This window comes from Clupea harengus, chromosome 15, assembly GCF_900700415.2.
Source record: "Clupea harengus chromosome 15, Ch_v2.0.2, whole genome shotgun sequence".
Classification (NCBI taxonomy): Eukaryota; Metazoa; Chordata; class Actinopteri; order Clupeiformes; family Clupeidae; genus Clupea; species Clupea harengus.
In genome coordinates this window covers 15,105,400-15,175,399 of record NC_045166.1, presented here as the reverse complement: position 1 = coordinate 15,175,399, position 70,000 = coordinate 15,105,400, and the positions used below count along the sequence as shown (strand labels likewise).

The window sequence follows — 70,000 nt, the reverse complement described above, 5'->3', positions numbered from 1 at the left end:
TCTCAGACAAAAAACTTTATTGAAGATATTTCATCTTACTAAGATTTCAATTTATGCAGCGTAGAATGGACTGGACAAAATGGAGAGAGATAGGAAAGGAGAGAGGGGAAGAGAGGAGCGGAGAGGACAGAAGTGAAGAGAAGAGGAGAGGAGATGAGTGCAGTAGAGAGAGAAGGAAGGAGCGAGGGGGGAGGAGAGGAGAGGAGATGAGTGCAGTAGAGAGAGAAGGAAGGAGGGAGAGGGGAGGAGAGGAGAGGAGAGGGGAGGAGAGCTGTGGAGGCCCTCTGTTTTTCGGTCCGGCTCAGGAATGTGCTGACGGATGTGCGCTGGGTTGCGTTCCTAAACGAGCCCTCCAGCACCCAGCCCTCTGGAGGCTCCTACAGCACCGCCACGGGTCCTCAGGGGCTGCCTTAGGCGTCCTCCACATCCGCCTGATCTAAACTACAGCCTTCTACTCTAACGCTGCTGTAAAGTCATTTAAAAATACAGACTTATTCCACCCTTGTCTATCATCTCACAATTAAGATTCTGTTGCAAAGGTTCTGGTTTTACTGGAAAATTACTCTCTCATGCACGCGCACTCCTCTCTCTCTCTCTCTCTCTCAGTCACTCATTCAAAGATCTGCACTCTCAGATGCACTCTCTGTGAGAATGAGAGTCAGACGAGACGTGGAGGCGACTACCCTCTCAGATGCAGCACGTCTAGGCTCAATTGAGAAAGTGCTTTGTGCTGAATGACTCATCCTACACTGAAACACACAAACAAACAAATAAATAAATAAACAAACAAACAAACACAAAGGCAAGGTGCAGAGCAGTAAACAGCCACTGAACCCACATTCATGTGGAGATATTGGTGCCGGATCTCTGCATACTGGTAGCAGATGCCAGATAAGGGCCAGACCTGGGCCAGAGCTGGGCCTAACCCGTTCTACGGTCATTGCCTCAAAGTCCTTGTGGGGAAAATCTTGCCACTCGGCAGCCATCTTTGACACGCCTCTGGGCAGCTATTTCAAGCACACAAGATCAGGCTCCTATCTAAATGAACAGGGAGAGACTCATAACTCCGTACAGAATGGCTAAACAGACCTTAAAAGCACACAGCTGGCATTACTGTTTAAAATCTGACATAAACAGCATCAACAATGTTTCAATAGTCTCTAAAACTTTATATCTTATTTTGGGGGTTGATTTGCTTACTGAGCATGTATCCAATTTCACTGTGCATCTATTGCTATAGTAACTGGTGAGGCAAAACATCAGTTATGGCAATCTGATGGGCTCTTTATAACACAGGGCTGGACTTCCAGTTACAGATTCGCCATCTTGCCTCTGTGACCTTTTTTAAAAGAGGGTTTTAGAGGATGCCCACAGTGTCTCTAGACAACTCCCCAAATCATGCCGGAAAAGGGCCAAGTCAAGGCCAGATCAGGGCCGGCCCCGTTGCAGATATTCAGCTTAGAAGTCTCGAGTCTAAAACAGGTCCGGTCTGGTTCTGGAGTCTGAAACAGATCTGGTCTGGTTCTGGAATCTAAAACAGGTCAGGTCTTGTTCTAATGTCTGAAACGGATCCGGTGTTGTTCTGGAGTCTACAAAGAGATCCGGCCTGGTTCTAGCAGCGAGACCTGCGTCACTTTCCATTCATCCTCTCAATCGCATGTTCAGACCGCAAGGCCTTGCAGGACAAATTGTCTATTTATAACTCTTACAAGTGCCAACGGCCAGCCTTGTGATGGGCTCTATGGCACTAAGAGCTGTGTTGTGTTTCGGCATAGAAATACCATAAGGACGACTGAAGGACAACGGCTGCACAGGTGGAAATAGATCCCTCTCCTTGTGTGTGAGTGTGTTTGTGTGTGAGTGTGTTTGTGTGTGTGTGTGTGTGTGTGTGTGTGTGTGTGTGTGTGTGTGTGTGCGTGTGTGTGTGTGTGTGTGTGTGTGTGAATGAGTCAGAGGCTATTTGGAAGAGAGATGATTCAGTGTTTTTTATCTGTGAATGGCGGAGAGATCTTCTGCTCATCTGCAGCATTCAAACCTCCATCTCACACACACACACACACACACACACACACACGGACGGACACTGCCTTCCCTGGCAAGCTATTCTTAGCTGTTGTCAGCAGAACAGATAAAGTGTCTCTGTCAGGTGTGTGCTGTGTGTGTGTGTGTGTGTGTTTGTATATGCATGTTTGTGTCTGTGTGAGTGTTTGTATAGGCATGTCTGTGTGTGTGTGTGTGTGTGCCGTTCTTCTCCCCTCTCTTCATCCACTGGAGCAGAAGATGACATGGGGCAGACAGAGGGTCACCTGCCCCAGGGGTGGACCGGCCATATCAAGACATCTCTCTTGCTCTCTCCTCTTATGTGTGTGTGTGTGTGTGTGTGTTGATGTCCACCAGCGGCACCACATCACTATCCTCTTTCGTGAGTGTGTGTGTGTGTGAGTGTGTGTATGCACTTATGTCCCCTCAGCGACACCACATCTCTCACTAAACACTCCCTACTTTCTGGGTGACGCAGCCCAACAGAGGCTCACAATGGCTCCCGCAATGGCTCCCCCCCCCCCCCCCCCCCGCCTGTTTTCTTTCTCCATCATGTCCACATTTTAGGTGCTGTGAAGCATCACAGTGGCAGTAAGGCATAGTGAGAGTGGAGTGTGTGTGTGTGTGTGTGTGTGTTTGCTGAGAGTGGAGGGTCGTGAGTGTGTTTATATTTTCCAGCTCCGTATGAGTCATCAGATTCTGTAACTATAGGTTAGACGCTGCTGTTGTGTTCAAGGAGGATTTTAGAGCACTGGTGTTGGTGTGTGTGTGAGTTGGTGTGTGTGTGTGTGTGTGTGTTTGCGTGTGTATGCCTGCGTGTGTGTGTTTGTGTGTGTGTGTGTGTGTGTTTGTGTGCGTGTGTTTGCGTGTGTGTGTGTGTATGTGTCTGTATAGGTCAGACGCTACTGCTGTGCTCAAGGAGGCTTTTAGAGGAAGTCTGCACTTCACCTCAACAAGATCCCAGCATGCACCAGACCTGGGCATTGCATTCAGGCTCAAACATGACATCCCTACCCATGACATCTCAGCCTCTATGACCTGTTTTAAAGGCTTTTAGAGGATGCCCAGTGTCTCCAGACAACTCCCCAAATCACGGATAAGGGCGAGCCCCTGGGCGGAGTCATTGTGTTCTGGGCCAAAACTACAAGTCACTTCTTACCCAAGACGTCTCAGCTTACAACCTTTCATATCTAGCCCAAGTGTTTTTCATTAGGAACCCATGGGACCGGAGCTCTGCAGCCCAGACAGGGGAGTCCAAACAAAGCCCAGAGTCTAATGTTTCACACACGTTAAGTGTGAGATCACTTCACTGAAAAACAGAATACGTTATAAGCCACACACACACACACACACACACACACACACACACACACACACACACACTGAGGCTTGGAACAGACCTGTTCAGACTGTTTTCACCTCACTGTGTGTGTGTGTGTGTGTGTGTGTGTGTGTGTGTGTGTGTGTGTGTGTGTGTGGTATGCATGTGTTAATGGCTAACAATTGTGTCATTCAGAGGGGTTGAGCCTAAATGCGTTCTTGTGTGTATGTCTGTATTTATGCATTCTTGTGTGCTTTGTTCATATATGTGCATGTGTATGTGGATGCTCTATATGTGTGTATTTTCTGTGTGGAGTGGGCCTTCATGTGAATGTGTGTGTGTGTGTGTGTGTGTATGTATGTATGTGTTCTTTCGGACTGGTTTTATTCAATGTGATTGTCTGTGTTCGAATGTCGTATTGATGTGGGTGTGTGTGCGTCTTTGTGAACTGGTTTAACTCGGTGACGTTGTGTGTGTTTCAATGTCATATTAATGTGTGTGTGTGTGTGTCCTTTTGGACTGGTTGAACTCGGTGACGTTGTGTGTGTTTCTATGTCGTATTTAAGTGTGTGTGTGTGTCCTTTTGGACTGGTTTAACTTGGTGCGGTCTTGTGCTGCAGGGAGAGCACACTGCCATGAGGTTTGGAGCTGCCGGAGTTGCCACAGTAACCACAGCTCACTGCTGCTCCTGGGTCTGTGACTGGGCCATCACTGTGCCATGCACTGGGGTCAGCTAAGGACATGCAGTGGGGTCAGCTAAGGACATGCAGTAGGGCACCTCAGGAGAAACCCAAAGCTGGAGCGGACCAGAGACACCACCCACCAGACTAGGGCCAAATCTGTGATTTGATCTAGAGTCAGCTGTTGACTGGGTTTCCTCTCTCCTCTCTTGGGAACGTTTATATTCCTCCTTCACTGTTGCAATATCAAAGGCCACACACAGAAGGTTCCTTAATGTTTCGGTTCCTCCATCACTGTTGCAATATCAAAGGCCACACACAGAAGGTCCCTAATGTTTCGGTTCCTCCATCACTGTTGAAATATCAAAGGCCACACACAGAAGGTCCCTAATGTTCCTGTCCCTCCATCACTGTTGCAATATCAAAGGCCACACACAGAAGGTTCCTTAAAGTTTATGTTCCTCCATCACTGTTGCAATATCAAAGGCCACACACAGAAGGTTCCTTAATGTTTATATTCCTCCATCACTGTTGCAATATCAAAGGCCACACACAGAAGGTTCCTTAATGTTTATATTCCTCCATCACTGTTGCAATATCAAAGGCCACACACAGAAGGTTCCTTAATGTTTATATTCCTCCATCACTGTTGCAATATCAAAGGCCACACACAGAAGGTTCCTTAATGTTTATATTCCTCCATCACTGTTGCAATATCAAAATCTACCCTTTTTGCTTCTGTGTGTGCAAGCACAGCTCATTTGCACTTACTGAAATCGTCCTGACAGTGCAGTGGAAGTGTTTAGTTTGTCCAAGAGAGAATCACATCAAATGTGAATTGTGTGTGTGAATGTGTGAACTTATGTTTGTGTGTGTGTATGTGAACCTGTGTGTGAGTGTGTGTGCTGTGTGTGTGTGTTTGTATATGCATGTCTATGCATATGTGTATGCATGTGTGTGTGTATGTGTGTGCGCGTGTGCTGTGCTGTGTGTGTTTGTATATGCATGTCTCTGTGTGTGTGTGTGTGTGCTGTGTGTGTGTGTGTTTGTATATGCATATGTGTATGCATGTGTGTGTGTGTGTGTGTGTGTGTGTGTGTGTGTGTGTGTGTTTGACTGTGGTGCAGACATGCAGACACCATGGCGCAGCTCCAGTGGCGAGCTGAAAACCACAGCCTCCGGTCCTCCAGTTCACCATGAGTCACAGGAAACACCGCTCTCCCTCTCTCATTCTCTTCCTCTATCCCCCTCTCTCATTCTCCCTCCCTCTCATTCTCCCTCTCTCTCTCTCTCATTCTTTTCCTCTATCCCTCTCTCATTCTCTTTCTCTATCCCTCACTCTCACTCTCTAACCCACACTCTCACTCTAATGCACTCTCTCTCACTTAGTATTGTTCTCGCTCTCTCTCTTGCTCTTTCTCTCTCCATCTCTCTGCCCCCCCCCCCCTTCTCGCTCTCTCTTTCTTGTCCGCACTTGCAGAAGTCATTAAGAGAAACGCGAGGCATATGGATTTCCTCCTGTCAATAAAACCAGAGACTTGGCAGCCAGCGTAGCGGCAGCTACAGCAACCCCCCCCCAGCCCCCCCGTGACTGTAGAGGTAGCCTCAGTTCAAACTCACAACGAGCAGGAGGAAAAGGAACCGGGAGCAGCCGCGTCCAAATCCCCAACCTCAGAGAAGTCCATCCACAGGCTGACAGCTGACAGACAGCTCTGAGACGGATGCTTGCTGGAAGACTCCAGCCTGACACATTTAGGTCACCAGATCGGGAGAGCAAGAAAGAATTCAAGAAATTAAAAAGATGGAAAAGATAGTGGTCCTAGCCCAGAAGCAGTTAAGGTACAGGACACACATGCATGAAGGACAGGTGGGCCTTGGGACCCTCATTCTCCTCAGGCTGATGACACAGAAGTGTGTGTGGCCCTGATCTGAAGGGAGGAGTAGAGAGTCACACCAAAGCCAGGTGACTGGATCAGACCTGGCCCTCACCTGTCCATCTGCCCTCACCTGTCCATCTGTCCATCTGCCCTCACCTGTCCATCTGCCCTCACCTGTCCATCTGCCCTCACCTGTCTATCTGCCCTCACCTCTCTATCTGTCCTCATCTGTCTATCTGCCCTCACCTGTCTATCTGCCCTCACCTCTCTATCTGTCCTCATCTGTCTATCTGCCCTCACCTCTCTATCTGTCCTCACTTGTCTATCTGCCCTCATCTGTCTTCAGTCCAAGTCGGCCAAGACACGTAAAAACACAAACATCCAGCAAACAAAACATCCATTCTATGCTTTGCATCAGACGGTGGGGAAGCCAGTGTCAGATTCAGAAGGAAAAAAGCCTCTTCAGACGTCTTACGGTACACAGCAGATCTGACTGCTGACAAACACACAGGTGTTTAATTAACGCCTTCACGGCGGCCGTCACCCTGCTGACAGAGAGACTACGAATCCCAGTGCCGGCCAACTTTGAAGCAGATCTGAACCAGAGGCACATTTCCCAAAAGAATCGGCTACTTGCTTTTGTAGTTCATAACAAAATGAATAAAAATGTTGGGAGCCTTACTTAAACATGTCTGGATTGGATTTTGCTATAGGCCACAGAGCTAGAACATGTATTGTATTGGTAGACCATGCTATAGCCTGTATATGCTGAGGCTTATCCGATGTTTCAAAGACAAAAATTTACGACGAGGTTAAAAATACAGCCGCTGAGCTGTGCAGCCTTGTTTCAAACCATTGGAGGAGACCCAAAGGAGAGGCTGCTCTCTGTTCCTAGGCTCCTCTCTGTACTTTCTTATGAATGAACGTCTGTGGGAGTGCCCCAGGAGAATCGTCTGAATTTGTGTGAAACAGTGCCCCCATGCAGTGGCCAAAGGTATGACAGAGAGATTTCCAGGAATTTTAGGTCCTGTGTTCAGTGCGAGACATGGTTATGTTGGGACCATTCAGTGTTTCAGTATTAAAGATGCACAAAGAAGACTTATCTCATAATTATGTTGTGTATGTGTGTGTGTGTGTATGTATGTATGTGTGCACGCATGTGGTGTGAGTGTGTGTCTGGCCAACAGTCAACAGCTACATCAGCCACAATTTTAATTGTATCAGTTTAACTTATACATTTTATAATTTAAACATTTTTATTTGATTTGATCAGAGCTCTTGTTTATAACAAATCAAATCTGGGCAGATCAAACATGGTTTTATGGATCAACATTCACTAAACACTAAACACTAAAATGGCATTTTTCAGACAGACAATCAGGAGAAAACGAACCTGTCTCTGTCTCGGGAACAGCCTCTCACGGCCATGGTACTGTGCCGAAGACGCTCTATCTGTTGGTGACCATTGGTGCGGATCATCTTTGGTTAAGGTTTGGTTAAAAGAAGGCACAATTAAATTAAATATGCCATGATATGGCTAAAATCCTTAGTTCTTTAGTTCTCAAAATGGCCAAGATTTGTGCAGCAATAGGCTGTCATATTCATTAATGTGTCAGTTATTCTTCAACAAACATCCTGAATGATGGAGATAATTTCCAAACACTGTTAATGACTTAAGCCTGTCACACTAACTACATTAACCTAGACTGATGCATTGGACTAACACAGGCTGGGTGGGGGCTGAGTGCTGGCTCAAAAGACTCTGCTGTATTTTCTGGGAATGATAATTCTGTAGATAAAGGATTCCTAACTACGCGTTAGAAACACAAATGTTGCAAAGGTTACTTTATTCTCAGCCTATGTCAGCTGGGGAAAGCAGGCATTTGAACAGATAAAACAACTTTTGGTCATTTTATGAGAAAGCTGTTTTAATCATTCATTATTGATTTTATTGAGTTAAACCCAAACTGTTAAAAGCAAATTGAGAATCCAAGAGTGAAATAACTGAAATTCATGCTTGTTGTTACCACTGTTTGAAATGATGTATGGAAGAATCTACACTGCCTAAACTCTCAAACCATTTGCTGAAACAGACAAAGCGATTGAATATACATTTGCAGAATATATGGCAAAAATGTGAATTAGCAAAATGCTGTCAGAACTCTCTGCTTCACAGGAACCTCTGAGGCTAAAACCCAGGTTGGGCCAGGAGATTGTGTCCTAATCAAAAGCCTCAAAAGAAAACACTGCCACTTGCCCAAGTGGGACAGACCATACCAAGTGTTACTGTCAACATCTACCACAGTCAAGATAGCGGAGAGAGCCACCTGGATACATCTAACACACTGTAAATGAGTAAGCCTGCCTTAGAAAGAGACAGAGGATAGGAGCTGTCTTCCTCTACAGTTTTCCAAGGCCGGTCCACTGTGACAGAAGTCTAGCTACAAAGGGGATTATTTGCCTTGGCAATTCGTCTCAAACCTGGTGAAGAAAACTACAAACTGTCCAGTGGGGTAAAAGAGCCTAGTGGAGACTGGGAGGAAGGAGCGATTCTATCTCTGTGAAATCATGGGGAGTTACAAGGGAAAAATTAAACAATGTGTGCATGCCTGATGGGGAACAGGGTCTTCAAGGACACAGCAAAGAAACCTTATTTGAATGTTATCTGAAGCCTAGGCGAGCTAATGACACACATACAGTCGACGCTCACTATGTTGGCCTACAAATGCAAAGTATACAAATGTGTGATGAGAAATATGATGACATTTTAAATGATTGACTTATGATGATATGGAGTGATGCTCAGTAATGATCTCTGTTCCGAAAATCCATGTGATGAAGGTCAGAGTGATGATTTTGAGGTTATCCATTGAAATTGATAATTGACGAATTAAGAAAGATGATTTATGATTTTGATTGTGATTTTGAATTATCCATTGAAACGGATAAAAGGAGGGACTGATGGAGATAATTTCCAAAGACTGTTAATGACTTAAGAATATAATAATCAAGTGCCTTGTATTATTAATTACCTTATATGAATCATGTACTTATGTAAGCAGGAACATGGCTTTTCTGTGTTTCTGTGTGTGTGTGTAACTTAGATTATTAGGCGCCACTTAGTCTGCATATGTACAAGAGCATGTTTAGACCAGAAGTGATAAGAAGGGACGAACTGTGCTTCTTCCGACCTTGTGCAAAACTTCCATCCTTGCCTCGGACATCAGAAATCCACCACGTGGTTATCCCTGCCGAACGCTAAACTTCTGTCTATATAAACCTTGTGCAATGTGTTTATCATGGCTTCACATTCAGCCTTGTGCTGGGAGTGAGCCCGATTGCAATTGTTGTTTGTCTAATAAATATACTTATATGCAGCTCCGGAGTCCTGAGGTAACACTGAAAACCAGTGATATTGAGTTTAATAGTATTACTAGAATGTTTGACAAAGAAAAATGACAGACTGGTGTTGATGTGGTGCTTAAAATGTGTGTAAAATAAAATAACGTTGCCAAAACTATATTGAATGTGTGCTTCCGTATTTTTTTCTATACGTCTTTCGGGGTTGACGTTATTTCAGATTATTACAGATGTGGTAATTTGTATTCATTGTAAACCATTGTAAAGACTGAAGACTAACATTACGAATAGTCAGATAACATCCTTGAACATCGGAGAAACAAACAAACAAAAAAATGTTGATGTACCATTACTGAAAGTTACATTAGTTATGTTTATCATACATAACACAACCCAATCTTCTTTCACTCATCAAGAGGAGAAGGGACAATGCTTAGGAAATCAGAAGTAATGCTTCATCAATCAACACGACCCACGTCAATAACATTCGCCTTTGCATAAATAGTAGCTTGGTGTAAGTGCAGTCGGACTCTCTTAGCCCAGTGGTTGTCTTTTCCTAAGTCCTTATGAATTTTACTTCACTTCACATAATTTTACATCTTTCCTTGACCTCATGACGTTTTCCATTGAGGTGAAGGAAAAGTGGTTAGGAAAAGATGATTCTTTGGCCTATCAAGGAGCTCCCTTTTTAACATCTGAGTGTAGAAGTCAACCAGAAGTTCGTAGTTAGTTAACACTCCCTGGTTCCAAAGAAAAAATCCCAATGGAAAAATGAAATCTGTGAAAATAAGGTGTGAGCGAAACAACGCCAGTAGAAAACCTTGACAACTGATTGGTGATTTTAAATGTAGTTATCAGCTAGGTCATCAATGTGTTTACTTAAGTTAATTGTGTGGTTGTTGTGAGAACACTTGTGATCCTCAATCAGTAAAACAGGTGACTCATTATCTAAGTAACTTGCTTTGTAGTCTGTTAATTTTTGCTGTTAGAAGAGGTAATGCAACGGACATATTGTAGGTTTATAATGGGTCTGAAGTCTATACAGAAATGACATACACCACGCATTTCATAGAACCGAATCACATGCAGCGTCAGGCATTGTTGTGATGATTATCCCAAGCCCAATTCATTATTTCATTAGGATACATTTTTTAAACCAGAACTTGCAAAAATGCTAATCCGCTGCATACAAAATGAAGACGGTCATTTGTAAGCCTCCAAAAAGCTCTCCCGTTGACTGACATCTTATCATCCTCAAATTATGAGTAAATAGCTCTTTAATAATTTGCTAGACCCTATGCATTCAGGTTTTAAGAGCAGTCATTCTACTGAAACTGTCCTTTTATCTGTGACTGAAACATTGAGAGAGCAAAAACCTCTGATCGTCAGTTCTGATTTGAACAGTGGCGGCTCCTGGAAAAATTCTCAGTGGGGGGCACATTTTTGATAATGATCAAGGTGACCCATTCAGTAGGTACATTAAGCAAGACAATTGTATCAATTTGATGTTAGCTGATTAACTCATACAGCAATAAATATTTGTCCACTAGATGGCAGCACACAACAGAAATATTTCCCATCATAGAGTAGCTAGTTACAGATGGAAAGCTATAGAAGAAAGTTGCATTCAGGAGCCTTCATAAGCAAACATGATGTGGCTCCACATTAAATAATCCCACTTTTTCATTATCCACATGTCTCAAATGTTGTACGATGTAACATAGCTTAACAGGACACATAATATGCCCAGTAACAACATGAAGAAAGGGGCAACCTATAAGTCAAAACCAACCATATTTATTGACTGATCTTAACAGTATTGGCTTACAAAAGCAAAATAAGTCATCACATAGAAAATAACTCAGTGTTAGTGCAAGAAGCGAACATTCACACTGTGAAACCTATGAAAAGTGACAGTGGTATATAGACATACAGACTGCGTTAGCCACTTCCCAGCCTGCTAGCCACGATTTTCTTTCGTTCCAATTCTATGATGTAGGATCCCCCCCCCTAATTTATTTTATTATATAATTTATTTATTTTTTTACTTTTCAAGATGACAGGTGAGGCTCTGCCTCCCCTGCCTCCTATGACCGCACGTCCCTGGTTCACAGCCACACATACAAACACACTCACAAGACCACGACGTTGAAATTAGAACTGTTTTAACTTCACACACACACACACACACACCCTGTTTTAGCAAACAAACACAACTATGGACAAGTTTCTGATTCGTAAAAGTCAGGCAACCGATGCGCCAGTTGCGAAGAAGCCAAAGCTTAGCAAATATGACGAGAGCTATTTGCAGTTTGGTTTTACCGTCACTGGCACGACTGAGCAACGTTCTCGGTGCTTTGTGTGCCGAGGTGCTGGCAAATGACAGCATGAAGCCATGCAAATTAAAAATCAGCTGCTGATCACCTTTCAGCGCTGAAGAATCAGTTTGGGTCCTATTTCAAAGACGACTAGCGTTCATTCGCCTTCGGGATCCATTTCTCTGCTCAGCAGACGAGCTGTCAATAGACATGCAAGAGCAGCTTATTGAGCTGAAGACTGACAGTAGACTTAAGCATCTGTTTACCACCTCTTCTCTTTCGTCATTCTGGGTAGCAATAATGCCGGAATTCCCTCAGCTTTGCGACATAGCCTTAAAAATGCTCCTCCTTTGCGTGTCGACATATTTGTGCGAGGCAGGCTTTTCAAAACTGACTGCGCTCAAAAATGAAATACCGCAACCGCTCACAGATCGAGGATGACCTGATGATATGTTTGTCAAACATTGCCCCAAGATTTGAGAACCTTTGCAAGGCAAAGCAGGCCCAGCTTGCAAAAGTTTGAGAACCCCTGCTCTAGTGGTAGAATCCGACAGAAAAAAAAAATCTCCTTTTTCCCGTCGCCCTAATCGCCCTTATGGACAAGCCGCCCCTGGATTTGAATACACTTGTCAGCAGCCTTTGACACAGTGAACCATGACATCATCCTCTCTATGATGTCTGAACTGAGAACTTCGGGGAATGAACACCTTTGGTTTGAATCGTACCCCAGTGGATGTTCATTCAGTGTGTCTTGGCTGGGACACATGTCAAAATCTCACCACCTCTCCAGTGGTGTACCTCAAGGATTGGTTCTTGGACCCTTCCTATTTTCTATTAACACCACTTACTTAGGTAAGACTATCCGTTCCCATGGGTTCTCCTATCACTGTCATGCAGATGGTACTCAACTGTACTTGTCCTTACCCCCGGATAACTTCACACAAATCGGCTTGATTTCAGAATGTGTGTTCTCACCTTTTTAAACATCATTCATCTAATTAGTTAATTTGTTTGAGGCATACTTTATGATTATAATCATAGTTTTAAATATGCGTATTACTAAAAAATGTTATCTAATGTTTTTCTTATGTTTTGTAAGTCGCTTTAGACAAAAGTATCTGCTAAGTACTGTAGCTGTAACTACAACTACGAATTGCTATAACAAACATGACATGATCAGACCTAGGACATTTGGACAGGTGTCAGAATGAAGAAAATATGAATTTCCTTGACAAAACTTCATCACTGACACATTTTTCGGGCCTACAAGGTAGTTTATAGGTTGCTTTAGTGTGTAACATTTTGGAGATGGATAGTTAATGGATTAAGGAATGCATTTGTGGCAAAATTATAACAACTGTATTTAGGTCATTTTTTAGACTCATTCTCCTTTGAAATCACTTTATCTTGTAATAAACTCTTGCAACACTGGATTCTTGTTGTGGTGACAGGCCCCCAAATAATCAGAGCTAAATAATGACATGCTAACGTTAGCCACACACCCTGCACTCTCTCAAATCCAACATGGACGCCGACTAAGAAAGGAACTCTGGGTGCAATTTTTACAGGAAATACTTTCGTCGCGGTCTCCCTGCAATTGTAAAGGGCTGCCATTTTACCGAGCTTACGGTAAGAATATTAACCTAACAGTGTTCTGCTAAAATTGGTGCATCGTCTCACCTATCCTGGTTGCTCTGTGCCTTCAGATGCATTTATGAACTGGCGAACGAGAGGATTTTATAGCATTTGTGTGAAACACCAAGCTGATGTTGAAGTTAACCTTTGTCGTCTAGCTTGCATCAGCTAGCTGGGTAGCTTTGTAACATTAGCTAATGCAGAACAATTCCAGATGGAACCAACACTGTTTACAGGCTAACGTTACGTAGTAAATAAACCGGACGTGGGTTAGAGTTGATGGATGTGAATGTGGATGGTAATGAATTGTAGGAGCTGATGTTAGCTCGACAGTTACCTACGATATTAACCTCCTACGACTTAGTCGGCTAATGTAGATAGCCAAGTTAGCTGACAACTTGGTGTGGTTGACCTGCCAGTAACAGTACCGATGGGCCCACTTTCAAAATAGCCCACTCAGTAACTGCACCGACCTTAGTTAGCTTTTCTCACAGCGTTTTCCAGTAGAAATACAATTTTAAAATATTTTACCTTTGTTTTAAATCAGACAACATGTATATCAAGAATGATCAATCCCAATGGTTTTCGTGCAGTTGAAGTAGGCTAAGTTAACTCTATATGAACATTGTTTAACTTTACCTTAACGTTCATTTTTAAACAAATGCCTCGTTACACACGAAACTTTAATATACACGGCCTTCAGCAGTATGCTGGTGTGCAGATGTGTCTTCCAGTGTGCAGAACTGGTTCTATTGTTAAAATACAACAGCAGTAGTAGAAACAAGCTGTTAAAATTCTGAAGTAAATGCATCCTTCACCCAAACTAAATGTCACAATAGAACCATGGCTAAAGTCAACCTCAGTTGAGTGTCATTTTTGTTGTTCCCCAGCAGGACTGGCGGAACCATGAACGATGACCGGTTACAGATCATATCACTGTCCCACCACCAGAGCCTCTTGGAGGCCATGCACCAGCTGAGAATTATGGGACATCTTTGTGACATTACCGTGCAGGTGGACTACCAGGGTGAGATAAAGGATTTTGAGGCCCACCGAGTGGTTATAGCGGCGTCCAGCGGATACTTTAAAAGCATCTTTCTGGCAGACGAGCCTGTCAAAAAAGCGCAGTTGTTCGACGTGCCCACCAGCGCTTTCGATGCGTTCCTGCAGTACGTGTACACTGGTCAAGTTGAGGTAGCAAGGTCAATGGTAGACAACATATCTAAAATGGCAGAGTTACTAGACTGTGTTGACCTTGTTGATGCCTGCAAGGCAGTGAGTGACCTTGTAGTGGTTAATGACACAGAGACAGTGGCCCCAGATGGCCTGGCTGAATCAGATGCTTCCCATGAGGTCCCTCCTCCAAAGCGACGAGGTAGAAGACCAACTCAAAGCAAACCAGCAGTGAGCAAAGATCCTCAGGCCTCTAAAGAGTTGGAAAAGACAACAGAGAAGAAGGGCAAGGCACCAGGCAGGCGACTGAGCAACAGGCTTGCCAGCCGCAAGGAGCCGGTAGGCCTCCCCAAAGCCAAGCGCGCCCGGAGAGGGAGAACCAAAGCCAGTGAGGGGTCAAGTGAAAAACCCAAGGATGGGGAGGAGGGTACAGAGATTGCAGCTGCAGTGTTGGGCATGGAACAGAATGACGATGGCACGTTTGCAAGCCAGTCTTCAGGCAGCGACAGCGAGTCCTCCTCCTCCTCTTCTGACCACGACCTCCGGGATGACCCCCAGGACACAGACTTCCGACCTGACAAGGACGGGGAAGGGGAAGTGGGAGAGGAGGCAGCTAAAGAGGGCAGGGTGCCGCGGGTGGCGTTCCAGTGCGAGAAGTGCGACCGTCCCTTCCTCTACGAGAAGAGCTTCCTGAAGCACGTGCGCCAGAACCACGGCGAGCAGCCCGAGGTGACGTACCGCTGCGGCACGTGCCAGCAGACCTTCGCCAACCGCTGCAACCTGAAGATCCACGAGCGGCACGTGCACAGCGAGGAGCGCCTCTTCCCCTGCGACGTCTGCACCAAGGCCTTCAAGCGCAAGAAGGACGTCAAGCGCCACCGCCGGCAGGTGCACGAGGGCGGCGGCGAGCGCCACCACTGCCCTGTCTGTGGCAAGGCCCTGAGCTCGCGCACGGCCCTCACGCTTCACGAGCGCACGCACACGGGACAGCGGCCCTATGGATGCTTAGAGTGCGGCGCCAAGTTCTCACAGAGCTCCGCTCTCAAGACGCATCGCAGGTGGGCGGGGTACACAGACACACACAACACAACATACTTGCATCCCTTCCACCCAATCATATGATTGTACATACCCCATGTCACAGCCACCCAGTCATATCTTCTGATGTTTACAACTCCCAGCCAACCATATCCTTTGATGTTTACCACTCCCAGCCAATCATATCCTTCAGTGTCTTTGGATAGAGACTCCTGACAAAAATCAACAATGGATTGTAGTTGTGTTCTGTCTAATTTCCTGGTTGTGTATTCATTTTGTTATTTTTGTCTCTGTCATGTTGTGTCTGTGATGCTCAAACAGGATTCACACAGGGGAGAAGCCTTTTGCCTGCGACCAGTGTGAGGCCAGGTTCACCCAGAACCATATGCTGGCTTACCACAAGCGCTGTCACACAGGTATACACATAACACACACTGACCTAAGCAGTGTTACACAGTTATACTTGTTGTATAGTGATGTTTGAGCTGTGCCTTGGTCCTTGGTGTCTTGTGGTGTCATTTGAGCTCTGACACAGTTGTGTGTGTGTGTGTGTGTGTGTGTGTAGGTGAGAAGCCTTTCATGTGTGAGAGCTGTGGGAAGAGCTTTGCCTCTAAAGAGTATCTGAAGCACCATGCCAGAATCCACTCAGGCTCCAGACCTTACAAGTGTGAAATCTGTGAGAGAGCCTTCGCCCAGAGGAACTCCCTACACCAGCACATGAAAACGCACACAGGTAAACGCACACACACACACACACACACACACACACCAACACACGCACACACACACACAAGTGTGACATCTGTGAGAGAGCCTTCGCCCAGAGGAACTCCCTACACCAGCACATGAAAACGCACACAGGTAAACACACACACACATGCACACACACACACACACACAAGTGTGACATCTGTGAGAGAGCCTTCGCCCTGAGGAACTCCCTACATCAACACACAAAAACACACACAGGTAAACACACACACAAAGCCAGGTTCCACTCAGGCTCCAGACACACACACACACAACCACACATTCACTCGGACAAAAAAACTCATGTTCCACCTCTGTGACCATACGACCCTCTGGGGTCACCTGTGGCATCTGGCCCTCCTGGCATCATATTAAAAGGGCCAATCCAGGGGAAGATACTGTAATGGTACTGATAGGATGCGTTGTTGGCATGTGTCAGTACTATAAGCCCTTAATGCTGGGAATGAGCTTGGCGTGGGTCCATGGCTCATTGATGTGGGTTTGTGTACATACAGTAAAGTGTGTGTGTGTGTGTGTGTGTGTGTGTGTGTGTGCAGGTGAGCGGCCATACCACTGCACGGACTGTGAGAAGAAGTTCACCCAGCTGAACGCTCTCCAGAGGCACCAGCGCATCCACACCGGGGAGAAGCCATACATGTGCACACTCTGCAACCGCACCTTCACCGACAAGTCCACCCTGCGCCGGCACGCCATGGTGAGGGGCAACTCATTGTACCACCACTCACTATGGGGCAACTCGTATTACCTCCTGTTTACCCCAAAAGACAACTCGTGTCACTTAGCCCTTATTTAGTCTCATTTACTACCCCACGCCATGGCGAGGGGCAACTCTTTTAACATCAGAGGGCATCTCCCATTTACCCCCCCACACCATGATGAGTATAATATTAACCCCCCCACACCATGCTGAGTATAATATTTACCCCCCCAAACCATGGTGAGTATAATATGTACCCCCCCACCCCACACCATGGTGAGTATAATATGTACCCCTCACACATGGTGTCTATCCATAAAAAGCACACATTTATTCAGAGCCAGTTGAGATCTGTAGAATGCGCATGCTAATGTATGGAATTTGACGTATGGGATTTTGAATGTGCTCCTCAGACGCACGACAAGGAGACGCCGTGGAGGAACTTCCTAATGGTGCTGAAGGACAATGTAGAGGACACGGGCAAGAAGCCCAGGGCCCCTGCAGCCAAAAGGGAAAAGACAGCCCCCAAAGAGGAGCCCCCCCACACCCAGGAGCCCCCCAAGACCGGGGTCCAGGTGCAGGCCCAGGTGACTGATGAGCCTGTGACGCTCTCAGCCGAGTGGGGCAGCCATGGCACCATCACCCTGGTGAGCCATGGCGCGCTGAGTGGCTTCACGGTCATCCAGACCGAAATGCCGGCAGGCACGCAGCTCCAGCCGCTGGTGACGGCCGATGGCTCTCCGGTCACAGTACCCCTCTCCCTCCCCATCTCTGTCTCACGTGCCGTTTCCTCCTCTTCCTCTGCTGCTGCTACTGTCCCCATTACGGTGCCTGTGTCCGTGTCGGACGCCATTCTGGCTCAGACACAGACCCAAACGCCACCTGGCCCGGCGGCCATTTTGGCTCCAGGGACGGTCACAGTTTCAACGCCGACCCTGGAGGCGGCCATGGAGGCTGGGGAGATCCAGTGCGTGACGGTGGGGGGGGCGGAGCTGGAAGTGGAAGCGGATGCAGGGGACTCGGGCGTCTAGCAGGCTGTGACGGAGGACAGGCAGACAGCCGAGACCGCGGATGCCATGGAAGCCATGGTTATAACATCGTGCGTCATCTCCAAGTAGCCATGGAAACGGCCACGGAGCCCAACATGGAGGAGAGTGTAGCTCATTTTTGCTTCACGGCACCAGACTGTGCTGACCCCATCAAGGGAATCCTACTTTCTTCTCTCTCAATTAGTGTTGAACACACACACACACATCCAGTCAAGTATGATGCTATTGGGTGTTTTTTGTTGTGGTTAGTAGCGGTTTCAATCAGACTAGACAGACTACGATGTTTTAGTTAATTTGTACTCAGATGGATCATGTCTCTATTTGTGCTATCAGCCTTAATAACAGACACACAAAGGTTACCAAGGAAACAGCATTATGGGACTGATATTGATGTCCTTTTCTGTTTATACATTTCTCGGCCTTAACCATAAATTGTTGAAAGTATATGATCCTTACAAAGTTACTGTCAGAGTGTATATCAGTGTCACACTATTATACATATTTCATTTATATCCGTGTTTGTCTTTGTAGAAAAATGTTTTGCTTTATAAAGATTTAAACCACTCATGACAACCCTATAACCTGATGTATTTATATTCAGTCTTTGTACCCTCACAGAAACTAAAAGGAATGAAATGTTAAATAGTACAGTGAGTAGTTTTTTCCCCCTTCCATACACCTTGGCAATAGCACAAGGAGAAGGGCTTTATTATGCTTCTGAAGTTACTGATTATTTTCCAGACATTTATTTGGCCTGGGTATGATGTTCAGGGACATACAAGGAACGTCATGTGTTGTTTGTACAGTATTCAAATGTTCTGTTTACTGCCACTGTTAGTATCTGGGGCCCAGTACAGAATTAACAAGTTACCTACGAGTTGTATATGTGTGTTTGTCTCTCTCTCTCCCACTCTCTCTCTATATATATGTCAATATCTATCTATCTAGATACATAGATAGATAGAGTGAGATCTGCCTTAAAATGAACCTCACAGTGACAGTAGGGTATGTAGTTGAAACACATTCAGTCAAACGCAGTCATGTTTGGGATATGTTTTTATTGTACATTCGTACGTAAGACATGACTATGGCTAATAAAGATCACTACTTCGACAGAAACCTTGATAAGCACGTAGCCTGCCTCCAGGGCGGAGGATGCATCAACAGTAAAACCCTGGTACGTCTCACAACATGTAAAACCACACAAGACTCGACACAAAATGACATGCTCTGTCTGGTAACGAGCAGTAGCAGAAATGCACTACGCTATCCGAGAATTATGCATACACAACACTAGAAACACAAATCACACGGACTCGGGGAAGCACACCCATTTCTCAGTCTTTAGCCTTGGAAACTTCTGGCAGATCAAAGAAAAGTATTTAGATCTTTTACCCTTATAAGATATAGAAATATTTTTAGGAGAAGAAACAAATCTCATGTAATATTGTAATATTGAGAACCGTACAAAAGTAAGACGAGACTACCGTCAATGACGTAAAATATTAAAAATGACACGTTTTTCAAATTTTTGCTCTGTAAAATGAAAGATGTGAAGAACACTCTTTGGTGGACTTCAGTGAGTGATGTGAGCTAGCGTATTGGCTGCGGAGTGCGATGCGCGCGAACATGCGTCTGCAGGCTGGCTTAAAACGGACGTCAGAAATAGGAATGAAACTTTGTGAGGATTACCTCTTCCATTCGTTTCTCATTAAACCATTTCACACTGTTGTTCTCACAGACTATGGACAACACGTTTAACAGAGAAGCAGAAACAGCTGTCTTTTAAAGGTGCAATATGTAGTTCTGGTTTGTTTTGTTTCTAGGCCTAAAATGATGTCATTCTGAAGGCGTGATAAAAAGAAAAAAAAAATGTTGCAGAGAAACCGGTGTTTGAAATAAAAGACACCTGGTCATGCTCTGAGGAGAAATACTGTTCAGACTACAGCATGCAGCGCTGATAACCCCAGGGCAAGCATCCACCACTGGCCCGCTGGGGACCGCAGAACCCACTCTAGACCGGATCAGGAACCACAGTACCACATTAAACCACACGCTGAATGCGACCTGGGAGAGGAGATAACTCTGGTGTTTGGAAGTAAACGAAAGGAAACAGGTAGAATCGCTGTCGACGCTTCATGAAGCTCTGTTGCTTGAGGGATGCCAAGATGTTACGGGATGCACAGCTTATAATCATAACATACGTCGTCATCGTCGTCTTTATTTGGTATGACAGAATGAATGTATCGCGTCAGTGGACACGTATACATTATCCTCTTTGTGGTTTGCAGCATTCATAACTGGCTCATACTGAATAGGGGGCTGAACCAAGACTGTCCTTTGCACACAAAAAAAGAAAACAATGCAGGGAGTGTGTTAAAGGAGGTGTGTGTGTGTGGGGTGGGGGGGGGGGGGGGGTAGCTGATGGAAGAGACTGGGTTGAAGGGGGGAGGGGACGGGGAGGGGTGTCATGCTGTGATGTGTTCTCCCTGCGCTGTTCTCTCCGTCTCATTTGAGATCCCCCTCGTCACCCTGGATGGTCTTCTTGATGCGCAGCAGCATGGTGGTGAGCCACTGGTCCAGACGAGAGATGGTGTCAAACTCTTTCACCTGGACACACACACACACACACACACACACACACACACACACACACACACACACACACACACACACACACACACACACACACACACACACACACAGCAGTAGTGTTAAGTCAGCCACACCAAAACTCTCTTTCCTGCACTAACGCAGGCTGTTACAATGGGTGTGTTGTATGTCAACACAGGTGAGCCATGCAGGTAATTCAATGGTATTATTGCTTTAGATACGTGAGACTGGAGGAAAGACAAACAAGACTCACAGCTTCTGTGAAGGCTTCGCTGTTCTGCTCCTCGTGGGCATCCAGAAGTTTCTGTAGGAGTTGTGTCTACAGTTAGCAGCAGGCCTTTACACGGCATTCAGAGATGAAAAGTCTCCACATTTTTCATTTACACACACACCCGCAGAGGCATCATTGATCATTAATGTCAGACTCTGATGTTACTGATAGATTACACCCTACTCGTAGAAACAGAACAATTTGATTAGCCTACCTAACCACCATGATGTGTCTGACAATCACAAATAGATTTTCTATTCATTGTATGGGATCAATTTAGTGCACAAATACCCCACAATTTGCAAACAAACAGAATGGGATTTATAAATTCTTCACAACTTGCAAATATGCACACCATGCTTTACAAATACAAAACAAGTCTACAATGTGTAGCTATCTGTGCAATATACCTTAACTTAATGTGGAAAATAGAGCTATCACACCTGATAACAAAGATGTAAAGAAAAAATTAAACAACCGAATCCAAATAGTTTCACTAATATAAAAATAAGACAAATACACTTCTCTAGTCACTCAATCCATCAGCCATTTGATGAGGTGACTAGACGGCAGATGCACCTGATGTTTTGGTGCCTTTGCATTTGCAATTCCTTCAAGCGTTCACATTTGCACCGTATAAAACAAAAGCGGAAAACCAGTCGCAAAAATCACCTGATCCACAAAAGTTGTGCTTGCACTTGTAAACCCGATTGTACAGACATACAAAACATGCTTTATTTCCATTCTTTATTTCTGTTTGTGGAATCTGTCCTTTGTTTGCAAGTAGTATTTTTATTTGCGCACGCACACACACGCGCATGCACGCACACACACGCGCACGCACGCACACACACACACAAAGCACCTCATAAGTTATTGAGTGTCTGTACCAACCTTGACAAGCTTGCACTCTCTTGAGTCTGAGAAAGCAGGAAACATCTCCTCGTACTTCTCTACGGCCAACTATAGTGGACAGCACAAAAGAACACAACACAAAACTCTTTCACTGAAATACTCCAGCATCTCACTTAGACTAACTCTTCAAAATGGACAAAGCAGCACTGCTTCAGCTGAAAGCCCTCTGAATAAGTCTAATCCTCAGAAGAAACAGAGACAGAAAATGTGGTTTTTACGCTAAGCTGCTGCTGACCTTGGCGTTGAGCTCATCCACGATGAAGTGGCATAGGGAGGCCTTGAAGAAGTACTCTTTGGCGCAGTATTTCAGTAACGGGTTGTCCATGGTGTTGGACCCCACCTAGAACACATACCGTGACACAAACCAATCACATCACATCACATCAGGGAGAAACATGAAGCTGGAGCGACTGAGAGGATTGGCGTAACCCCAGGTATAAGCCCACATGGTTACGTCCACACCATAATACCTTTGAGTGCTCATAGATCTCAATACCTATTCACAGATGTATACATATATGACTTATTACAACGTTCATACATTAGTTATAATGAGTAGGGCCACCGGGACTGTAACCGCTGCTCAGAAATAACAAGAAATATGACCAGCACTAAGAACATACAGCACCGTGTTCATCAATAGAGACACAATTTATAGATGTATACCTAAAGATTATCCTCGTGATATGCATGACAGCATTTATAACTGGGCTGTACTGACCAAGGGAATGAAGACATTGGCCACGGCACACTGACAACAGTAATGACAGACAAACCCACACACGGAGCACAGTGTAGTCTTGAGCCGTACCTGTTCGTAGATCTCAATGGACTTGGCGTACTGCTCCAGCTGGGCACTGTAGGCAGCCACCTTCAGCAGACACTTATTGGCCGAGCTTTAGGGGCAGAGAGAGAGAGTGGAGTCAGCGCCTACATCATGTCACCTCTCTGGTTAGAGGCAGAGAGAGAGAGTGGAGTCAGCACCTATATCATGTCACCCCTCTGGTTAGAGGCAGAGAGAGAGAGTGGAGTCAGCACCTATATCATGTCACCTCTCTGGTTAGAGGCAGAGAGAGAGAGTGGAGTCAGCACCTATATCATGTCGCCTCTCTGGACAGTGGGACAGTAGATTTACCTGATTCAGACTGACTGGGCGGGTTATACATCGGGGATTTGCAACACGGACAGCCACATCTGCCAATGTGTTTGAACCTACAACCCTAGCTTCATCCTCTTGCTAGCTTTTACAGAGCCGCCACCCTAAGATGGACACAAATGGGACATTCCTCTGTGTGTGTAGCACTTTCTAGTAAGCTCACAAACACATCTTATGCCCATCATTAATTGAATGGTTATGAAACAACTGGATATAAACAAAACCTGCCACTGAAGCCCCCTTGTGTAAATTACTCCCTATTCCATGTTTTGCCACGCAACACAGTGCTGGGAATAGAATATTTGTGTTTTTGTTTAGGAACCTACAACCCTAGCTCTCCTCCTGATCTCCATCTCTTCACAGACCTAAGAGTTACTGCATGCATATGCAAACAGTGGTTCTAGGATTCTGATTCTAGAATGTTCTCTACATCACACATCTGGCTCACCTGATCGACTCCTCCCCCTTGTAGTAGTCCGCTGCCTGTTCATAGTGTGCGATAGCCTGAAGACAAATCCCCACAGTTACATAAACACCAGTTAACACTACCAGATCAACAGAACAAAACAAGAAAAAAAGATAGAGGTGCTAGCTAGAATCATGAAAATGTATTTAAAAAGTGAAATGACGCACAATTCAACTACTCCAAGGTGTAAACTTTAATACCTAAAGCAGACATTTTGACTACTTGCCTTCTTCTGGCTGTGAAGGGTATACAAAGGGTAAGACACACTCCACGTACAGAGCATCCCAGGACTATAGAATACTGCACAGGGCCTGACACACTCACCTTCTCAATGTCCACCAGCTCCGACTCGTAGACTTCTGCAACCGTGATGTGGTGCTTTGCGGCGATGGTGAATCTTCCCTGGTGGACAGAAGAAGAACTGTATCATCAACTGCCCAAAACAGCACATTTATGGAGGTTGGACTACAGGGCCCAGGTTGTAGGATAAAGGTGCAATATCTTCACTTCTGGGATTACAATCACGACTTGAATGTGGTGAAATTAAAGAGAAGAATATATGGGTGTGGGATTCCTGTGCATTATATGCATATTGTTTGCCTGTTTCAGGCCTTTGTACATATGTTTATGTCACAGGGACAACACACAGTGCATGACTGAGCCAGATTATAGCCCAAGGACTGCTTTCAATCCGCAGTCCAGGGTTCATGTTAGCTTAGCGCACCTGTTTGTGTATCATAGGCCCTGAAAGAGTAAACAAATGCATAAAACATCTGGCTGAAAGAAGGAAGAATTTACAGGAAAATCGGGAAAAAAATTGTGTGCCTGATACCTTCTGATACATACATTGTGATACATAACAGGATAGCGAAAGATCTAATGTTATTATTTATAGATCTAATGTTATTGTGGATGATCGAATGTTATTTTTGGTTGCTCCTTAAACAGCAATGGATGGCTGTTCATGAAGTTAAGTGCGGACTACGAGACGGTTCAGTGGACAGGACACACACACACACACACAGTACACACACACAGTACACACACAAACACAACAGCGCAGAGAGATGGCACATTCAGGGCTGAAGGCCATTCCCTCTGGGCATCTTACCATGTCTGTGTATATGTCGATGGCTGTGTTTAAGCAGTTGATAGCCTCTATTGTAGGCATTAAGAGAACAGAGGAGGAAGGTGTTAAACACACGCAAACAAAGCTGTTAGGGTTTCACAAAGGAAAGTCTCACACACACACACATATATATACACACACACAAACAAACAAACACACACACACACACAGGGTTGCACAGAGTCCTCAAGTATTCAAGCAGTTTCTACATTGAGAAGTACTCGTTAATCACGTGATGCTAGTGTAAGGACCAAAAATGGGTCAGTTTCTAAATATTGTTTACTGTTCACTTCCTATTGACTACATTTCCCATACTGCTTTGTTTGGAGTCGGGCGTGAAGCAGGTTATAACCCCTCCTAAGGGATCTCAAGTCTTACACTAGCTCGCACAAGCACTCAGTGTTCAGTCAGAGCCCGTGGTAAACAAGAAAAAAGGATGGAGACAACCGAAATCAGCAGAAGTCGTTGCTATAAAATAAATGTGCAGCAATTGGTGAGGATGGATCTCTCAAGGATGGCTCAAACAACGGGTCTGTCATATAATAGACTACACTACTACACTAACGTGGCTAAACTTATCAATGTTGTTAAAAAAATAGCAAATATGACTAATTTCAATTTGTAATGACTTACTAATAATAACCAGGTTTCACTGAATTTACAAAAGCAAACAGCTGCTATATGTAAACACAATCAGAACACTTCTATCTTGTCATACTGTAGAATGCTGGTAACGAACATTAAAATATCATGGGTATCAGCCATACTTCACCATTGTGTAAGGTAAGAGTTATAGAGAGTTATATTCAGATCATATCAGTTATGCTCTGCTCTATGTGCTGAGACCAACCCCATTGTAGTTCCAGTCTTTAAATTGATTCAAGATCCCGCACAATTTCTTGTGCAACCTTTGACAAACACACACACACACACACACACACACACACACACACACACACACGAACACTCTGTGTCGGTGTGACGGCCCAGCTAACCCCACCCACGGGCAGATGGGAATATTGGTTTTGTCCTTGTCTCTGCTCAGGTGTGCGTGATTGGCTGGAGGATATAAAGGCTACGATTCCAACATGGCGCTCTCTCTCCTCCTCGCGGCTTCTGGCTTCCGTTGTGTTTTGTTGGTTTCTCCTATACTGATCCACACCACATTTTTGGTTATTCCTTTATACTGACGTACACCACACTTATCTAATCTTTAATGCTTTACCGTTATTGCTAGTCTGTGTTAAACCTCATCCTATTCTTTATTAAATTAATGTATTATTATTGAAATTGTGCGTGGTCTCCCAATTCATGTTGCGTACTTTGAGCCGGTACGTCACAGTCGGTCATAAACATAAACACACACACTCATGCATGAACACTCTGTGTTGGTCATAAACATAAACACACACACACACACACACACAGACACACACGTAGACTAACAGCAATACAGACATAGAAAATAAAGCTGTTAGGTTAGAATTTTGGGCCTCACAAAACCCACAGACACACACAGGCATTCCCTGTCACTTATAAACACACACACACACTCAAAGTCTTGCTCATGAACACAGACAGACAGACACCCACACACAAAACATATAGTCGAACAGGGATGACAGACACAGAAAACAAAGCTGTTAGTGGCTTCACAAAATAATATCTCTTAAGGCCTCTCTCTTTCTTTCTTTCTTTCTTTCTTTCTTTCTTTCTTTCTCTCTCTCTCACACACACACACACACACACACACACACGTGTAACTCAATACACCCTCACTTTATCTGAGTACTCTTACTACAACATGAGTCAGACACAGACACACACACACATAAAAAGCTTTGTTGGATTGCAAACCCTGTTGTATGTGTGAATGTGTGTGTGTGTGTGCTTGTGTGTAAAGAGGTCCTTCTCCTTTTGTCTTACCTTGGGGGTCGGCCTTTTTGAAGGCATTGGCGGCGTCTACAAAGCCGGTTGCAGAGTCGTGTTTGTTTTGAAGCTGCATGTGAAGTCTGGCTGCTATACAGAAAGCCTTCCCTGCAGCTGAAACACATACACAAATAAACATGTCACACACACACGTATAAACAGGCGCACACACACATATATAAACAGGCGCTCACACACACACAAATAAACATGTCACACACACACACACACACACACACACACACACATATAAACAAGCACACATACCCACACACATGTACCATATACACAATCAAACCTCATCAAATGTACCACATAAACAAACACACACTCTCACACACACACATCACCAGTTAACCACCAATTCACCCACAGGACTAAGCTAACTGGGATCATTGCTAGTTCAGTTCTGGCATCAGCAGTCAGATGATGAAAATCAGTGGTGTGGAAATGAACCAACCATTCCAGTTCTTGGCCATCTTGAACATGTTGGCAGCCCGGCAGTACATCTCACATGCCTCCTCTATTTTATGGTTTCCTCCCCCACTGAGAGAGAGAGAGAGAGAGAGAGACAGAGAGAGAGAGAGAGAGAGAGAGAGAGAGAGAGAGAGAACCAAAAGGAACAGTTACCATAGTGACAACCCCATCCAGATAGATGCTAACACTGGGAGAGATCTGTATTGGATTTGGCTGCTCGTATGGGCTTGAGGGAGAGCTAGAGGTACCTCAATAACAATGGTGGCTTCAATGGTAGCAACACATCAGCAATGTCACTGTCCAACATGAAACCCTTTCACGACCAATCATAATGATGTCGTTCCAAATGAACAATTAAATGGTTATGTATTCTGTGCATCTTAATTATGTGTTGTAGGTGTTATAATGCATTACTACAGGGCCAACAGCAATGTAAACAAATACAATACAAGCCAGTATCAGACAAAAAAAGATCGGGGAGCATTGTCTCATTTTGCCATTAGAATTATATATCTGTTGTAAGACTCAAAGCATGTTTGGCCACACAATCTACACACTGCTTCTTTAGACCAAAACAGGGTGACTGTCTGGCTGACTCTCTGACCCTAGCAGTCTAAGAATGAAATGATGCGTTTGCCATATAACCAATTCATTCCAGGGTTTGCGCCAGTCAATACCAGTTATTGATTAGGCCTATACGCAATTCAGAGCCATTCATCATTATCAATGCACAACCAAGAGAATAGGCTCATGTCTGACATTTTTAATGAGGTGCTTCTCATCCAGCCAGTGTTTTGGCAAAGGCCTATCCCTGCTCCTAAAGAAACCTCTCAATGTATAGCATCTATCCAAATCCTAAAGCTCAGGTTAGACACAGAAGTATAACATCTACTGAAACCCTCATGACTTCAATCTGTCAATCTGTCTTGTTCCCCACAAGTTTTACAAGACGCACTTAAAATCATAAAAATGAATCAAAGTATTTGTGGGTTTTCTTAAACAACCTAGATTACTTCACTTTGATCAGAGACTCCCTGAAGACATTTCAAGTAGGTCAATGCTAAAGGGAAAGATGTGTTTCCCCCCCTGTGAGTAAATATTCTAAAAATAAACTGCAGTCCTAACAGCAGATAACTTAAGACAGAGTGGTTTGGTCTCCCCGTCCACACAATTAGGGCTGCTGTCATGAAAAAAAATGAACAGGCTGAAGTGACAGTCGTCCATTGTTTCTTACTACACGAAAAGGTTATTGACTCTCTAAGCAGTTAGCAGATAGGCAGTCAGCGATCTGAGGCTAACTTAGAGAACAATTCGTTTGCCAACGTTATCAGGGAGCGAGCCACATCTAGCTTGATGAGTGTCAAGACTGTATTCAGCAGGGTAACAGCATATGGATTTTTGCGATAGATAACTAGCGTTAATTATTTTTTTCCACCCGCTGAGTTTGAGCTAGCGGTTAACATAGATGTGCTTGTTTACAAGCTAGGTTAAATCTAATCAACCTGACATTATCTCATCGTTGGCAAGATTAGCAAGCTAATAAGTAAAACTGATTCATTTGCAAGCTATCATACCATTGTACCTATGATATACCATCACAAAATGACATCCACCGGCCCAGTTATACTTAGAAGGAGTACTGTTGATAACCTAGCTAACTTAAACTGCCACAATATCAGCATTATGGTCCCTGGTAGAGCTGACAGCTAGCGTTAACCAGTAACGTTACAGTGCTGCTAGCCCTAGTAGCGAAAAGGTACGTAAGATAACATTGCATTTCTAGACTAACAGCTAAAAAGGTTCTTCACAGCTAAATCCAGGATAGCATCGCCCACTTCAATTTTTTCTTTAACGATGTTAACGTTAGCTAGCTGCATGTCATTACTAAAAAACAGTATATGTGTGACGGATAGCTAGTTAGCTGGTAAGCTAACATTAACGCCAGTTAAGTTACTGAACGTTCTCTCACCCAAACATCCCTCCAAGAAATGAGCCGGTTTTATTCACTTTCTTGTCAGCTTCGGCCATTAACTGAATGGCCTCCTTCTCTTTGCCCGAGTTATCCATTTTCTTTGATGAAAGTATCTACAAAAACAGCTTTAGGGAATGATTGTAAGGATCTGCATCAACTGCGGGCGCACAACGAAGGATTACAGTCGATGGGTTTATTTGGCGTGGGCGTACCCTCTCGCAAAGATTCCTGGGAATCGGAGTTTCTCTTGGCTTAGTACCATCCACATGGATTATGTCTGGTGCAAAATAAACCACAATTCCCATGTTCAGGGAAAGTCATGCACAAAACCCTTGTTACGTAACATTTCCAACTGGCTTCCCCAACTGCATCGCATACAATCAGAGTGGAAATATATGCTTAGGAAACCATTGATTAAATGTAACTTTTTGTAACATGTTGCCCTACACACGCAATTCACCCGGTTTATTATTTCCGAATCCACCGAGGACACGGTGGCATGCAAAACCATAATGTGGATTGCATCATTGGGTTCAGAAAGATTGCTGGGGAAATAACGTCCTCTTTTTAATCATCTTTTTTATCTTTGAAGATCCAGTCTATAACGTCTGGCATCCAAGCCATTCAATACCTCGCATATTTAGCTGTGACCAATGACTGTAAAAATGACCGTCAGATCAACTTTGTTTACCGTTGCGTTGCTGGTATTTCCAAGAACGTCGGCACGCATGTCTGCCCACTATTACGCAGCAGGTGGCAGCAGAGGCCCGTTTGCGAGCGCCTTTTAAGATTTTCTTTGAGGGAGATGTTTTCACTGTCAGTTTCACTCATGTTGTAAAGCATTCAAGTTGATTTGATTTGTCTATTTACCAATGCGGGCTCGTATTCAGTTATCTTTAGACTGACAATGATAACACTCTTTCAACTCGAAAGGGGCGCACTGTATTGATAGCCCAGTTTAATTAAGGATTCTTTCCACCGACGGTTCTCATATCAACCCGTATTTATTAAGTGCAGTTAGCTATAAAGATGCCAGCAGTGTTTGGGATGCTATGAGCTGTAAGGGAGATTATTGTTAATTATTACTAGGATTCTACTGACGGGCTCCTAGGGAAAATACTTTCTGTGCTTCCACGTGACCTGGCATGGACCAGGGCCGCGCCCCAAATGTGACCTCACTTCACTCCGAGACAACACTGGGCGTATTGCCAGTTGCGCAGGCCAAACAAGATATCACTAACAGAACTCCTAGTACAAAACAGAGAAAGAAAACAATCTTGAAAAGGACCCAAATTACCAGACGTTTCCAACTATTTTAGAAAGTAAACAGATAAACACACAGAGTCCATTGAATCATTTTATTTGATCTTTGAGTGGCAGAGGCTGCGAGATGTAGTGACTGCGGTTAAAAAGGTTCATGTGGGATTGCCGCAATGTCTCAATTCATAACTCTGCTGTATGGTCAGGCTCAGAAGTTCAAACATATGAGAGGCTAGTCTGTTTTATCACTTCGCAAACACACACCATCATCATCATCTGCAAGCATTTACATACACACATACAGTACATTGTCAGGGCAAAGCACAGCAGCAATCATTCACCATATGAACACACACACCTACATATATACCCAAACCTGTGCTCCAACATGTGTCCAGTATTATTATGTTCTTTTTAAGTAAATCATGATTTTTACATCTTTCATGGAAGAGTGGGTAGGATGCAAGGACTTAAGACTGCAGAGCAAGCGATTTAAGGGAGATTTGGGATTTCTATTGTGCAAAGACTATGTAAAAACCTGACATTTTGTTATTGCAACAAACACATGGTTATCAAGAATCCAGTATCTTTAGATTATATGTAGATCCAGTTTCCATTCTCCCCATTTTGGAGGTTCTATTTCACATTCAGCTTTTCCGATGCAGTACTGGTAGGCCACCAAGACTGGTGGACCAAAATGAGCCTAGATTAAAACTGCAGTGCGTTTCTCATTCCTGCTGAGCAGACTTTAGCATGCAAAATTCATCGCTATTGTGCCACGCCGAAGCAGGGGTGGTGCCAAAACGTGGTCGATTAACACAAGTGGAGCTGGAATGGAATCAAACGAAAAAGGTCTTACATTTAAAAAAAAAAAAAAGAAAAAAAAAAAAGGTTTATCTATATGATCTAAGCACCCATCTTACAGCAAATTTGGCTAAATATGGCAGAAAACAAGTCAGAACTGATTCGAGCCTATTCTTAATTTCACTATTTTTTTTTTTTTTTTTAAATAAATAAAATTATAGTAAGTCGTACAATATGAATACCTGAATTAATAATAATAGAAGTAATAATAATAGAAGTAATAGTAAAACAATAGTCAGACAAAACCCTGTTTTGGCAAAGCCGTTTTCTTGTCATAATAAACAGCAGAGAAGGAGTGTCTGTACTGAGGTGAAACAGCATTTGGTAGGTAAGACTGGACTGAACTGAACTGAACCGGGCCAAAGAGGGCCATGGAGGGGTGGCGACTTACTTGAGCTAATGTGGACCAGAGTGAGGTTTTAATAAATGGGGCTGAGGTGGACTAATTGGCTGACGGTTCATAAGTATCATGTAGGGGGGTTAGTCTATGTGGACGGGCAGTGAGATTGTGCCTGTGTGTGACTTTGGACAGTCTGTGAGGTTGTGTGTGTGTGTGTGTGTGTGTGTGTGTGTGTGTGTGTGGCTGTGGACGGTCTTTGAGAAACTTTGTGTGTGTGTGTGTGTGTGTGTGTGTTAGAGAGTGTCTTTGAGGCTTTGTGTGTGTGTGTGAGAGAGAGAGTGTGTCTTTGTGCATGTTCTGTTTAATGGCGTGTGTGAGTTTCAATGGACGGTCCATGAGAGAGTGTGTGTGTGTGTGTGTGTGTGTGTGTGTGTTTGTTTGTTTGTAAGTCTGAAGTGGTTCGGTGAGGTTGCTGTAGCGATGGCACCGGTGGTTAAGTCTGGCCCTCCTCAGGAGGAGCTGATTCCGGAGTCGGACTCTCCACTGACGGTGCGGGCCGGGCAGGTCACGGTGTCACACGCCAGGCTGTAGGTGGAACAGGCGCAGTTCTGCATCGTCTCCTTGGAGATGACCTCCTGCAGGGACACCTGCTCCTCTACCTGGAAGATATTGGGCTGCTCCATCTGCTCCTCGCAGATTCTGCAGGAGAAAGGGGGAGGACAAAGAAGAAGAAGAAGAACAACAACAGCAGCGCTTTAGTCCGGTTTTCCTCTTGGCAGGAGAAATGGGGCGGGGGGGGGGGGGGGGGGGGGGTTCAAGGCAGCAAGCGTGAGTTGGGAGTTCGCTAGGAAGTGCCACTAAAATGTTATTTTTTCTAAGCTTTAATATACGTTTCTATTGGTTTAACACTCTCTGGTGTTGAGGCGTCACGGCTCTTCATGATCAAACCAAAACAAGACCGTAATGAACTACTACATTAACATTCAGTAATGACCTACTACATTAACACTCAGTCTTGTCTGCATGCCTAGAGACAGGCCGTTTTACTCAGGGTCACTGCAACCACAGCACACACACTCAGGGCTTGCACAAGAGCAAACTGGAGCACCACTTGCACCTTGACAAACTTGCACGACTCCACACTTAGGGGCCTTTGTAACCAGTGGATTCCACAAAGTACAAAGCAGTGTGGAGGGGCGGCATCCATTCCATGTAGCTCGGTGCAGCATCCAGTTCTCATGGCGGAGTCTAGTTTCAAACCAGATGGACTGGGTACAGTGCTGTGCAAAAGCCTATGTTTGGACCGGGTCAAAAGCACAACCACCTGCCGACCACTGTGTGTTCAGCGGGCAATCTCTGCATGGCACAAAGTCACTAAACTCAAGTGTTATTGATTTTTCAAACCACACATGAAGACACTACAAGATCCTAAGAGAATGGTGAGTCAAGCATTGACAATCTCCACACAAGCGCAGTACAGACCTCCATCTGTGAGCGTTGCCAGTAATCAAACCGGCTAGATCGGTCCAATTCAAAAGTCAGTCAAAGAGTCATCAAACTTCACACAAGCACAGCAGAGCACAGTACACCCCCCCATGGCCTTTGCACATCAGTGTAGAGGATGTCAGATGACTGCAAGAGAGCATTCATCACACCGCTTAAGAAAAGGTGAAGTTGCAAACAAGCAGGGTCAAGCAGTAGCTGACTGAAATGAATACACTGGCCAGATGTGGGCTGATGCCAGGCCAGAAGCAGCTATTTTGGTTAGTGGTAGAGGTAGCTTTGCATGTCTGGGGCAAAGTGTGTGTGTGTGTGTGTGTGTGTGTGTGTGTGTGTGTGTGTGTGTGTGTGTGTGTGTGTGTGCACACAACAGGAAGCTCATATGTCTGCCTCTGGTGAGAAAGTTGTGAGCTCAGCAGTGGCCGACAGCCACAAGTCTCAAGCTTGAACGCGGTCAGTGAGAAGACAACAGACACGGCTCAGATCTGGTTCCCAATGTCAAACATGCCATGTCTAAGACTCAAGCAGAGCAGCCAATGTCAAAAAAGCCATCTTTAAAACTCAAGCAGAGCAGCCAATGATGGTAAGCTCCTTTGCCAAGGTGCTAAAAGCATATTTGCAAAAAGAGGAGGGAGGGTAAAGGGTTGTTAAGGAAGACAGAAGAAAGCTGTGAAAACAACATCAAAGCATCAAAGCCAGGCTTGGGGAGGGGGGTTGGGGAGTTTAAGGTCCAGTAGATCTGAATGCTATGTGACTGGAAAGGCAGTTGAACAATCTCGTTCCTCTCCAAGACCTTTTGTCAAATCAGGACATTTAAGCTTTAAACAGCCAACAGGGTGAAGGGTGAATATTTGAATGATAAACTGCCTTGCAAGCTGCAACAGTTCAGTAAAACCAGTGATACAGTTTCCCCGTGTTTCAAGCAAGTCAACCCTGGGTGCAAAAAAACCAATCCAAAAGCAGGACGTCAAATCAAAACAAAAATTCAAAACAGGAAACGGAAACCAGGGGGACTTTACTGGTGTCTGTCGGGCTCGAGGCACTGACAGTTGGCATCAAGCCTTCACATATTCTGCAAGAAGAAAGGGAGAGTGAACAATGAGAAAAGAAGAAAGCGAGAGTTAACAATGACAAAAAGCACTTAGGGAAGACATGTCAGCTTCAGAGGTCGCTGAACTGGGGGGGTGGGGAGGTGTACGTCATGTCATGTCACACCAGGACTCACCTCTGTTGCCCCACCACCATGTGTATGTGTGTGTGTGTGTGTGTGTGTGTGTGTGTGTGTGTGTGTGTGTGTGTGTCGATATGAGCACTGGCTCGCTGAAAAAACTGTGTGGACACCATGTCCACTCCAAACAGCCCAGATTGTTAAAGTACACAGTGTACAACAGAACATCTCCAAAGGCCCTGTAGTTTCCCAGACATGAGCTGCTTCTGCAAATCACACGTGGCTCTCCGCCACATGGCACACACACACACACACACACACACACACACACACACACTTCCTTGCTTTAAAATGAACACTGACTCATTGATAAGAGACAATGGCAGTAAATGAATTTGACGAGCAAGCTCTTAGCACTCAGAGAATGAACTGGCTGTATTGTACGGCACATTTCTCTGTGGGCCTATAGCTTCCTGCTGATCCAAAGGCCTTTCATTCCAACAACGGTGCATAGATGTACATAGGCTGTGTTTCAGTCTGTTCACATGCTTGCCTCACTGTGCGGAGAGTTTAGCTCTACTGCCTACCTGCCTGCAGTCAATGGCTTATGACCTAACAGCAGTCATACTGAAAATGACATTGCAATGATACATAACGAACGGGGTAAGTGGAAGAGGGGAGACTTCACTGTATAAACCCAAACATGAGACAGGGCGCGCGCACACACACACACACACACACACGCGCGCACGCACACGCACGCACGCAGACCCGCCTGTGTTACATAAGGTCAGAGCTGATTAATTGAGGTGATAGTGGTGTTCTGGGTAAAGGTGAAAAGGTCGTCCTGTTTGGGATCGCTCTGTTCTGATGACATGCTGACACAAAGGGCAAAGGTCACACATTTACACCGCATCTTTTCATTACCACGCACTTTATCTAAGAGCACAGGTAGGTCAAGGTAGATACTTTATTAGCGTGCGGACTAAAACTGATATCGTGATAACGTGAGAAACACACTTCCAACCCAACACACACCTAAGGACAAGAGGTAGAGTCTGAGCTCACCAGGACCTCAGCGACTCATTTTTCAAAGTGATGAATCCTGTGTTTCTCCTTACTGTGCTTTGTTGGGCATGTTAACCTTGTGAAGTGGCTGTGTTTTTAAATTTTTTTTAACTTTTTAACACGATGAACAGGACTGCACAAAAATGTATTGGGTGAATTGAGTGTATGTGTGTGAGGGTATGTGTGTTCGTGTGTGTGTGTGTGTGTGTGTGTGTGTGTGTGTGTGTATGTTTGTGTGTATGTTTGTGTGTATGTTTGTGTGTGAGTGCATGTAAGTTTACCGGTCATAGATGAGTCCGTCAATGCCTTGCTCTCTCAGCGTGTTTCGGTTATTGTGGTTGTTGTTGTCATCACCCCAGCAGAACATCACCAGCCCCTTAGACTGAGCCTGAGATATAAACTCCATATTCTTCAACATCTCCTCTGAGTGGGCACTGATACCCTGGAGAAGGGAGGGAGGAGAGGAGAGAGAGAAAGGGGGAAGAGACAACAAGGGAGAAAGAAAGACAGTTTTTAAAAACTTGCCTGGAGCATACAGCACACAGACACCACACTGGTCTCTCTCGTACACACACTCACGTTGGCTCATACACACTCAGCACACAGACACCACATCTCACACTGGTCTCACACACACAATATCGGCTCATACCCACTCAGCATACAGACACCATATCTCACAATGGTCGCTCACGTGCACACACACACCATATCGGCTCATACACACTCAGCATACAGACACCACATCTCACACTGGTCTCTCACGTGCGCGCACACACACACACACCATATCAGCTCATACACACTCAGCATACAGACACCACATCTCACACTGGTCTCTCACGTGCACACACACACCATGTCGGCTCAAAACACACTCAGCCTAACATTTCACACTGGATAAAGCTGACCCAGCTGGAAAGAAACGGATATCTTAAGACTGCACTTGTCCTGATCCAGATGCTGATCCAGATGCTGATGTTAGCATGGGCCTCCAGATGACAGATGGTCAGCAGGCTATTCTGCTAGGGGTCTGCCTGCTTCCATGACTACATGTTTATTGCCTCATAAAACTCCTGCGCTCAGAGTCACAATACTGCTGGACTACTACTTTAGACCTACAATATGCTCTAGTGGGAAGTATTTCTTCAGCAGGCAGTTTCACCAAAACAGCAGGAATGACCTTGAAGGGGTGAGCTGTGTCTGGCAGTGCCAACTCGTCTCTATGCCACCCACACACCCAAAACACACACACACACACACACACACACACACACACACACACACACACACACACACACACACACACACACACACACACACACACACACACACACTTCAAGCTTCCCCATTTCATTCTCAGTTGCACTCATGCTCTCTCTATAACGCGCTCTCACTTTCAATTCAATTAAGGCTTGACTGTGTGAGAGAGTGTGTGTGTGTGTGTTTGAAGACTTTCTCTGTGTTCTTTCTCTCTATATATATTCTTGTGTGTGTGTGTGTGGCTTGTGTATGCAGGAAATGATGGTGTATGTGTGCGCTTGAATGTCTGTTTGTCTTGTTTGTCTGTCTGTGTGTTGTTCTACACTCACCAGTAAATTCTCACTCTGTGCAAAGCTCATCGCGATCTGAGTGGTTTGGCAGCGGATGTCCATGAGTTCGGGGTACACGTCCGACACCCCCTGAGTCAGGAACAGGATTGGGTACTTGTTCTGCTTTTGACGCACCCTGGACAAAGTTCACTTCTGTCATACACACACACTGGAGTTAACAGACCCTGGGGTGTACGTGATAAAATGGGGACCCATGTACACCCCCCACTTCCATAGGACAATGGAGCCAGGTGTCATTACAAGCGTGTGACGTGATTACCTATTCGTGACTAGTCGTTCAGGATTAAAAAAGGACATTAGTGATGATAAAGTCAATAAAGTGTGTTTTATTTGATATCAGTGATGATAAATGTAATAAAGTGTGTTTTATTTGGGTGGGATCCAAAGCAGCCTGTCCCTACACACACAACCCAGATCAAACCGATTCAATGCCAAAGGTCGGGCGTGAAACAGGGTGCTTCCATGTAGGATAAGGAGATCTCACACTCGGCTGCTAATAGACCCACTGCCGCCTGCTGCCCCCTCCCCAACACACACACAAGCACACAAGCACACACACAGGTAAACTGTGGCACTCTTACATGCTGCATATGTCAGGGTGGAAGGAGGAGAAAAGGATCCTTCTCTTGCCGGCATTCTTGAACACACAGGTGAGGATGATGTCCAGGAAGATGTTCATGTCGAAGTAAGATGACAGGTTCCCCTCCCACGTCCCATCCTGACCAGACACAGAGTAAACACACACAGACACACAAGTTATACACACACACACACACACACAGAGACACATTAAACACACATACATACACTAGAGATGCTCCGATCAGGTTTTTTTGGTGCCGATCACCGATGACTGAAATCAGTATCTGCCGATCCGATAATACCGATCACGGTGTCGATTGAAGCTTTCTATTTATTGTGTAGCATTATTTATGAAATTAATTATTCTTAACAACATTGGTATTGTATTTTAAGTATTTAAATTACGAGACGAGAGAGTATCATGAATTGACAACCATCCGTTTTATTGCAGGGAACGTGCAACATTCCAGTGTAGAAGCTCTCTCGCTTACTATAAAATGTGTAAATAATAATAAATATAAAAAAAATAATAGAAATATACATCTTTAAATGAAAATCACAACAATAGAATCACATGTGCAACATTCCACTATCTAGAGGCTCTCAAGAGACCTTGGCGCTTATACAGTAGCTTTCCTGTGGAAAAATAATAATACAAACTTAACTGCAACATAAACAGGCTATAGCCAAATATCCAATATGAGGATAGCAACGACATCACGTACACAAGACTTCACAACCTCTCCCTCACTATATTACTTTTTTGCTCGAGCAATATTCCATGCCACCTGATACAATGCCAACGTGACTGTTTCGGAGTACTTCGTGAATTTTCGAAAAGTTGAGTCTGTTTATCTGACTGATGTTTCAAAGTATTTACCTTGTGCTAGCTCTGTGCCTTTAGGAAACTCTATGTTAGCAAGGTGTGTGGAGAATGGCACTCCAAGTTTGAGGATTTAAAATGCGACAGTGACAACTGGCATATTACGCAGAGGGGTTTCCCATTTCGCTCCACATCGCGCACCTCGCCATAACCCTCGTTTGTCTAAGTTACCGTTTTGAAACTTCCATCTATAATAAAAATCTTTTCACGTCAGATTTGCTCATATAGCTGATTGCTGACACTTTCAAAAACCGGTTTTGTAAAATGGTCTGATGCAAATAGATTAAACAGTGATAGATTAAAGTGTGGCTTGTTAATGTCATCCCTTTCCTAACAACATCGATTTAGATAGATAGATAGATAGATACACTTGTATTAATCCCGTTAGGGAAATTGACGTGTAATAGCAGCAAGGTAATAGGAAGAATTTTGTATTATTTCTTTTTTAAGCTGGAGAGCTGCTATAACACACTCGCTGCGCCATGGCAACCATTCCAGTTAATAATTAATGCCGGTTATTAAATAGTGTCCGTTGTTCTGGCTGGTCTCAAAAATGACGTCCAACTGGCTAAGTAAAAACTATCCACATGTAGGTAGAGCAGCACACAATCCCAATACAAACAACTAAGCACAGTAGAAAAATGTAAGTCACGAAAAAGGAGCCACGTCATACATTTAGTTTATGTTGTTGCTGTTATGAAGTGAAACAGTGGGGTTAATAAAGGTTCAGCCTGAGGTTGCGAGGCGATCACGAGAATCATTTCTTACCATTGACGGCCTGAAATGCCTATCTCTAACGTTTTATTGAAACGTCTCTGATAGTTCTCGCTGATTTTATGTCATCTGATCGGCCATGTTTGATCGGCCGTTTTGAGGATGCCAATCAAAACCGATAATGGGAATATCGGCCGATATGGATCGGCGCCGATCAGATCTGAGCATCCCTAACATACACACACTGAAAAACACACACACACACACACACACACACACACACACACACACACACACACACACACACACACACACACACACACAAACACTTGAGGATCAGAGACTGAACCGAGAGAATGACTGATTCTGGAGTGGGTCGGGCAGGGCCAGACCAGAGCCAATCAGGGCCGGATCAGGATCAGACAGAACACCCACCTTCATATGGCAGATCCACTTCAGCTCAATGTTGAAGCTCACGTGTTCCGGAACGGCTTGGAAGATCTAGAACAGAACAGAACGGAGTGAATTACACAGGTGTGACTCACAAGGTTCCCCCATGTGACCCAACAAAGGCTGTTTTTCCCCCCACACTTCCATAAAGGGTGTTACATACCTGCTCATGGCTAAACCTCAATAATAAATACATTAATAAATTGTATTGTTTTGGTGCTATATCAATAAAATGTAATTGAACCGAATAAAATTAAACCTGCAGCTTGGGTTTCGTGTCTAGTTCAGGTTCTCTGGTATGACTGCTTACCTGTAAGAGTGAAGGGAACGGCTGATGGTCATCGATGTCCTCCTCTTCATCCATATCTGCATCAACAACACATCACCCAACATTACAACTCAACATCACCTTCATCATGATCACATCATCCAACATTACAACTCAACATCACCATCACAACTCAACATCATCTTCATCACTATCACATCAGCCAATATTACAACTCAACATCATCTTCATCACTATCACATCACCCAACATTACAACTCAACATCATCTGCATCCCTATCACATGAGACAATATTACAACTCAACGTCATCTTCATCACCACCACATCAGGAAACATTACAACTCAACATCATCATCACTATCACATGAGACAACATTACAACTCACCATCATCTTCATCACTATCACATGAGACAACATTACAACTCAACATCATCTGCATCCCTATCACATGAGACAACATTACAACTCAACATCAGCAACACAGATTGATCTACAACTCATACCACCTGCTTATCTCAGTATCAACCTGTCAACCTATACCATCAATCACAAGATTCTAAATCACGAGTTCCACGATTCTAATGCAATATACTTTTTGTCAAATTCATAGTCTTCTAGCTGTTTATTTAGTGTAGTGCTGTGAATGGAAAACAAACATCGTGGCTCAAACTGAGCAATAAACAATTCCAGCCAATCAACACATTGCTTCAGGAGCACGAAAGTGATGGCTGTAATTTGATTGGCTGTTCACCTCACATATCAACAACCTTTCGCTAGCATGGCGGACTGCCTCATAGTGAATGCTCAACTGTTATGCTGGGGTCAAATAAGTCCCTACCTTTGTTGTCATGGACACTCATGGCAGTTGAATGGGCCAGCTAGAAAAAAAAACCAGAAAGTGATTACTTACACTCCCAATATACATCTGCACTGTAGGTCACTTTGATTACAAGTGTCGGCCACACTTTAGTTAGATGGTCCCCTCTAGACTATCTACAGATGCTCAGATTATAAACAAACAAACTCTGTTGAAACTCTGTTAACTAGAATGTATAGTTGAGGTTAGGGTTAGGTACCTTTAGGAGCTGCAGCTGGTCATATGTTAGGTCTTTCACAGGCACCTCAAACAGCATCAAATTGTTCTTGTCATTTTTCTGAGGGCGAGAGAGAGAGAGAGAGATAGAGAAAGAGAGAGAGGAAAAAGTCTTATTCTATAGCTGAAACAGTGAGTTGGACAAAAGCGTCTGCTAAATGACTAAATGTAAATGGTTGCCCATATAACACAAAACAACTTTAACATCAAAGAGTCAGACTGATGATGTGTAATGACATGCCAGGCTCGGTCACCAATAAACCTTCTTTGCCCGTGTGAGCCAATAGGTCCATAATTACCTGCAGTAGCTCTGGTGGCTTTCTGAGAGAACACACACGCGCGCACACATGCACACGGGCGCACGCGCACACACACACACACACACACGCGCGCATGCACACACGCGCCCACACACACATGCACACACCTTTTTGGTGGAGATGCAGCAAGTCAGGTCATGGTAAACGATGGGGACGAAATCCTTCGACAGGTGGACGTCAAACTCCACGTAGGCAGCCCCCTGGGAAAACGCAACATTTATTTAAATTATTAAAAGAAAATATAAAACATAACAATCATAACAGATGTAATAACATACTAAAATAACCAACAACATCCATAATTCTAAAATGGCCGCAATGCATACCAAAGTCCAGAGATAGCTCTATCTGCCACTGCAAGGCATTCTGGGTACTCACGTGATTGGCAGCACTCAGGAATGAGGCGATGGTGTTCTCCCTAACTTTGTGGTGTCTGGAAACACATTGGGCAAAGGCTTGCACTTGACTTGCTTTGGATAAAAGTGTCTGCTAAACGTATGAATGCACATGTTCATGTTCATAAATGTGAGAGCTAATTCAGCAAAGATACAAAATTAAAAAAAGAGTCTCTCAGTCATATACGCCCTCTCCTTCCTCATATACTCTAACAAAACACACTCTCTCTACAAAAAAACAAAAACCTGGCCAAGGGCTACAAAAGCCAGCCCTGCAGTACATGTCCCTAAAAAAGAGAGTGAGGAAACAGGTGTGTATATGACTGAGCTATACCATGCCTTCTGGTGACCCCCATTCCTGATCCATTTCCGAGAAAGTTGCCATGTAGGCACACAGGAGGTATTAATAAACAAATGTCAGCACGTGGTGTTGAACCCACCCAACCACCCACCCACCCCCACCCCCACACACACACCCCCACCCACACAGACACCCATACAGGAATCACTTTAAAGAGATGATATACATACCGACACACACATGACAGACAGGTGTTTTAAAGGGCATCACACTTGTCATACTAATGTCCTGGTGCAGCTGGGGCTGAAGGCTGTGGGTAGGTTTACATGGCCAAATGGTGCACCTGATTTGACTAGGCACTGGTTTTATTTGGATAGGAATAGGAATAGGAGGCTTACATAGAGCGCTGGTAGGTAAGGGTGTACAAGACAAGAAGTCTGTGATGGCCTATGGGGGAGTGAAATGAAATCTGGACAGGCAGTAGGTGTAGGTGCCAGCTGGAACAGATTGTGTGTGTGATTGTGTGTGTGTGTGTGTGTGTGTGTGTGTGTGTGTGTGTGTGTGTGTGTGTGTGTGTGTGAGCACCACGCTACTGGACTCACTTGGCAGCGTGCGAGCTGCCAGCTCCTCTGTGGCCAACATCCAGGGTGCTCCTCTTCTTCCAGTACCTGGTGAAGGACGCCTGCATGTCACACTGCAGATCCTGGATGGGCCGGATCACCAGGTAGTCCACTACAGAAACAAACAAACAAACAGGAAGACAAATAAACTGCAGCTTTTAAAATAATTTAGCAGACCAACAACGCAAAGCCACTTGCAGTACAGCGATGATGTCCACGTCTAACCCCTGATCTTGCTGTTATTCTCATCAGTAGGCCTTCTCCCTAAGAATCAAACCCATGATCTTGGTGTTATTTTCATCAGTAGGCCTTCTCCCTAAGAATCTAACTCTTGATCTTGGTGTTATTTTCATCAGCAGGGCTTCTCCCAAAGAATCTAACTCCTGATCTGGGTTTTGTTGGCACATTGCTCTACCAGTCGACCTATAGGAGCCCAGGCCTTTTACACAAAGCAGGATTACTGAGGGTAACCAGACAACTCCAGGGCACTCCAAAAGTGCACTTGCTGTTTAACTGGCCTTACTGGTTAGGGGTGTTTCACAAAGCAGGATTACTGAGGGTAACTCATTAATCCTGCTTAGTGAAAACCATCACTGGACTCCTGCCTGTTTAGCTCTGAGGTCAGCCATACCACTGTGGAAACCTCTGGGACCGTGTCATCCAGGAAATAGCTGACAAAGTCATTAAAAGTGTAGACACTTGCCTCATGCAAATGTACTGGTGTGGAGGATGAGACAGTAACACAACCATCTACCTTAGGCAACAACTCAGACCCACATACTGATAAAAATGAATAGGCCGTCTGTACAACTATAGAAGTGAAATAACTAAATTGGAATGTAAACGAAAATATCCTCGTAGAACAAGGCGCATACAACTATGGCAACACTCATACTGATCAAATCTGGCCCTTATCTGTCAGAAAGTTATCCCGGTCCAATGGATAAACGTAAAGGTCAAACACAAACCTCACCATGAAGAATGGTTAAACCATATTGCTAGTGAACATTAACTGATGGCCCCTGGTATTTAGCAGACTCAGCATCCTGCAGTGGCGGGGAATCGAACCCAGGTCAACCTGCAGGTCTATAGTGCTTAATCAATGTAAATAATGGATTATTATTATTATTATTATATTATCATTTTCTTTAGTGTGTATATTTATTTAATCACTTTACGCTTTAATCTGTATTGTTTATTTTATGTTTAGTTTATCTATTTTCTCGATTCCACTATGCCGTTTTCTTCGGAGCTCAGATCTTGCCGATGATCTATCTATCTTATTGATTGCACTATGCTGATTTCTTCTCTGCTTTCATGACTGGGGGGCTGTGTGTGGGGGGGGCTCCTTACCTCGGACCTTGCCCATTGTCTGGCCGGCGCTTCGGCTCATGATGGGCAGGGTGGCCATGCCCGCGTCTTTGCCGCTCTCCACGAAGGAGGAGGAGAGGAGGCAGGCCGTGCCCACGTGGCCCGGGTGGATGTCCCCCTGCACCACCTTCACACTCAGGTCCTCCTGGTTACACACACGTACACACACACACACACACGCACGCACGCACGCACGCACGCACGCACGCACGCACGCACGCACGCACGCACGCACGCACGCACACATGCACACACACAATAAAGATTGTTATTATTATTACCTCAAAGAGCAGTTTGCTATAGTTATTTCACAGTTTACCATTACACAATCACACACACACTGGTGAAACTGGAGGTTACTGGACATTCTTGTTCCTTAACCCTATTTTCAGATGACCTTTGAGGGGAAACTACCCAGAAGGCCCGTTTATATTTACCATCAGGCTTTTACCAGGTACTTTTATCCCAGTTAAACGTGGCTACTTATACATTTACCATCAGGCTTTTACCAGGTGCTTTTATCCAAGTTAAACGTGGCTACCTCGAAGAACTGGAAGGTGAGCTCCAGGTTGTCGGGGTCCATGGTCTGGATGCTGTACTCGGTCCACTGCATGGGCTCTAGGGCGTAGCCGTCCTCGGGCTGGGAGTGGCGGGACTTGTACCCGCCTGCCGTGATCATGCTTATCTCCAGAGTCGGAGTCATATTTTTCCAAGGGCTCGGCGACGGAATCGGCAGCTCTTCCTCGTCATCATCCTCTTCCTCCACACCCTCTATTGTCAGTTTGAATCTGGTAAAACAAGGGAGCAATATTTATTCATTCAAACAGCGCACCTGACAAAGCCTTGTGGACTTGACTTGAGTCATACAAAACACCCCCACACTTTTTACCAGAGTCACTACTGTCAATAGCCAATCCCCTTCTTGATTAAATGACATTTTATCTTTATATTGATATTGTTAAGGTTCAGCACTGTCCAAAGGTGGCTTGCAGAAATCATTTGAGACTTCACCCAGGACACAGCGTCTCAATGAGCTCTATACAGCTCATAAACATGACTGACTCAACACATCAAAAACTGTGATGTTAAGCAGTTGCTATTGGCATAATAGGCTAAGCAGCTTATGGTTGCTAACCTAACCGCACTGGACTACGGCTGTGTGAGGTGTGTGTGTGTGTGTGTGTGTGTGTGTGTGTGTGTGTGTGTGTAAGTGTGTAGATGCGTGTGGGCTAAAGTTTTTGCTGTGTAGATGTGTGTGTACCTGAAGCGTGACTTCTTGAACTTCTTCTTGGTAAAGGACACCGGTGGTTTGATGGAGTAGTGCAATCGGAGACGAATTTCAGTCTGGCAGGTGAGCCAGCCGGAGTCAACATTCTCAGCGCCGTCTGACAGACAGACAGACACAGACAACTCTCAGTATTATGATGCTAAATGCTAAAACCACAAAGATGAAAACACTCTTGAATCTTAAACAGTGAACTTTTACACAAGAAAGAAGAATGACAGCTTAGAGTGACACACAAGAGAATAGTAAATCAAACAGCTTCAATAACTTACTATGGAATCCAAACTGTCCATCGTCGAACTCAAGGTTGACAGCTGTAAAGGCATGAGAAGCATTAGCATGACGCTACGGCAACTCAAATAGCACAACCTCTCAAGCCGAGCTTTCAGAACAAAGGGTCACTTCACTCCCCCATTGTGCGCCTTGTTCTTTTAATGGTTTACAGAAATAGTCGTAATTTTAGTAATACACAGGAAAAAATGTTTTAGGCTTTAAAAGGTGCAGTCAGCGATTCTAAACCAGCACACTTTTGTCAAATTCAGCAAATTGCTCCACAGTCCTCCAGCTTTCCTTTCAGTGTCTGCGCTAAAAAAAACTCTGGTTTTCCTACATAGTCCTGGCTTTGTTAACGGGAAACCAACATAGTGGCTCGGGCCGAGCCATAAACAATCCCATCCAATCGACACAGAGCACAGAAGGGAGGAGGATAATTTGATTGCCTGTTCAGCTCAAATATCAACAACCTTTCGTGAAACAGAATCGCGGACTGCATCTTTAACTATAAATTTGGTGTCAAACAAGAAAAGGGTGCCTCTAAAAGTATCCGACTCTGGAAAGGATTCTCGTCTCAGCTGTTCATAATAGCACTGCCTTAAGGGTTTATACAGGGTCTACCATAATAGTACTTCCTTATGGTAAAGTGCTACTACCACTAAATGTATAGCTAAATAACTTAGCTGTGAATGTGGCTAGCTGGATAGCTACCCAACCCTTCCACCCACCAGACAAAAATGCAGACAATAATATAGCAGGGTTTTTTTTTGCTATCTAAGGCTGAGTGTTTTTTTTTTCTGAGCAAAATAGAGGGGTATGAAAGGAAGAAAGGGAGCGAGAAAGAGAGCAGTAAGGCTTAGTGCCCCTAAAGCGTTTTCCTTCCACGGGCCAGTGTCTTGTTCCCAATGAGGGGAGAGAGTGCACACGCAGACGCCTAGAAAATGGACACACGCCCTAAAAGCATCACTGACATCCCCTCTGTTCTGACGGGCATCGCCCTTTTGAGGTCGCTGCAGTGTTACGCTTATCAGGTATCTAAGCATCAATTACTCCTGAGCATGTGGTGTTAACCTGATACGTCTGGGACACATCATGTGTTTAATAAGGGGCTACTACGAACAAAATTTCAACACATCAGACTCAAAACAACACCTGACAGTGGTCCAAGAATCTCCCCCAGAAAAAGCCTGATAAAAATATACTCTATAATATTTGAAGTGCAGTTATTGCTTCACAAAGGGGTTATGCCAGTTGGCAAACATATCAAGGGTATTCGAAAAAAAAAGTACATATACCCATGCCCGAAATCAGACTAAAAACACCAGGCTTGAACTGGCAGTAAAACAAGGCCCTTAAAATAAAAGAAAAAAGGGTCCCCAGCATATCTAAGCCCAAAAGGACGTCTTGACCTTCACTGCTATACATAACTTTTCATTTCAATGATATTAAAGGTTACCATCCACTCAAAGTTCAGGTACTCACACAACTGCATGTTTTGCCACATATTTGAACTTTAAATGTTGCAGTATGGTGTTCTTACATCAAAGAATACTTTTGTTTGTTGTTGTTGTCCGTTTGCTTTAAACTTGTAAGCAAATCCAATACACACACGCAGCTAACATGCATGAAATGCATGGATATAACCACACCCTTTGTTATTTTTAATTATTAAATATACCCATTAAATATGCTATTAACACAACACTCTTGTTATTATAACTACAATGCAGGTAGGTTTGTGTGCCCAGAGGGCATATTCTCATATACCTGAGGGGTTCAATGCTCGAGGATGCAGATGGGTCTCCCACCTAGTGACTATGACTTGACATGGGCCACCTGCACTCTGCAATGCCAATGTGGTAACATGGGGTTAAAGTAATCATCAGTGAAGCACAAAACTGGAGTGCCAATCTTGAAGCGGCACTCCACACTCACAATCGCCTCATCGAGATTGCTGATCACTCTGGACCGGGTCTGGGCCATACCCGGGCCGTGGCGAACCCAGACCTGCTCCAGAATAAGCAGCGATCTGAACAAGAGCAAATAAATGGGAGCTGGTATATTCACCACACAGTGATGCAGCCCGCCAGCAAAGGGTGAGATCTGAAAAGTTGACAGGAAAGGCATGGATATCATCAGGCTAGCACAAGATAACTACACTATTAATTATATTATCTTAGAGTGGCGTAAGACGTGTGATTTGGGTGTGTCCATGAACACAAAAGTACAAATAAACCTCACTTCCTCTTGTGTTTTTATAAACGCTAGAAATATTAAAGGTGGGGCTGTCGCGTACAGACTTGCAATGGCTTGTGAATGCCCACAAACAGCAGCGAGCTGCATTTCTACAGAGCCATTACCCATTTCCCTTTAGTTCAAATGCAGCATCCTCTCACGAGACAGAGAGAAGGATAATTTACTGGAATATAAGACCGCGTCTAACTCAGAGACTCTGCGGTTTCCTGCGTTATGCTAACCCATAGACACACGCACACAGTGGCTATGGCTGTAGCGCCAGACCAGCTGTTGCAAATCCAAGTGGAAAGCCAGGTGACCCACTTCCAAGAACCAGGAAACTCCAAGAACTCAGCAGCAAGTGTGTCCTCTCCAAACGTAAACAAAAACACTGGAGGGAGCATGAATCCCTAGCACTTCCTACCTATAGATAAAAATCTGCTTCGCCCATGCAGACACAATGCTACTGAAAGGAAAAGGTCAACATCAAACAGAACATGGATTTTTTCATAGAAGGCAAGGTTCAGAGAAAGGGCAGGTTGCTGGTTTCTGTCATATCTCACCTCAACAAAAGGAAAATGCATACATAACAGTGTGGGTTTTGAGTAGTGAGCATTTGATGTATATTTCTAGCACACTGCATAGACAACATTAAGAAAAATCTACTTTCCCATGATAACGGTGTTTTACCTAGTCAAAGTAAAAGCCACAACAGCGCAGAAATGCATTCAGGAAACAATTTATGTTTTACAAGCGAATAAATGAATTATCCTCACCTTATTTTCGAGAAAGGATCCTTTAAAGTAGCGGTATCTGGTTACAGCTCCTCGTGGGACAGTGATGGTCTTTTTCCAGAGCGTGCTGGTGTAGGCAGAATTAGAATGGCGCACCATGAAAAACACTGTTGTTCTTTCACGGTTGCTACGCTCTTATCAGCGCATGACAAGTCAAAACAACGAGAATTATTATAGCACAATGATAAATTAGTGTATAATATTTACCCATCCGCCTCCGTAGGCTGTAAAGTCACAGCTCTCTGGTAACACCAGTTTCCCAAAGACTCGCAGCTGCCCACAACTGCTATAACTTCGCCTACAAAATACAGCACCATTGATTACTAAACAACAGGAAGTGTTTAATCGAACAACAACGTGTCACCTCAATCTATTCTGCAAATACAATGAATGTTGTGTAACATATTTGGGTGCCACAGCACAATATGTAGATATTTAAATTCCAAGATGAGATATTTAGTTTAGCTAAGTTGTGTCAATAAATAATGTAAACAATCCAAGAACAAACTTGGAAAACTCACGCGCCGCTTGAATTCCACTGCACGGGATATTTACATCAACTTACCGGGAGATGTGGTTCCTCTTACAGTCAAAGTCACGTATGTTGACTCCATGGCTGGCTCTTCAAGCGACAAGTTGGTGGCGTCACCTGTTCAAACATTTTTATGAGAGTATTTTCACGTTATGTAGTCAATATATCAGTCTTGGTGATAGCCAGCAAGCATGCTAGTTAGCGGGCTACTAAATGACAAAAGAATGATGTCTTGTATTGGTAGAAAGCTGAACAGTATATCCCTGGGTGATTATGTTACCAGGCTAGCACAAAAAAAGAACATAACACTTACCTTCACAATTGATTTCCATGGGAAAATCCAAGAGACGGGAAAACGTGACCTTTCCTTGGCAAAATTAAGCAATACTAGCTGACCACTGACCTTACTAGGTCCATGGATAGACTGGGATAACAATTCTGAAGTGACTTTAGCTAGCTAACCAGCAGCAGCACATTATTACTGAGACATTGTGTAATTAAAATCACAACTACTTATTAAAAACAAAGCTAGCTAGCTAACGCGGTCATAGCCGATCTTGGCTATAGGAGTTCAACCACGCTATTTGGTGAGAGAGCTAGCAAACGGTCCCCCTCACAAACATTGCCCACAATGCGACCAAACAGGCAATGGTTACTTCGTCGCGAAGAGAGATCAGAGGCAAAGTGGCAACCGCTGACGTAGGCTAAAATTTCATCCGGCTGAAATCCATAGTGAGATAGGTCTGACCGTTGGCACAGATCTGAGGCTGAACCCGCACAATCTCATAGCCCTCCCTATATCTACGTCGCTGAAGCGTTTGACTGCGTGTATGTACCTCTAAAGCCGGTTTAGACCGGCTTCAGCCAGATATATACACCCGTACACTACCAACGAAATTAACTAGCTAGCTTGCTAACCTAGCTGGTAAACACGCCCTGCACGCATCATATCAGAATCTACGCCGCAGTTAGCCGCTAGCCTGCCGGCTAGATAACTGTCTCTGAGCGAGCTATCAACCCAAACATAACACAATTTTAACATGGAACACAGACAGGAGAGAGGAATTGTTGTCATACAGTCAGTTTGAAAATGATATGACACTATCCGCTGTTGGCTACTTCATGTACGTCACGCTTCGGTGCTTGTTTTGATATCTGAGACCTGTTGATTCACTGCGGAAGGAGTTTTTTTTAATTTCTCCTATTTTCGTATTCAGCCTATGCGATCAGCCACAACTACAAACACTTTTGCTGATGAACATTTTAATGAAATCAGTATTGTTGGTAGTGAAACAGTAATGGTTTGGGAAGAAATTGAGTTGTTATAGAAGTAAGTAAATGCCCGAAGGAAAATGAAGAAGACGAGAAATACTCAATGTGGAAACTGCAAGATCTGTGTTGGTCTATTTGGAAACATACAGCTTCGCTACCTGTCAGTTCCCTGTCTAGTAGCAGTGACACTGTCTACTAGACAGGGAACTGACAGGGGGGGGGGGGATCGTAAACCAAGTGGCTTGCCGTAAAGATATTACGGTAATAAATAATTTATTTATCAATTTATAGATTTTGCACACAATAGTAAAAGTACCATTTATGTTGAAAATGTCGTATTTCTATATTTATGGATAGTGGTAAGATTTAAATGTATGTTCAACCCGAAATGTTTCTTTGAAAGCAGTGACTCAAACAGCACAGCTGAAGAGAGAGAAATTGTCCCTGTTACTAAGATCAGATATATCCTATTTAGCTAAGAGCTCAGCTTACACATCTTTAGCCAGCAGATTATCCAAACTGTGTACAGTCTGAAGTGTGTGTGTGTGTGTGTGTGTGTTGTCTCCTAGGTTTTTAATGTGCTCTAAACCTAACACGCCTCACAGCCAACTTTGGAACTGGGCTGACCCTGTCCTGGGCCGTAGTCTCTCCAGAATCTGATGCCATTACTGGCAACAACTTCTTCCGTGGAGCATCCAGACTGGTCCACTAGCCCTTCCAGACATTAAGCTATTTTCAGGGCGAAAATGGCTAGCGGAAACAGCAGCGCATACGCACTGTTGCACAAGCATAAAGGCGTGATCAAAGGCACAAAGTGGGCAGAGCCTGGTCGAAGTTAAAGTGAAAGGTTTGGTTAATGCCAATCAATAGCATTGTCGAGCAATCCCTTTAAGTTGAATGCCTCAAACGTACAGACACTGTAAGAAGATCGTAGTGGGTTCTGCAAAGGAATAAACCATACTTCTTTATTCTGTTGTTCCAAACAATTAAATTCGTTGAAACATAATTGTAGCTTGTCAGACCTGTTTTAAAATGCTCTACCACATCCCTTTAAAACCGACTGTTATTACTGTGAACAGGTAGGTGGTAAAACCTGCTAGCTGCGGGGTCATCAGCCGGGGACCACCTTTCACAGATGAACATCTCCTGGTGGCGGGGCAGTGAACAGGGACGTCTCCCAGTCACCCCCTGCAGCTAGCCTTCCTCAGGAGTTGCTCGCTCCCCATGCCTTATCCCGCCTCCTTAACCAAAGCCAAAAACTTGCCTTCTCTGCTTCCTCAGACAGCTCTCTGGTGGCTTTGTGTAGCTCCTTGCCCCTCAGCCCTAGCTCTTTAAGTAGGCGAGTCATTGAGCTTCCCACAAACCCCCTCGTGCCAACCTCCACTGGAAAGAGTCGTGTACTCCAACCGCTCTCCCTGCACTCCGCAACCAGGTCAGAGTACTTTGCCCTCTTCCTTTCGTGGGCTCCCTCCATCCCCTCCTCCCATGGCACCGTCAGCTCCACAAGCAGCGCAGATCTCTCCGTCTTGGCCCACAGCACCACATCTGGCCTCAGTGTGGTGCTGCAGATCTCCCCTGGGAAGTGTCCACCTCCATTCTCCATTCCAGTCCTGGCAACAACAGGGTGGATGCTGGTCTCCTTCTGACAGTGTCCCCCTTTTCCCCTTCCCTAAGGAAATAGGTCCACTGCTGGCTCCCCGGCTGCCTCCCAAAGCTTGCCTCTTGCCTTTTCCTCTCCACCACCTCTGCCAGTTTCCTCAGCACCTGATCGTGCCGCCATCCATACCTGCCCTGGGATAGCGCGGTTATGCATCCTGACAGAGTGTGTTGTAGGGAAGCATTGATGGTCCCACAGAGGTCACAGGCCTGCTCCGTGCCCAGCCACTGTTGGAGGTTTCGGGAGGAGGGCAGAGTGTCGTAGGTTGCCCTGATGAGGAAACTGAGTCGAGCCTGTGGCAGTTTCCAGAAATCTGCCCAGCTGACCACCCGACCTGCAACCCCCTCCCACATCGTCCAGCGTCCCTGCTGCCCCTGCGCCACTGCCTTGACCCTGTACTCTTCCTCTGCTATCTTTGTCACCTCCGAGACAACAAGATCCTTCCTCTCCTTCCTGCTAGCTCTGGACCACAGAATAGGCGGATCTCCCCACCCAAGGCCAGCGCGCCCCGTCTGGACTCTGCCCACCATCTCCTGGTGCTGCAGCCTGCCCACTGCCTTCTGCACCTCCTCCTCGGCCCTCCACTTCCTCCCAGTCAACACTCGGGCTTCCATGTCCCTCACTGTCTCATCTGTAGAGTCCCTCAGCTCCATCACCAGCCTTGCCTTCTCCTGCCTGTAACCTATGGTGATAGATTTCAGGGGAAGCTGAAGTGTGTTCTTTCCATACAGGCTGGCCGATGAGTGGCCCCTTGGGAGCCCTAGCCACTTGTGGATGAACGAGCTGGTCTTTGCATCCATCTTGCTCACGGCTAACGAGGTGACTTCGCACAGCTTCAGCGGCCACATTACCCTTGGGTACAGTGTGAAATTGAAACACCACACCTTGTACTTTCCCGGTAACTGAGTCGATTTTGGCCAGGCCTGCTGAGAGCTGCTGCAGGGTGGTCTTTCCTATCTCCTTGTCTGAGAGGCTGGCTGTATATTGCCTCCCAAGACTTCGGATGGGCTGGTCTGCAATGCGTGGGATGTTTTCTCCGCCGATTATAAAGGTGACCCTGTCATTCAGCACCCCTTTCCGCAAGGAAAGGCTCCTTGACTTTTTTGCTTTGAACTTCATCCTGGCCCAAGTGATCAACTAATCCAGTCTCTTCATGAGCCTGGACGTGCATGGAGCAGTTTGGAGCAAGCATGTGGTGTCATCCATGTAACTCCTTAGTGGGGGGAGCTTCCGTCCTGTAGGCAGACAGGCTCCTCCCACCACCTGTCTTGCTCCAATCAAGATCACTTCAAAAGTTGTGATGAAGAGGATGGGGGAAATGGAGCATCCCATCGCGATCCCCACTTCCAGCTGTTGCCAGATGGTGGTGGAATTCGGGAACATGAAGCACATGTGCAAGTCCTGGAAGTAGCTCATTACCATGGCCCTGATGCTCTGTGGGATGTAAAAGAAGTCCAGGGCAAATGCTATGAGGTTGTGTGGCACTGACCCATATGCGTTGGCTAAATCTAGCCAAACCACATGCAGGTCTTTCTTCTCCCTCTTGGCAATCTGGATCTGCTCCCAGAATATGGTGGCATGTTCCACACACCCGGGAAACCTGGAATCCCGGCCTTCTGGCAGCTGGTGTCAATATAGCCATTCTCCATCAGGTAGGAAGTCATTCTTCTTGCCATGACTGAGAAGAAGATCTTCCCCTCAACATTCAGCAGGGCTATGCTCCTGAACTGTTCGATTTATAACCGTTAAAACCGTTATATTGTTAATCACTGTAGCCTTTTGTGATTTTGCTTTTTGCTCACTTACATTCCATGACAATCTAATGTTATATTTAGATCAAAATAACCCATCTCATATAGTCCTACATTCTGGAGAATTTATTTGGGACTAGAATGTAGGCAACGAGGTGTGATCAAAAAGTTCAGAGACTTCGCCTAAAAAAAGCAAAAACCATACCTGATTTAAATTTGGCAGCCATCCCCTTTGAAGTAGTCACCTTACGCAGCGACACACCGCTCCCAGTGCTCCTGCCACGCTTGGGACGCCCCATGGATGTCCTTTTCTTTCAGCATATCAAGAACCATCTGCAATGTGCTTTCGATCTCCTCCACTGTGTTTAAAAACGGCGACCCTTCAGCTTGAACTTCATCTTAGGAAAGAGGAAGAAGTCGCAGGGAGCCAAATCCAGTGAGTAGGGGTGGTGGGGAGCAATGCGGTTGAGAATTCCCACATTTTCCACACGCTGAGACGGACCACCCAAAGGCCAACACACCTTGAAGAGGTCAACCTAACCTGCCATTTGGACTCTGTTGAAAAAACATTTTGAGAACATTCTCGACATTTCCATTTTATTCTCGAAATGAAAACATTTAAAAATTTAAAAATCTAAAAATCATAGTCCTCTTCCTCCTTTTCCACAATAGGGCTCTAATAGTCAGTTTTACTTCCTGCTTCACTCACGGCCAAGACAGAAAGGAGACCTTTTGTGGAAAATGCACTGGTGCGCAGCATCTCTTCTTCTGCCTCCGTTTAATTAGACTATTAGACTATTAGATGTGAATAGAAATAATTGTGTATTTATACCATGGATAACCTTCGTTTACTGCTCACTGAGCAATTAACAAATGTTAATTGTTTCGTCATTTTTACTCTGTGGTTGTGTTCTCTGGTTGTACAGCAGTAACAGTGTCCTTAAACATATTATATAAATAAAATGCCTTTGCACGTCTTGTTTGTGGAATTGTAGGTGAACTGCCCCGGGCTGGTGGTATTTTGGAAAGTTTTGGCATTTTACTGTAATGGTTGAGTTTTGAAAGTGGGTATCCATAAAGCCCTGCTCTAGTGATGTAGAGTTGTTGAGAGATGTAGCTGGCAGCACCAGGGCATCCAGATGGCACGGGGGGGGGGGGGGGGGTCCATGCCAGTCAGCAGCTCCTGCCTGCACAATGGGCAGAGTGGACACACTGGCAGATAGGTTGGAATATTCGATGTAACAAGGGTCATAGGGCCAAACATACACACACACACACGCGCATACATATTTTGGATGTAGATGTGCACACACACGCACACAGAGGGAGATACATCAGTTGATCCAGATGTAAATGCAAACATTGAGATATGTTGGGCACACACATTAAGACATGTTAAGATATATTAACACATTTTCAGCGAAACAGATGTTGTATATTCACATGGCTCTTGGGTTCCTCAACAGTGAGGTGAGGTCAAACACAGAGAGAGAGAGAGAGATTCTACTTGGTGGACCAGCACATTGGGGACATACAGTACACAGGCTCCGGCTGGGAAAAGGGACACGCACAGACAGGGGCGGAGATCCCATTTCATTGTAGGGGGGGACAATACATGGTCAAATTTCAGAGTGTAATTCCGGGGGGGGGGGACATGAAAAAATTGCTTTCACGAGAGCTAGCATAAACTGCTAAAGACCGAATTCTCTTATCACATTTACAAACAGAAATTCGAAGTCATTTTAGAATGATCTAAACAGCATTAAATGTACTAAAACGAAATATCTATTCACAGACAAATAATGTCCAAAGTTCAAGAGAACTTGATGCTCAAAATAAGTTATAAAACAGCTTGACAGGGAATCAAACTAGCAACCTTTTGATTACAATACGACCTCTCTACCTCCTGCGCCACTGTCACACCATATTACAATACCAGCATAGTTCATGGACCGCAGAAAAAGATGACATTCATTTAACTTCAGATAATTTAACAAATCTGGAGAGGCACTGAGATGTAGACCTACGTTTATTAACTAGCATGAACCTGCCCCTGACAGGACAGTGTCCTAGACTGTCTAGCTAGCTATCTTAACTGTGTTAATTACCGGCATGCGTGTGTTATCGGCAAACGTTCACGTTGTCATGCCAATCCATTAATAAACGTATACTTGTGCATATCGATTGGAACTTCGTAAATGGAGTTTAGAAAAAAACTTCTTCTTTACATGTTCTTACTGCGTTCGAGAATGAGGTAAATCTCTTTACATATCGTGTATCATAGCGGCAGCGACAGGGGACAGAGTAGGAAACAGTCTGACAATCTGACCGTGTAGGCTACTGGGCTGATTAACTGAAACACGGAGCTGCCGGTAGCCCTGCCCGTTGGAAACAGCATGTGAACCAAACCACTTTGAGGAATAGGGGGAACATGGTTTTTCAACACTTAAAAAACATATTGTTTTACATCTATAATTAGCACCGCTTGTGTCGTCGTATTTTTATTTAAAAAAAAAAAAAAAAAATTCAATGATTGTTGGGGGGGACAACTTTATGGTAGGGGGGGACACGTCCCCCCCGTCCCCCCCGGGATCTCCGCCTATGCGCACAGAGAAAGGGGAGGTAAAGTTTTTCTGTGTAATGCCAGCAGTAGGTATTGAGGTCACTAAGGTATTGAGTAGAAAAGCTCGAAGATGATATGACATTGTGAAGTATAATTACAGACTAATTCTCTGTTTAGCAGGGCACTCACAGGCTGTTGCTCAGGGCAAGTTGACAGGAGGCCTGTTTTAGCCAGGATTCAAATCTGAAAGTAAAGAAAAAAAAACTTTTGAAGATGTTATATGTGCTCATAAGCTGGCCCCAGAGAAAGAGACATGCATCAAAATTTGTTAGGACAAGTCTTTAATGTCTGCATCCTATTTTATTGGCTTTCTTTTCCTAAAAGACTAAGCAGGGCTCTGATGGTGTTCAAATCCAATAAAACTCCTCTACTCGCTAGCTACTCCTCTACTCACAAAGCTTGTTGGGTACCTCTCATATATTTTTCTCTAGCATATTCTGCCTCACGGTAGTATTGTTTCCAGGAGTAAAGTCAACGGGCCTTCAGTCTCTGTGCATCATGTGGGACGCTGTTCCAAACGCGCTCGATACTCCCTAGCTTGGCCTACAGTGGAGACTGCAGTGTCATACATAATGAATATTACATCCCCCGCCCCCGCCCCCGCAGGGTCTTTCCTCCGCCTGACCGATCCTCAGAGGAGGAACTCATCAAATAAGAGCCAGGAACAGACCTGCCAAGTCTCCCGTTTTTCCCGCTTTTCTGACCTATTTCCCGCCCGCCTCCTGTTTTGTCATTTCTCCCGGTAATCTCCTGTATATTATGAGGTCCAAACGTATTTTATTAATAATCAAATAAAAAATGTTGTCCAATGTTCTACAGTGGCCAGATCATGTACTCAAGCTCAAAGGGAAAGGGAAAATGACAGAAGGGGACGCCATCGAAGAAGGAAATATGTTTGTAAATGTAAGTCTTGTTGGACAGAGGAGTTTGCATGTTATCTAGATAATAGTCATGCTTTTTGCAAAGCTTGTCGTATCGATTTCAACATAGGGCACAGCGGTAAGAATCACGTCTGTCAACATATCAGGCATTACTTTGCATTCCACATAGCAATGCCTCGAGGAGTTTCAGTATGGTTCAAAGAAATAGTTACAGAGAATAGAACAAGTTTGAACAACAGCACTTTGTGCTCTTTCTTGTCTTGCGAAATCAACTATACTAAGCCTCCTTCAAAGTACATCCCATCTAAGAAAACATGTAGGGCAACCAAGTCAGCCACACACATATACAATACTACAAAACAGTAGTTCACTTTTAACTGCTATTCTGTATAGATCCATATAGGATTTCTATGAGATTGTATAGCTGGCAAAACCTGAGATTTGTTTCCAATCTCATAGTTTCTCCTCAATTCTGTATCACTGACTCTTTGTGCCCCCCCTCTCTTACTCACACAGACTCAAGCACACACACACACACACTACTACTACTGGCCATTGTTTTAAATTATAATGCATATCCTGAGACCTGTGCAGGCTTACATCAACTGTTTCTGTGATGTTCATATGAATGATTTTGTTGTAATAAAAAAAGTCATGAATAAATAATACGTTATTGCAATAGTTAGTTGTTATATTGATAAATAAGTGATTTTTAATAAGGCTGTTGCTCAGGGCAGGTTGACAGGAGACTGCTGTAGCCAGGATTCAAATCTGAAAGTAAAGGGAAAAAAAACTTTTGAAGATATTATCGTGCTCATAAGCTGGCCCTAGAAAAAGGGACATGCATCAAAATTTGTCAGGACAAGTCTTTAATGTCTGCATCCTATTTTATTGGCATGCATTGATTTATTACAGTTGATTCTGGCACATGTTCTGCTGACAGTTCTGGTTGTTGTAGGTCTATATACCCTACAAGTGCAGAGGTGTTAAAGATATGAATGTCAAATTTGTGTTTATGTGAGACTCAACTGAAAACTAAATCCTTCATCCGTCATCTTTCACATCGAGCTTTTTCACATGGGCTGAGTGGCTTCCTGTATCAGTTTGACAGGCATGGTGCGCCCTCTGGTGGTCACAACGCAGCACAGCTGTCAGCATCTTATTCAAAAGACTCGTAAGCAGAAGTGCTGTTAAGCTGTTTTTTTTTTCTTTCTTTTCCTAAAAGACTAAGCAGGGCTCTGATGGTGTGCACTTCCAGGTGATTAAATCCAATAAAACTCCTGTACCCGCTAGCTACTCCTCTACTCACACAGCTTGTTGGATACCTCTCATATATTTTTCTCTATGACTCAGCATATTCTGCCTCACGGTAATATTGTTTCCAGGAGTAAAGTCAACGGGCCTTCAGTCTCTGTGCATCATGTGGGACGCTGTTCCAAACGCGCTCGATACTCCCTAGCTTGGCCTACAGTTGAGACTGCAGTGTCATACATAATGAATATTACATCCCCCGCCCCCGCCCCCGCAGGGTCGCTCCTCCGCCTGACCGATCCTCAGAGGAGGAACTCATCAAATAAGAGCCAGGGAATGAGAGTAAGATAGCATGAAGCTTTGTCAGTTACCCTCATTTCTGTCCGTCAATGCTGATCTGATTGGGCTAATGTTTAATGGTAAGATAAGTTATTAGAGGTCACTAATCACCCATTGTAATGGGAATAGTGTCTCCAGGGTCTTTTAATGACACACTTCTTTTAGACGTTCATAGAAGATCACCAAGTATACAGACTGGCTTCTTTGTTCTCTCATAGGCTTTTCAGTGAGAGAGAAGAACTACATGGAGTCATCATTTTACTATAAAACAGTAAAATCATAACTCTATTCTATTACAACTAATTTATGACATAACTAAAAAAGTAATTTTATGATAAAACAGTATAATTATAAAAATACTCAAACATTTCTAAAGTAATAGCAGACCAATATAACGGGCCCTAATTGTATTAACGGGCAGTGAGCAAAGCAACGAGCAGGTCTAATAATAATAATAAGTCCGCCTAATAATTTTGCTAATTTAATATCATATGCAAGATTCGAAGCACAAATAAGGGTGGGTGAGTGCAATTCTCCCACACGCCACAAGATGGCTTTCGTTCATGCTGTGCTGTGGACTGTGCTTGTTTCTCTCTGCCGTCAATGAAATTAGGTCCCATTGACTTTCAAGTCAAAGTCGTTTTTATATGCCTTCAGGTTTACTCTGTGGCAGGTTAAATGAAACACATTAAGCGCATCCTGACCCTGACACATTGTATCCCAGACGCAGGAGCTGATCAGTCTGAGGTCTTGACTGTGTCTCTGTCGTGTCCGAGTGGGCTGCGGTCTGCATATCTGTTGTCTTGTTGCAGTATTGCAGGCCCCGCTGTTGTTATTGACAGTCTGGGGTTGTGTGTTGTAGTGGAAATCTGATAATAACCAGTCTAAAGCGAGATCAGTCTTATAATTAGATATTAGTAATACGTTTATTAGTCTTCTGCACAAGGATCAGAATCACACAGAGTGAACCACAAGCTGTCTGTGAGAATCGGATGAATTTTCTCACAGGCAGTGTCTATTTAACAGGGTTACAGAGATAAGAACAGGGAGTATCACTGTTCCAGCACACTATATTCTCAAAGACAGAAAAAACAATCACCCCAGTTCTCCTCAACTTCACATCACGTGCTTTACACAATAACACTTCCAATTCGCATAATTTCTAATACAGTGTGTACAGGAGGGGTGCTAGCAGCTGCCACAGACATACTTATTTTACTCTTACAGTAGTAGTAGGCACACACCTATATACACACACACACACACAAACATATTTAGCATTGTCTTTAGCACAGCATTTCCCAGAGTCCCCCAAGAACATTCTATTTATCTTCAACAATGGATTACCCATCATGCACTGCAAGACAAACAAACTCCACAATCAAACATTCTTTTAGTTTGTAGGAGGATGTTGACTGATTACATTACAGCATACAAGCTGTTGAAGAGCCGGCTTATTTTGTTTTAAAGTTAAACTTTTATATCAGAGGGAAATCCTATTTTGCATTCTCTTGGACTTAGTGTTTGTGTGTAAGTCTATGTGTGTGCCCAGAATAAGAGAGCGAGAGAGAGAGAGAGAGAGAGTGTGTGTGTGTGTGTGGGTGGTGTGTGTGTGTGTGTGGTGTGTGAATGAAACACTACACTAATTTATCAAACCCATATTTTGTTACCATATGAAACACACACGTTTCGTATGAATTAATTCAGTTTGAACCAGTTACACACTGCTGTTGCTAACCTAAAACACTTAGCAATTCTATGTCTCAGTGATTAGAGTACTGTAAGTGAAGTACACAGAGAAAGTGCAAATATACAATAAATTCACCAAACACTACACAAGACCAATGCTGCAGAGTGATTACAATATGATTTATTCCCAAATCAGCTGTCAGCTCCCTCTCTGTCTTTGTGTGTCTCTCTCTCACTTTTACACACACACCGACAGATATATAGAAAGAGAGACAGAGAGAGAGAGAGAGAGAGAGAGAGAGAGAGACAGAGAGGGAGAGAGAGAGGGAGATGGCTTCACATAAAGACGTGTGGACATCACCTATAAACATCACCTATGGACATCACCTATGGACATCACCTATGGACATCACCTTTGGACATCACCTATGGACATCACCTTTGGACATCACCTATGGACATCACCTATGGACATCACCTTTGGACATCACCTATGGACATCACCTATGGACATCACCTTTGGTCATCAGCTGTGATGCTGGTCCACTGCCTTCTCATCAGTGCCATCTACAGAAACCCAGCAGCACGCCCAACTGATGCGCCCCCCATCTGTGCGCTGTCACTCTGCGGCAGCCTGCCCTTTGCGTGGGTCTCCCATCACAGGGCTCTTTGATCAGATCGCTACCTGCTGTGATAATTAATTCAACATCACAGCCAGGCGAATTCATACACCCACTCCCACACAGAGAGAGGGAGAGGGGGTGGGGGTGGGGGGGTGGGGCGGTGGAGGGATGAGGGCGCAGAGAAAGTCAGGGGGAGCGGTGGATTCACAGTAACACACACACTTGTTGCCACCACAGGAACAAGCAGCAACACCAGCTGACAGGACTAATCTGTGACTGAAGATGAATGGCTTCATGGGCAGCTGACCCTGGTGTGTGTGTGTGTGTGTGTGGACACTGGCCCTGTTTGGTCCTGATCCAACTCTGACCCTAGTGTGTGTGTGTGTGTGTGGACACCGCCCTGTGTGGTCCTGATCCAACTCTGACCCTGGTGTGTGTGTGTGTGTGTGTGTGTGTGTGTGTGTGTGTGTGTGGACACCGGCCCTGTGTGGTCCTGATCCGACTCTGACCCTGGTGTGTGTGTGTGGACATATTCACCTCACCAGTACATTTCCAGTTCAGTGGAAGACCAGTAAACTGGGGCTTGTAACATGTAAGGGCGCTGGACCAGAAAGCAGACATATTATTCCTGTTGGTGCCGCACAGTGTGCCTCACCACAACAATACAACAGTAAACAGGACAACCGGAAAAACCACAGTGTATGAGAGGACAGGTACTCTTTCTATAAATAATATAAACTTAATCACTCATTGAGATCATCCCAGATGTGTTCTGGGACTGTACTACATGTGTGTGTGTGTGAGAGAGAGAGAGAGAGAGAGAGAGAGAGAGAGAGAGAGTGTGTGTTTGTGTTTTCTGTGCACAGCTAATAATGAAATATGGTAATATGAATCCAGGATTATGTTTTACATCACCACCACCACCACCACCACTGAAATACTGGAAGATTAGTATTTAAGCTCTTAAAGAGATTTTACTGGTACCCACCTACATACTCTTATGGTAAATAGATCATCCTATCAATAAAAAACAGGCCTCATATTAAAGGGGATGCAGAGCTGAGGCTGTCTTCACATTCCTCATCATTTAAAATGTGTTGGTTACCTAGTGTCTCTAGCTGTGTGCTTAGGTGAGCAGTTAGATGTGAACAGTTAGATGTGAGCTCGTTACTTAGTGGAGGTTTAATATGAGCAGTTAGATGTGAGCTTGTTACTTAGTGGAGGTTTAATATGAGCAGTTAGATGTGAGCTCGTTCACTGTGACCTGTTCTCTGGCACATTACTGCCCCCAGTGTCTGTGTGTCTACTCAGAATCAGGTGGATGTGATGTTTACCGCATGCAGGGGCGGAGATCCCATTTCATTGCAGGGGGGGACAATACATGGTCAAATTTCAGAGTGTAATTCCGGGGGGGGGGGACATGAAAAAATTGCTTTCACGAGAGCTAGCATAAACTGCTAAATACCGAATTCTCTTTTAGAATTATCTAAACAGCATTAAATGTTCTAACACGAAATATCTATTCACAGACAAATAATGTCCAAAGTTCAAGAGAACTTGATGCTCAAAATAAGTTATAAAACAGCTCATCAGGGAATCGAACTAGCAACCTTTTGAATACAATACGACTTCTCTACCTCCTGCCATTCCATAGTACAATACCAGCATAGTTCATACACGCCAGAAAAAGATGACATTAATTTAACTTAAGATAATTTAACAAATCTGGAGAGGCACTGAGATGTAGACCTACGTTTATTAACTAGCATGAACCTGCCCTGACAGGACAGTGTCCTAGACTGTCTGGCTAGCTATCTTAACTGTGTTAATTACCGGCATGCGTGTGTTATCGGCAAACGTTCACGTTGTCATGCCAAACCATTAATAAACTTATGTATACTTGTGCATATCGGATTGGAACTTCGTAAATGTAGTTTAGAAAAAAACTTCTTCTTTACATGTTCTTACTGCGTTCGAGAATGAGGTAGATCTCTTTACATATCTTGTATCATAGCGGCAGCGACAGGGGAGAGAGGAGGAAACAGTCTGACAATCTGACCGTGTGCTACTGGGCTGATTAACTGAAACACGGAGCTGCCGGTAGCCCTGCCCGTTGGAAACAGCATGTGAACCAACCCACTTTGAGGAATAGGGGGAACATGATTTTTCAACACTTAAAAAACACATTTTTTACGTCTATAATTAGCACCGCTTGTGTCGTTGTATTTTTTTTTTTTTTTTTTTTTTTTCAATGATTGTTGGGGGGGACAACTTTATGGTAGGGGGGGACACGTCCCCCCCGTCCCCCCCGGGATCTCCGCCTATGACCGCATGGCCACATCAGCTGAAGCGGAGAAACGAGATGAAAACAATAACAGAGCCTCCTTCAACGTTTTGTTATTATTCATTAAAAAAAAGCTCAGTGGTGTAAACTTTACTAAAAGTTACAGTAAACTGCTTTGTGAGGAGATGCTGGTCTACACTAACTGGCATCAATTCTTAATTAAAACTAAATCACAGATCGGAGCACGGACACGCCACTGAAAATAAGAGCAGAGGCAAACAACAGAGAGCCGATAGGCGGCTGACCAGAGCACCCATGCTAGCCCAGCTGCACTGATTCAACCCACAGGTAATTTACACTTGACAATAGACGGGCCTGTGTCTGCCACACTCATTTGCACATCAAAACTCCCCACTGTGGTGAGGGGGCTCTCGTCGTGACCCGCTCATTTCTCATGCGAAACGGGTGGATCACGGAGAGGAGAGGAGAGGCATCTGAACACGAACAGATATGAATCATGGCTCCGGCGATGACAATGCACAAACTCGTTCGGCAAAGCATGTTAGCTGCGGTGCTGCAGTGTGTGTCAGTCACAGAATCATTCACAGTTACTAAAACTGACCAGACCTCCACACAGATGACAACATTATAATTAAGTAATAATTAAGTATTACAAGTACACATGAAAGTATGCAAATAGATAAATGTGTCCACATAACATAATGAAAGTGAGAAATTCTCTTCACTTAAATAATTTAAGGTAGACATTAGAATCAGAGTACTCTGCACAGGAACACTCAATCATGACCATGGTGATATAGAGTATAACGACACTCCTTCACGTGATTTCACATAAATAATCTTACATGTATTAAATATACATGTGTTAATAATAATATTACATGTCACACTGACACTGGATTTAGAAGCTGGATTTAATAGATGGTTATTGGATATAGAGCACAAATACATACAAACTTTGGAATCTAGGCCATAACTAACTGGGTTAACCTGTAGTTTTCCAGGAAGAAAGTACATTTCTAGATTCCGTTCTGGGAGAACACAGTGTATGTGCATCTTCTCAATATCTGTTTGACCGTACAGTCTCTGTGTGTGTGTGTGTGTATCTCAATATCTGTTTGACCGTATAGTTGTGGCTATATATATGAATCCACCATTGCACCATGTCATTGTAACTTCATCACAAGCCAGGAGTCAAAGCCCAAGGGTTCATTGCATTCGGTAGTGTCTTCACTCATCCTGTTGGCACATACACCACAGACACAGACACACACACACACACACACACACACACACACACACACACACACACACACAGACACAAACGCACATGGACACACCACAGTCACACATACACACGCATACACACACACACACTCGATAGTGTCTTCACCCATCCCGTTGGCTGCTTAACTCTCAGAGACAGGGAGATTTCCAGTCAGTGTTTGTGTGTCATTGTGTCAGAGGGCAGACGAGCACCTGGCAGGCCATGTGGGGTTTGATTGACAGGTGAGCTGACAGCATGGTGTTTATCCATTTCGTCTTAGTCATCTGAGTGGCACCTCAAACCATCCCAGTCCACTCACTGTCAATCAATGTCCACACTCCCAACCCACTCGGAAGACAAAAGAGGACATGCACATGCACACACACACACACACACTCACACTCACATGCACATACACACACACGCACACTCACTTACACACTCACACACACACACACACAGTGCCAACTCTCATCAAATCAAAGAATCCATACAGTGAAATCACACACACACACACACCATATACTGTATGTACATACACACACACACACACACACACACACACACACACACACACACACACACACACACACACACACACACACACACACCATATACTGTACACACATACACACAAACACAGACACAAACGCACATGGACACACCACAGACAAACACACACACACACACACACACACACAGACACACACACACACACACACACACACACACACACACACACACACACACACACACACACACACACACACACACACACACACATGGTGCCAGCTCTCATCAAGTCAAAGAATCCATACAGTGAAAGCAAACACATATACTCACAAAAACTTGCCAGGTTTTACAATGTCTATCGTAAACTGTTTTACAGTTTTGCTGTAAATAAGCAGTATATGGCTGTAATGAATATACAACATCCATATGGAATGTGATATATTGGCATACAGTATACTGAATATGCAACATTAACCTGGAATAAGATATACTGACATATACTGAATATGCAACATTAACCTTGAATAAGATATACTGACATATACTGAATATGCAACATTAACCTTGAATAAGATAAACTGACATACAGTGAAAATGCAACATTAATCTGGAATAAGATATACTGTAATTTTTCCATACAACACTGACAAGCAAATTTGCATTCATTTATATTTTATTTACTGTGAATTTGAAAAGTTCACACCTGCTGCCTGATTTATTTCAGTGGCTGAATCTGAAACTGACCTGTGCCAGACCCAGGCTACTATCAGGGCCATACCGGATCTATCAAGTGTGTTTACAGAGACAGCTTTGAATCAGGAGATTGATCCCCTCCATTCCACGGCCCTGCTGATCAATACAATTACATCTGCAGGGTGGCGGCCTGATCAATATAATTTCATCTCCCAGACAACAGCACAACAGCTCATTTGTCTGTGTGCCATGGTGTGGTGATTTCAGCGTGTCATCAAATCTACACAAATTGTGTAAAATCCATGCGTGTTAACACAAAGGAACAGCGTTCAAACATGGAGCTGCTCGGATCACTGGGAATACTGCTGTGCTGGGATTCCCACAAAGCATCAATACATTATTGGGATTTTCCATAAATGCATTAGAATGTATTTAAATTTTCCCTCCTCCTTTCTCTTCCTTTTTTCTTTAGTTTGTCATGAAATTATTTCACAGATTTTTGGATTTGTTTACTAATTTTAATTTAACACTGTTCAATGCTTTTGCAGCACGAATTATATCCAATAAAACGACTTGAACTGAACTGAACTGAACTATATCTGCCCACAGAATCCTCTGTTATGGAGCCTGAAGTGAAACAAGAAGTGACTGTGTGGGCAGTTAAAAATGCTGTGAGTGTGTGTGTGTGTGTGGGGGGGGGGGGAGGTATTATCTTGCTTTGCCATTTCTGCGTTTATGTTCTTGCTGCTGGTGGCAATATAGTGGCGATTTGACTAGATGTGAACAATTCCCAAACGTATCTTTTCCATGTGTGTGTGCGTCATTAATATGGCATTAATATGAAATGGGAATATTTGCTAACCACTAACAGCACTTAGCATGTGTATGCCAAAGAAAATTCCTTGTATGTGAAAACGTCTCTTGACAACGCAGAACAAACAGCGCTGTCCATGGTCCTGAAATAGCAGTGCTTTTTGAATGTTGTTTCTGCAGTGAGAAAAACAGACTGGATCAGATAACAAGCTTCAAATATTTACAACTTCAATGAAGGTGTTTCATCACTGTCGTCTCTACGACAGTTGTATTTGGGACAATATTTTTGTTGTTTTTGCAATTTTTATATAGGGTAGCCGACATAAAATAAAATACAACTGAGGCCCCCTCTTCTCCCCTTGTGCCACCCATCATCAGTGCGTGGTGTCTTGTTCACTTCGAGGCGCCCTGGCAGCTGGAGCCTCCAGAGGACTCTGTGGGTCGTTGTTTCTTGATCGCCTCAGATTCGCTGCATGGTGGTCATCCATCAACTTAACTGTCTCTGTCCATAAGTATCACAGGGGACATCTGCAGCTCTGCAGCTCTGTCACACACACACACACACACACACACACACTCACACACACCCGCACTCGCACACTCACACACACACACACACACACACACACACTCACACACACACACACACACACACACTCACACTCATACTCACACTCACACAAACACACACACACATGCACTCTCACACACACACACACACATACACACACACACACACACACACTCGCACACTCACACACACACACACACACACACACACACACACACACACACTTGCACACTCACACACACACACACACTTGCAATATACTCACTAGGGACATGACGTTCATTGCTTGGCAAACTTATCAATAACTTTTCTGTCCACCAATCCAATCAATGAATTCATTTTCAATTGATTGCATAGCATTTGCAAGTGCATTTAATGTCTGTTGCCCCATGGTATTGCATGTTAATCCTAATCCACTATGATTGGATACTGCTTGATAACTCCTGTGCCGCGTTACATTAATGTGTGCATTTGTGATTTCGTTGATGGGGTGCGTTTGTGTTTGGATGCATTGAGCAAGTAGGTTTGTGTGTAGTTTCAGTGACAAGTTGGATGCTGTTTATTGTGCCCCACCAGGCTTTCTGTGCCAGAGACTCCACTGTTATGTAACATGTAACAGAATAAACGTAACACCTAACGTGATACTACCCACCTCTGGTTGCTACATCTGTTAGACCTGGGCCAGATTCAGTTCGAATCTGTTTGAGAGTTGGCTGCTTTTTGGGGTATGACAGACCTGAAGTGACCCCCCACCCTCACCCCCCTGCGCACGTCCAGAGCCCCCAGACCAGGAGGCGCTCCCTGGGCTACAGAAATCTAATCTCCCCCCGTTGTTTCATCAGGAGCTCCAGCACTACTCCTGCCTCGGGTCTCCCTGAGTCGATCGGCGAACACGTGTGCCACATCACAGTGCCTAAGTCTGCGCCCATTAGTGTTCATTTAGCCGATCGGTGCTTAAAGGTCACCGCGGAGCGGCTCATGCCGGCTAAATGTTAGTGTCACTCTTAAATCTGGCGAGAAAGTCAATGTGTTAGATGTGGCATTTGGTGACAGCCGGCGGATACTCTACTACTGATTTGTGTGGAATTTTTGTCCCTCATGATTGAATCAGTGTGGGCGTCACCCGTGACTTCCGTTAATGTCATGAAGTAGGGTTAGTGCTGGAGCTCCTAATGAAACAACAGGGGGAAGATTAAATATCTGTAGCCCAGGAGGAGCCACCTGGCCTGGGGGGCTCTGGACGTGAGAGAGCCCTGGTGCGGCAGTGTTTCTAAGGGGATTCTGTTAATGTGTCGCATGCATCTGAGACAACATACAGAGGCCATCATCTCTGACTGCCAGTAACCGTAACTGATTTGTTTTTTAGATGTCTTCTTCTCCCTCCACTCCTGTCTCACTAGATTGGATCTGGAGTGGGCTTGGCTTGGCAGATGCTGAGGCTCCAGGCAGAATGCGCTCACAGACGAGAGAGACACTCTAGTGTGTAATCCTCCACCATAGCCACCCAGCATAAACACCACAGACATCTGCATAGCCATTCGCATAGCCACCCAGCATAAACACGACAGACATCTGCATAGACACCATAGACATCTGCATAGCCACCTAGCATAGACACCATAGACATCTGCATAGACACCATAGACATCAGCGTAGACATCATAGACATCTGCATAGACATCATAGACATTTGCACAGACATCTCCCAAGGAGAAAAATATCCATAATGGACCTTTTCCCAGAACATGTTTTCCTCAGTAGTGGTTGTTAGACTTCACGTCTGAATTGGCCAGATTCATTTTTTCTCAAACTAAGATAAGCCCTTTGCTTCAAAACCCCCTGTGCTGTTCTGAGTAATTGGTCTCAGATAGAACACACATCCATGTAACAGCCTGGGGGTGCACAGGGGGCCTCCCTCCAGCAAAACAAACCGCTGCCCTGCAGTTTACCCACAAGAGAAGAGCTTGGCAGTTTACCAACACACTGACAGTGTAACTCAGTGAAGAGCTTGGCCCTAAACTGGCCTTGATCAGGTACAGCAGTAGCTTGTGTGACTCTGTACGAGGTAATAAACCCCATGGATTCACTTGGACGGGTTTGATCCTTGAAGACCTCCAGGTTATGCATGCTTACAAAAACTTTGCACAATTATTTCAGAGCTCAAAAAGATGTCTTGTTCAAAACAGTCAAATAGTGTTTATGATTTGACAAAAAAGTAAAAAAATAAAAGGAAAAGCATAAAATACAGAAAGAGGGGTGGAAAACCCTACTTAAGGGTTTCATAACACCAACATAAGGATTTCATAATATCTACCTAAATATTGATTCATAACACATTCATAAACACTGAGTAACATGTTTGAAAGTAACATCTGTGTTACATATATCAATATTCGCAAGACAACATCTGAGGTAAAATAACTCACATTTTACTGATGTCATGGGTAAACAATGTCATGGGTAAACTGTGTGTCATGATATATCCATATCATGAGTAGTTCTTACTTTCAAATGGTCCATTACATCAATGCAGTGCAGTCCATCATCACGCATCTTGTGTCATTTAGCGGGCACTGATGAAAGTGTTATAAAATCCTTACATGGGAACCCTACCACCCTTCAACTAAAGTGATACTGGAAGCAGTCAAGAGATGCCGGATTGGGGCAGATTCTCTCTCAAAGATGGATGATATCTGGCAGATTAGGGCAGATTCTCTCTCAAAGATGGATGACATCTGGCAGACCTGCGCCAGATCTCAGCCGCGTGTGTGTGCCTGACAGGAGCTGGCCGAGATCTGTAGTGTGATTAGTAGTGTAGTGCTGAGTACGGTAGCCTGTCTACCCCCAACCCCCCCCCCCCCCCCCCCCACTGGCATTATGCAATAACACTGATTAATTACACTGCCAGTGT

The 70,000-nt window shown here is 44.4% G+C and overlaps 3 protein-coding genes across 7 annotated transcripts; 1 reads left to right on the top strand and 2 right to left on the bottom strand.

Moving 5' to 3' along the window:
* The first annotated feature begins 13,094 nt into the window (after positions 1–13,094).
* Positions 13,095–18,839, top strand: gzf1 (GDNF-inducible zinc finger protein 1). Of its 4 annotated transcripts, XM_031581314.2 has the most exons (7): positions 13,095–13,225; positions 14,122–15,462; positions 15,764–15,858; positions 16,008–16,114; positions 16,243–16,303; positions 16,750–16,907; positions 17,324–18,839. In XM_031581314.2, the coding sequence occupies exons 2-7, from the start codon at positions 14,138–14,140 to the stop codon at positions 17,939–17,941; spliced, it is 2,364 nt and encodes a 787-aa protein (XP_031437174.1). In that variant the 5' UTR covers positions 13,095–13,225; positions 14,122–14,137; the 3' UTR covers positions 17,942–18,839. The 4 variants fall into 4 exon arrangements, with proteins under 4 accessions (XP_031437174.1, XP_012682207.1, XP_042565883.1 ...); XM_012826753.3 differs by lacking the exon at positions 16,243–16,303 and having other exon boundaries at positions 16,008–16,175; XM_042709949.1 differs by lacking the exon at positions 16,243–16,303 and having other exon boundaries at positions 13,097–13,225; positions 14,125–15,462; positions 16,008–16,175.
* Positions 18,840–19,000: 161 nt separating this feature from the next.
* napbb (N-ethylmaleimide-sensitive factor attachment protein, beta b) lies at positions 19,001–29,104 on the bottom strand. Its single transcript, XM_012826735.2, has 11 exons — positions 28,885–29,104; positions 26,899–26,984; positions 26,436–26,552; positions 24,492–24,538; positions 23,705–23,782; positions 23,363–23,418; positions 22,570–22,654; positions 21,994–22,098; positions 21,738–21,806; positions 20,826–20,876; positions 19,001–20,569 (listed from the first exon to the last, which is right to left on the bottom strand). Exons 1-11 carry the CDS (start codon positions 28,980–28,982, stop codon positions 20,468–20,470), a joined length of 894 nt encoding a protein of 297 aa, XP_012682189.1. The 5' UTR covers positions 28,983–29,104; the 3' UTR covers positions 19,001–20,467.
* Positions 29,105–30,231: 1,127 nt separating this feature from the next.
* gpcpd1 (glycerophosphocholine phosphodiesterase 1) lies at positions 30,232–49,999 on the bottom strand. Of its 2 annotated transcripts, XM_012826746.3 has the most exons (21): positions 49,155–49,999; positions 48,875–48,958; positions 48,517–48,607; positions 48,292–48,376; positions 47,048–47,123; positions 45,280–45,321; positions 44,984–45,107; positions 44,264–44,510; positions 43,705–43,867; positions 42,334–42,463; positions 41,414–41,468; positions 41,143–41,235; positions 40,699–40,776; positions 40,461–40,500; positions 39,640–39,695; positions 39,315–39,380; positions 37,282–37,418; positions 36,680–36,815; positions 35,369–35,529; positions 33,871–33,923; positions 31,863–32,050 (listed from the first exon to the last, which is right to left on the bottom strand). In XM_012826746.3, the coding sequence occupies exons 1-21, from the start codon at positions 49,171–49,173 to the stop codon at positions 32,007–32,009; spliced, it is 1,980 nt and encodes a 659-aa protein (XP_012682200.2). In that variant the 5' UTR covers positions 49,174–49,999; the 3' UTR covers positions 31,863–32,006. The 2 variants fall into 2 exon arrangements, with proteins under 2 accessions (XP_012682198.2, XP_012682200.2); XM_012826744.3 differs by lacking the exon at positions 33,871–33,923 and having other exon boundaries at positions 30,232–32,050; positions 49,155–49,998.
* Between the last annotated feature and the right edge of the window lie 20,001 nt (positions 50,000–70,000).

Bases quoted from the DNA above. Each gene is read 5' to 3' on its own strand.
- napbb (XM_012826735.2), bottom strand. From the start codon at position 28,982: ATGGATAACTCGGGCAAAGAGAAGGAGGCCATTCAGTTAATGGCCGAA. The intron at 26,985-28,884 runs GTGAGAGAACGT...TCTCTCTCTCAG, and splicing joins TTTCTTGGAGGGATGTTTGG to TGGGGGAGGAAACCATAAAA. The intron at 20,877-21,737 runs GTTGGTACAGAC...CAACTCCTACAG, and splicing joins GAGAGTGCAAGCTTGTCAAG to AAACTTCTGGATGCCCACGA.
- gpcpd1 (XM_012826744.3), bottom strand. The intron at 41,236-41,413 runs GTGAGTACCCAG...GCGTTTTCCCAG, and splicing joins TCCTGAGTGCTGCCAATCAC to GGGGCTGCCTACGTGGAGTT. The intron at 36,816-37,281 runs GTAAGAGTGCCA...AACTTTGTCCAG, and splicing joins CACCCTGACATATGCAGCAT to GGTGCGTCAAAAGCAGAACA.
- gzf1 (XM_031581314.2), top strand. From the start codon at position 14,138: ATGAACGATGACCGGTTACAGATCATATCACTGTCCCACCACCAGAGC. The intron at 16,115-16,242 runs ATCTGTGAGAGA...CACAAGTGTGAC, and splicing joins CCAGACCTTACAAGTGTGAA to ATCTGTGAGAGAGCCTTCGC. The intron at 16,304-16,749 runs GTAAACACACAC...GTGTGTGTGCAG, and splicing joins GCACATGAAAACGCACACAG to GTGAGCGGCCATACCACTGC.